A 72,089-nucleotide genomic window follows, 5' to 3' on the forward strand; every position below is an offset into this window, starting at 1 on the left:
CCTTGGGACAAGATAAACCTGTCTTTTCATCCAGTGCCCACAAGAATGGGTCCTGTATTTGTGAGCTTAGAAGATGATTGTCTGTGTCTGAGGTTGGAGGAAAGTTATTTGACTATCCTTCTATAAGTGAAATGTGATCACTGCTATGTGCTGGTATTTAATCTTCTGAAGTTTTACATTTTTCTATCATTATTGAAGTCTTTTAGCTACAGTGAAAACAAAACAAAATAAAACCATAGGTCAGAAAAATGCCAGATTTTATTTTATTTGTTTGTTTTAGTGACAAGGAAACCCAGAATAAGGTGGTTTTGGTTCTATAATGACCACCCTCCGGGTAGGACCAAATGATCCCACAGAGTCTGAATTCCATCTAGAAGTATTTGAAGCACATAGGCATTGGAATCAATGAGTTTGCAGCACAACTTAACTCTTTGAAGGTAAATATGTACTAACTGGGATCAGTTTCCAAATAAAGCAAATTAGCTTGCACCAAATCAAAATTTTGCTACTTCATTTGAATTGGCATGTACAGGAATAAAATTATAGCAAACTATGTTTCTCACTCCCTCATGATTTCTTCTTTCCTTTTTAGTTGGTTTATTGGTTATTTGCCTCTTTCTTCTCTTCCTTCCTTCTTTCCCCTTTTCTTTGCATTTTTTCTTTCACTCATTTTCTTTTATGTTAATTAGGTGGACTATAACGTAATTTTGATGTATTAAAAATAAAATTATTCTATATCTGAGATTTGCTTCAAAATAACATAGGAGAGTGAGATTTGGGGAGGTATAGATGAAATAAGATTGGCCATAAACAGTTATTAAAACTGAGTCATGAGTGCATGGGGATTTATAATGCTTTCCTGTCTACTTTTGTGTATTTTTACAATTTTTGTGATAAAGCACTATACTCTTAATGAATCTGATTGAAAGGGTACAAGGAACAATGTGCTAGATATATCAGAGTGTGTACAGATACTCTTTTTTTCTAATTTTTTACTTCTTACAATATACAATGCACACACAAAAATCTTTTGAAATGTTAACATTCATAATGTATTAGTGTGGCACTACTACATGAATATGATTTATAAACATACAAACAAACAAACCCACATTGGGGTATATTCTCAAGCATTTGTTGTTGACAGGGGTGCATGACCATCAAGTTCAGAGACCTCTATGACAGAGGAAGAAGGCTGGACCTTATGGGAGGATGATGCACTCATTTAAAGAAAAGCAAACAGTCATTTTACTTCTTCATTCTCAACTGTATAGCTGTTCTTTTCTACATCCTTCTTCTAATTTTATTAGTACTTTATCAGCTCTACTTCTAAAATAAAATTGGGCTGTGTCCTACCCAGTTTAGGCTGCTATAGAAGATTAAAATAGACAAGGTGACTTATAAACAACAGAAATTTATTTCTCACAGCTATGGAGGCTGGGAAGTGCAAAATCAAGGCACGAGCATGATCAGGTTCTGGTGAAGACCTTCTTCTGGACAGCAGACTGCTATCTTCTAATATTCTCACATGGCAGAGAAGGTGAGAGAACTCTCTGAAGTCCTTTTTATAAAAACACAAACCCCATTTATGAGGGCTCCACCCACATGGCCTAATTACCTCCCAAAGGATTGCCTCCTAATACTATCACATTGGAGATTAGGATTTCAACATAATAATTTGGGAGAGAGGGTACAAAAGATTTAGTATGAAAGTGGTGGTGAATAAATCAAGAAAGAATCAACCCTCCACTTATAACCCTTTAAATTGCTCCTCAAATAGAGCTTGAAGCTCTCCCAGGACCTCTGAAACCTATAATTAAGTGTTATTGGCACAATTAGACAAAACTAATGAATGTTTTTCTGCTTCCCTTTTCTGTGTATTACAAATATCAGCTACATCAGCAAACATATACTTCTTCATTGTCAGCTTTTCAAATTAAGAAATGTTTTTAATATCAGAATAAGCAAACAAAACAGATGACCCTGGATATCATTATACAATGTATACAATATCCTGTGTCACTTAAAATAAAACTAAAAAGAGAAATTGAATCTTAAATAGAAATTTTAATAAGGCAATAGAGAAAAGATATTTTTAAATTACTCATTGGAAAAACTAATCAAAATAGGCTAAGCATACACTTCCAAGTACATTTAAATGATATAAAAAGTTACACAGAGAGATAAAAAAAGTAGATGAACATACCTTAGAAAGTTATCTTTAAGTATCTGCCATCATTGGATCATTAAAAGGACTTACTAGAAGTAAAAAAGAGATAGGATCTGAGCAATAAGAGTGGAATGAACTAGTAAAAGAAAAGGATCAGAGCCAATAAGTATGCATATCATTGCATATTAATGAAAGAAATGTCTGTGAAACACTCATGTTTATCTGTAGGATAAATCCTGACAATTAATTATTAAGAATGTGAGTTACCTGCCTGGGAAAGTTTGTTAAAGAGGAACTAGAAAGAGAAGAGCCAGAAGTGCCCTAAGACCTCTCTTTTCCCCCTTCCCCATGGGGAGGGATGAGGAGAGAAAATAATAATTGGAGAATGTCTTCAGGCTGCCTATCTGTTCTCTATCCATAAACCCAAAAGTCAAGTTTGTCAACACAACCAGTGTGCTTACACAAAGCTTAGGAAACCCTTAGGAAAAGCCTGCTGGGGAAAAAGACCCATGTAGCTGCAGAGGAAAATCATGCTAACTCCCTATACTAATCAAACTAGATTTTTACCCATAAATATGAATGACCAATGCAGAATATTTGAGGAAAACTAATAGCAGAAAGGAAAAGGACCAGAATGAGCAAACAGAACAGATGACCCTGGAAAACATAAAAATAACACAAGAAACTGAAGAGAACTTTAAAAATTTTTAATTGATGTCCTCATAAAAAGATAGAATATTGCATCCATAATGTAAGAATAGGCTGCCTTAAAAAATGAGCTATCAGAGCACTAGAAAAATTCTTGAAAATTAAAAATAAGATTGCCAAAACAAAAAAATTCTTTAAAAAGCTGAATCCAATGATGAACATGACTAAGGTAGAATTAGTCACATAGAAGAATCAAGGAAATCTCAAAGAATATAGAACAAAAAGACAAAGAAAAATGGGTGAACAAGTTGAAGTTGAAGCACAGAAGGTCAGTTTTAGGAAGCCTCTCTGTCACTCCACTAACTAGCTGTGATGTTGCACAAGCACCATAATACTAATATCCTACCTTAAATGTGTATTTGCTATTTGCCAGGCAATATGAAGATCTTACATGTATTAACTCATTTAATTCACTCAGTGGACTTTTAACTAATGGATATATTTCTAGATGCCATGATCTACCATATCCTTGCTTTCAGGAGCTGAGTGCTTTGTAGTGGTTTCATCTGATAAATTAGTTTCTCTACAAGGTACTAAATAAGTGACATAGAGTTTGCATCTTTCCTTCCATCCCTCCTTTGAAATATTAGCCGGGGATTCTTTCTCTCCCTCCCTGAAAATAGTACTGCACCTGTAGTAGAGGGAAACAGAAGGCACAAACATAGAATCATCTAATCACACAGCCAAGAAATGTTAGAGACAAGAGACAATGCCACAGGGACAGTGGTAATCCACTGACATATTGTTTTAACCTAAACAGAGCTTCAAATAATATTCAGTTAACAATGAATACTTTTAAAGACCTATAGATTTTATATAAAATTCTAAATTTCAGGTTCTCATCACAAAATCAGACCCCCTAATTGTACCTCCTTCCCCAAAAGCCATTATAATAGGCTCTAAAATACAATGGCTCAAACAAGATAAACTTTTCTTTCTTCCTTACAATATAGTCCAGAGATGTTCAAGTGGTCCAGAGTGGATAGGTGGCTCTATCTAAGCTTATTCAGGAAGCTTGGTTGCTTCTATTTTCTTACTTTTTTTTTTTTTTTTTTTTTGAGACGGAGTCTCGCTGTGTCGCCCAGGCTGGAGTGCAGTGGCGCGATCTCGGCTCACTGCAAGCTCCACCTCCCAGGTTCACGCCATTCTCCCGCCTCAGCCTCCGAGTAGCTGGGACTACAGGTGCCCACCACCTCGCCTGGCTAGTTTTTTGTATTTTTAGTAGAGACGGGGTTTCACCATGTTAGCCACGATGGTCTTGATCTCCTGACCTCGTGATCCACACGCCTCGGCCTCCCAAAGTGCTGGGATTACAGGCTTGAGCCACTGTGCCCGGCCTCTATTTTCTTACTTATTGTTAATATTTTGGATTTTAAAAAATTACTATCTTCACCAGAAAACAAATTCTTTTTCTTTTGTAGGCATTGATATATTAAATGAATTAGAGCAAATTTAAATCTCTTGCATCTAGTAGATGATAAATATAAATATAAAACCACTAAATTTGTACTCCTTTAAATAAACAAAATATGACTTTTTTTTTGAGGCAGGCTGGAGTACAGTGGCACAATCTGGGCTCACTGCAGCCTCTTTCCCAGGCTCAAGCAATTCTCCCACTGCAGCCTCCTGAGTAGAATACAGGTACACCACCATGCCTGGCTAAGTTTTGTATATTTTGTAGAGTTGAGGTTTCACCATGTTGCCTAGGCTGGATTCGAACTCTGGGGCTCAAGCAATCCACCCGCCTCTATCCCCCAAAATGCTAGGATTACAGGTGATCTTAAAATTTATCATGTACTGTTTTAAAAATTATAAATAGAGATATGGTAAGACAAAACAGACACTAACAAAAAGTTCTTGGCAAAACATTATATATAACCTATAATTACATAGATGGTGCTAAAGAAGAGAGAAGACACAGATGCCTTGTTTGTAATAATAGCAAATGTCTATTCAATATTCCTTTCATAATCTTATTCATTCTGAAGCAGGCATTGTTGAGTGCCTGCCCAACCGCCATTTCCTCCTTCCTTTTTTTGGATAGAACTCTGATCTTGTGCAGCCATCTGCTTCAGGAGGGGTGGTCCTCATCCCCTCAATAGGGATTGGTCTGACTCATCATGAAGACCCCATCCTCCTCGCCAGTCACTGGTTAGGCAGGACATAGGATCTTGTCAGGCCAATGATATGAGAAGGGAATCTACTGGAATGAGTGGCGGAGCTCTGGGAAAGGTTTTCTCACTGTTAAAAAGGAGGCAATGGGAAGAAATGGGTTCCTTTTTCTGCTTCTGGATATTGTCATTAGGATGTGATATTCTAAGATGGCTTACAGGGACCTAGTCTGAAGAAAAGGTGGGACATTCCTGGATCTTCTCATGATTTTGTTGAGCCACAAAATTAACCAGCCTGAGCGCTGCCCCACCTCTGGAATTCTTTTAATGTGAGATGATAAATTGCTTTATTGCTTATGTACTTAAGTGGAAGCTTCAACTTTAAGTTTGCTTGTCAATAAAAGCATCCTAACCAATGCATATTTCTTTGTCAGTTTATTAAAAATTTTGTTTCATTTTTCTTACCTGATTACTAAAGTGTAGTGTATTTAATGGTGTTAAATACAAGAAGACATGTCCACATCCTAATTCTTGGAACCTGTGACTTATCTTATTTGGCAAAAGGGTCTTTGCAGATGTAATTAAGTTAACAATCTTGAGATAAAATCATCCTGGATTATGGTAGGGTGAGGGTGCTAAATTCAATGATAAGTATCCTTGTAAGAGACACACCCCAGAGATCTAACAGACAGAAGAGGAGGAGGCAATGTGACCAGAGAGACAGAGACTGGAAGGACACAGCCACAGGCCAAGAAACACCAAGTCATACTAACCACTCCCAAAGCTGAAAGAGGCAAAAACAGAATCTCCCCTAGCGCCTATGGAGGGAGCACAACCCTGCCAACAACCCAGTTTTGATCTTCTGGGCCCTGAGAATTGTGAGACAATAAGTTTCTGTTGTTTTAAGCCACCAGGTTTGTGGTAATTTTTTACAGCAGCCACACAAAACTAATATATAAAAGGAGCACGGGAGAGGACTAAGTAGGAAGTCAGTTACCAACAATACTTCCTAGCTTAACCATAGGCTTTCCTATGCATGGTAGCCAAATGCAAGGGAATTCTAAATCTCTTTATATCAAGGGGGAGAAAAATATGTAGGACTAATTCCAAGAGGAACACCAACATGAACAAGGATGTGTGTTTGTGTGTGTGTGTGTGTGTGTGTGTGTGTGTGTTTGCAAGGTATTTATTTCTTAATGAGTATTTTTACCCATTTGGGATAAAAACCTAGGGTAGAATTTTTACTGAGTTCAATCTTTTTTATTTCCCAAAAGTGATGTGCTTATTTGTATCTTTGTCTTCAGTAGAATATACTCCAAATTATTATCAGCAATTACCACTGGGGAATGAAACTGGAGAGGAGGAAATTCCTATTTTACTTACCCTTACTTAGTTTTATTTACAGTAAACTCACTATTTCTATTGTAATTTAAAAATTTAGTTAAAGATAATAGGTTCATATTTTCATACTCTTTCCTACTCTGATTATAGGGCTCAATATTTTTTTTTATTTGCCTTGTGAACTCAAGGCAAAAGGAGCATGTACACTATAATGTGATAAGTGCTGAACTACAGAGTACCATAGAGAACAGAGAGGATTTCCACTATCAAGAAAGACTTCTTAGGGGAGGTGACTTTTGAACTGTATCTTTAAAAAAAAAACAAGAATTTGTCAAATGGACAATATGAGCGGAAGGGATAGAGACATTCTGGGCAAAGCCATGAAAGAGAATGAGGCAGTCTACAGATGACAAGCAGTTTTCTGAGAATGGAGCACAGCCTGCACCCTTCTACCCTTGTCTGGATTTGACCACTGAATTAAGACATCTGCCAGGTGCAGTTCTGCTAAGCTGAACTTTCTATTGGAATTCTTTCTGGCCTGGGCTGGCCTATTGCTGTATAAGCTCTGGTGTGTCAGGGAGACCAGGCCAGATATCCTTTCTGTTATTCCAGAATGCAGTGTAGCTCAGTGGTGAAGACTTCTATGCCTGTTCAGTAAGAATGTATTGAGTACCATGAGAGACACTATAGATGGCTATCCAACAGCTATGTCCTCTTCCTCCTTGCTAAGAGAACCCCTATTTTGTTCAGATGTTGAGTGGAAATAGCCCCCAGGGAAGGTAGCTTAGACAAAGCCAATAATTATAATTCCATTCCCTTTTGCCAGTGTTTGGTGTAGGGGAGATTGAATTTGGTCAATGAAATACAAGGGAAGACTGCTGGGGAGATTGGGGGAAATATTTTTTCCATGATATAAAGAAAAGAAAAAGAAGAAGGAGGAAAACAAATGGGAAAGATTTCACCCAAATTTGTCTAGTCTTCAAATGAGGTTGTGTGAGAATGTGATGCTTCAGATGGTATAGCCATCATGCAACCGTATGAGAGACATGTGCTGAGGACAGACACTGAGGTAGAATGATGGGTAGTTTCTTTCTAGTTCTTGGTGAGAATGTTAAACCACTAAAACCATCTTGAAGTCACCTACCTCTGGAAATGTAATGTGAGATCATAAACACTTATTGTAAGGTATCCTATTACTTGCAGTCAAAATCGTTCTGAGGCAAGTATTTGCTGCATTTAAGACATTGAACTAAGTACTGGAGATTCAGTAGTGAGCAGTACAGACATAGATCCTACCTGCATGCAGCTATAGGCTTTGGGTCTGACAGTAGGTTCAAATTCAAGCTTTGATGCTTTTGGACTTAACACCTTGGGGAAGTTATTTAATATCTCTGAGCCTGTTTCATCATTTTCAAAACAGGTATGAATAATATTACTTCCCTCATAGATCTGTAGTGAAGGTAAAATGAAATAACACAGTGTTTAGCACATAGCAATATCTCAATTACTAATAAATGTGAAATGTGCTGGTAGTAGAATAGGAATAGAAAGAGAAGGATGGCGCAAAAGTCTTTTAAAGAAAGAATACCCAGGATTTTGGTAAACTGTTAGTTATAAAAATATTTGAGAGCTTAGTTTTCTTTCACATCATTATAGGATTTAAAGCATTCTGATATCTTCTTTGATTTATAGCTTATTTAGAAATGTATTGCTTAATTTTCAAATATGCAAAGAATTTCAAGTTATCTTTGTGTTATTGATTTCTGGCTTAATTCTGTGCTCAGAGAATATCCTTTCTATTATTTTAATCCTTTGAAATTTTTGTGTATTTTAAGTTCAACATATGGTCAGTTTTGACAGATGTTCTCTATATACTTGAAAAGAATGTATTTTAGAATTGTTTAGTTCTCTATATATTCTTTATATGTCGATTAGGTCAAGTCAGTTAATCATATTTTTTAAATCGTCTATATCTTTACTGACATTTTTGGTCAGCTAGACCAAATCATAGACGATTTGTTGAGAGAAGTATATTAAAATATCCTCTTGAGTTCCCTTTTAAATTAAATATTAAAATATCCTTTATGATTATCCTTTTTATTCTTTCTTTTTTTATTTCTCCTAATTTTTGCTTTCTATATTTTGAGGCTCTGTTAATTGCTTTTGCACTTATAATTGTTTTCTCATGGAGTTACTCTTTTAGCAATGAAATGTCCTTTTTCTAACCTCTAGAAATGTTTTAGAAGATTTTACTTCATTTGCTTTCAGTGTAGCTCCATTTTGTACTTGTTAAGGTGTGTATGGTATATCTTTTATCCACAAACTTTTGTTTTCAATTTACCAATATCATTATATTTCAGGTATATTCCTTATAAGCAATGTACAATTATTTTTAAAACCTAGTTTTGACAATCTTTTTCATTTGAGCATTTAGTCTATATGTTTTCATGTAATTCGTGTATATATTTGTTTTTAAACTACAATTTTAGTATTTGTTTTCTGTTTCTCCAACATGTTCTGTGTTCCTTTTTCTTTTCTTTCTTGCCCTTTTGGATTAATGATTGCTTATTATTCACTTTTTTCTGTTACCTTGTTAGTTAGCTTTCAGAAATGATTCTTTCGGTCATTACTCTAAAGATTATAACATACACCCTTGACTTATTAAAGCCTAATATAAATTAAACCTTTATCACTTTCTGTACAATATGAGAACCTTGGAACACTTTAGCTTCATGTAGGCACATTCTGCCTTTTGTGCTAGTGTTTCCATGTGTTATACCAGATACAGTTTAAATCCTACAACATGTGATTTGTTGTTTTATAATACATTGATTTTATGTATCAATATATTTAGATTTATCTATGTATTTACCCTTTCTGCTGCTCTTTATTTCTTCCTGTTATCTTCATGCTTCCAACTGGAAAAATTTTCTGTCTCCCTGAATAACATTTTTTAATACTTCCTGTAGAAGCGGTCAGACCATGACAGATTCTACATTTTTTTTTCTCATGAAAATGTAATTATTTACTTGTACTTTCAAAGAATTTTTGTTGGGTATAGAATTCTTGATTGCACACTTCTTCTTTTACAACTTTGAAAATGTCATTGTATTGCTTTTGGTTTCTGCTATTTCTGAGAAGTCATCTGTCATATTGTTGCACCTTTGAAAGTGATCTGTGATTTTTCTCTGGCTGCTTTTTCAGATTTTCTCATTTTCTTTAGTTTTCAACAGTTTCACCAAAATGTAAATAAGTGTGTGTGGTTTATTTTTCATATTTCTCCTGTGTGAGGTTCATAGCACTTCTTGAACCAAATGTGATATCTTCTATTAATTCTGGAAAATTTTTACTTCAAAGATTTTCTTAAGCTTATTCTCTCTCTTTTCTCTCTAACAAATAATTATATTACATTTGTGGGATTTTTAACATCATGTCTTATATGTCTTTTATACTTCTTTCTGTATTTCCATTCTATCTTCTCTCTGTCCTTCAGCCTGGATATTTTCTTCTAACTTATCTTCCATTTTACTAACCCTCTATTCAACTCTGTGCAACCTGCTGTTAAACCTCTCTTTAAGCTCAGAGTTTCAGTTATTGTATTTTAGTTTGAAGATTTTCACATTTTTTATTATTACAGTTTCCCATAAAACAATTTATCTGCTGGAGTTTTCTATCACATTTTCTAATTATTGAATATATGAATCATGGTTATTTTAACTTCTGTTTCTTGTACCAGCAAGCAATATCTTTTAATTTTTAATTTTTGTAAGTACATAGTAGGTGTATATATTTATGGGGTACATGAGATGTCTTGATACAGGCATGCAGTGCATAACAATTACACCATGGAGAATGGGGTATTCATCCTCTGAAGCATTTATCCTTTGTGTTACAAATGATCCAATTAGTCTCTTTTAGTTATTTTAAATGTACAGTTAAATAATTGACTATAGACACTTATTTTTTCTAATTTTTTTGTAGCCATTAACCATTTACCCTCCTTCCCACACCCTCTCCCACTACCCTGCCCAGCCTCTGGTAACCATTCTTCTCTATGAATTCTATGTCCATGAGTTCACTTGTTTCGATTTTTAGACCCTGTAAATAAGTGAGAGCATGCAATGTTTTCTTTCTGTGCCTGGCTTATTGCATTTAATATGATGATCTCCAGTTCTATCCATGTTGTTGCAAATGACAGGATCTTACTCTTTTTTATGGCTGAATAGTACTCTATTGTGTATCTGTACCACATTTTCTTTAGCTATTCATCTGTTGATGGACACTTAGATTGCTTCCAAATCTTGCTATTGTGAACAGTGCTGCAACAAACGTGGGAGTGCAGATATCTCTTCAATATACTGATTTCCTTGCTTTTGGGTCTATATCCAGCAGTGGGATTGCTGGATCATATAGTAGCTCTATTTTTAGCTTTTTGAAGAACTCCAAACTGCTCTCCATAGTTGTTGTACTAATTTACATTCTCACCGACAGTGTACAAGGGCTCCCTTTTCTCCATATCCTCACCAGCATTTGTTGTTGCCTGTCTTTTGGATATAAGCCATTTTAACTAGGGTGAGAAGATATCTTATTGTAGTTTTGATTTGCATTTCTCTAATAATCAATGATGTTTAGATCCTTTTCATGTGCCTGTTTGCCATTTGTATGTCTTGAGAAATGTCTATTCAAATCTTTTGCCCATTTTTTGATTGGATTATTATGTTTTTTTGCTATATATTTGTTTGAGTTCCTTATATATTCTGGTTATTAATCCCTTGTCAGATGGGTACTTTGCCAATATTTTCTCCTATTCTATGGATTGTCTCTTCCCTTTGCTGATTGTATCCTTTGCTGTGCAGAAGCTTTTTAACTCAATGTGATTCCATTAGTCCATTTTTTGCTGTGGTTGCCTGTGCTTTTGGGGTATTACTCAAGAAGTTTTTGCCCAGGCCAATGCCCTGAATATTTTTCTCAAAATTGTCTTGTAGTAGTTTCATAGTTTGAAGGCTTAGACTTAAGTTTTTCATCTATTTTTGATTTGATTCTTGTATATGGCGAGAGAAAGGGGTCTGGTGTCATTCTTCTGCATATGGATATCCAGTTTTCCCAACACTGTTTATTGAAGAGACTGTTCTTTTCACAGTGTATGTTTTGGGCACCTTTGTTGAAAATGAGTTCACTGTAGATGGTTTTGTTCTTTGGGTTCTCTTTTCCATTCATCTATGTGTCTGTTTTTATGCTAGTACTGTGCTCTTCTGGTTACTATAACTGTATAGTATAATTTGAAGTCAGGTAATATGATTCCTCTCCAGTTTTGTTCTTTTTGCTTAGGATAGCTTTGACAAATTTGGGTCTTTTGGGTTCCACATAAAATTTAAGTTATTTGTTCTATTTCTGTGATGAATGTTATTGGTATTTTGATAGAGATTGCATTGAATCTGTAAATTGCTTTGGGTAGTGCAGGCATTTTAGCAACATTGATTCTTCCAGTTCATGAACATGGAATATCTTTCCATTTTTTGGTGTCCTCTTCAATTTCTTGCAGCAATGTTTTGTAGTTTAGATTATAGAAATCTTTCACTTCTTTGGTTAAGTTTATTCCTAGGTGTTTTATTGCAGCTATTGTACATGGGATTACTTTCTTGATCTCTTTTTCGATTAACTGTTGGCATATAAAAATGCTGCTGATTTTTGTATGTTGCTTTTGTATCCTGCAACTTTACTAAATTTGTCTATCAGTTCTAATAGTTTTTTGGTGGCGTCACTATGTTTTTTAAATGTAAGATCATATCACCTGCAAACAAGGACATTTTGACTTCTTTTTTTCCCATTTGGATGCCCTTTATTTCTTTCTCTTGTCTGATTGTGCTAGCTAGGACTTTCAGTACTGTGTTGAATAAGAGTGGTGAAAGTGGACATCCTTGTCATGTTCCAGATGTTACAAGAAAGGCTTTCAGTTTTTCCCCATTAAGTATGATACCAGCTGTAGGTCTGTTGTATATGGCTTTTATTATGTTAAGGTATGTTTCTCCCATATCCAGTTTTTTGAAGGTTTTTATCATGAAGGGATGTTAAATTTTGTCAAATGCTTTTTCAGCACCAATTGAAATGATCATATGGTTCTTGTCCTTCATTCTATTGGTAAGATGAATCCCACTGATTGATTTATGTATGTTGAACCATCCTTGTGTCTGAGGGATAAATCCCACTTGGTCATGATGAATGACCTTTTTAATGTATTGTCAAATATAGTTTGCTAGCATTTTTGTTGAGGATTTTTGTGTGCATCAGAAATATTGGCCTGTAGATTTCTTTTGTTGTTGTTGTTGTGTCTTTGTCTTGTTTTGGTATCAGCGTAATACTGGCCTTCTAGAATGAGTTTGAAAATATTCCCTTTTTCTCTATTTTTCGGAATAGTTTGAGTAGGATTGTTATTAGTTCTTCTTTAACCCTTTTCCCATTTTCCCTGATGATACTTACCAGCAGCACTTGTGGCTGCAGCATTTACCCCAAGATAACTTTGCCATGAAATATCTCACTTTTACTATTATTTTCATATTGCCCTAGTATATCGACTTTGGAAACAAAAGACATCACCCAATTTATACCATTCTGTTTTTAGTAATGATGTTTTTTATTCACAAAATACAGTAATTCTCAATCGCTGAAATGTCATATCCTAGAAAATGTAGCATTCCTCTGTGTGACATTAACATTGTTCTCAAATACTTGGCTGAAGATTTATTTGATGAATCCAATTTTTCCTAAATAGATTATTTTGATGATTCTGATGATTCTGATGTTAGTTCTGTTTAGAAATAACTCTAAAAACAGTTTTTATATTTTATTTTCATATTGAAAATCAGTCAGATTTGCTTCAGCCTCAAAGAGAGTATTTATGTAAAGTTAAATGAGTGTGACAGCGAGCTGTGCTTCTTTTTTTTTTTTTTTTCCTAAATGTTAAAGGGGTTAAATGTTTGGTAGAATTCAGCAGTGATACCATCAGGTCCCAGGCTTTTCTTTACTAGGAGACTTTCTATTACAGCTTCTATCTTATTACCTATTATTGGTCTCTTCACGTTTTGGATTGATTCTTGGTTCATTCTTGGTATGTTGTATGTATCTAGGAATTTGTCATTTTTTTCTATATTTTCCAATGTATTGGCATATAGTAGCTCTTAGTAGCCACTAATGAGCCTTTGAATTTCTGCAGTATCAGTTGTAATGTTTCCTTTTTCATCCCTGATTTTATTTATTTGAATCTTCTCACTTTTTCTCTTAGTCTGGCTAAATGTTTATCAATTTTCTTTAACTTTTCAAAAAAAACTTTCTGTTTCATTGGTCTTTTGTATTGTTTTCTATATTTCATCTGTTTCTGCTCTGAACTTTATTTCTTTTATTTTACTAATTTTGAGTTTGATTGCTCCTGCTTTTCTAGTTCTTCAAAATGCACCATTAGATTGTTTATTTGAAATTTTTCTTCTTTTCTGATGTTGGCACTTATAGCTAAAAACTTCCCTCTTAGTACCACTTTTGCTGTATCCCATATGTTTTGATATGTTGTGTTGCCGTTATCATTTACTTCAAGAAAATTTTCTATTTTCTTTCTAATTTCTTCATTAACCCACTGGTTATTCAGTAGCATATAGTTTAATTTCCATTCATCTGTATAGTTTCCAAAATTCCTCTTGTTATTTATTTCTAGTTTTATTTCATTGTTGTCAGAGAAGATGTTTGATATAATTTCAATTTTCTGAAATGTTTTAAGACTTGTTCTGTGACCTAACATATGGTCTGTCCTTGAGAATGATCCATGTGCTAAGGAAAAGAATGTGTATTTTGTAGTTCTTGGATGAAGTGCTCTCTAAATATTTGTTAGATCCATTTGGTCTATAGTGCAGAGTAAATCCAGTGTTTCTTTGTTGATTTTCTGCCTGAAGATCTGCCTAGTGCTGAAAGTAGAGTGTTGAAGCCTCCAACTATTATTATATTAGTGTCTCTCTCTCTTTAGCTCTAATAATATTTGCTTTATAGACCTGGGTGCTCCAGTGTTGGGTACATATATATTTAAAATTGTGTCCTCTTGCTGAATTGACCCTTTTATCATTATGTAGTGACTGTCTTTGTCTTTTCTGAAAGTTTTTCTCTTGAAATCTATTTTGTCTGATGTAAGGATGGCAACTCCTGCTCTTTTTTAGTTTGCATGGACATGAATATCTTTTTCCATCACTTTTATTTTCATTCTATGTGTGGCTTTATAGAGGAGGTGTGTTTCTTGTAGCAACAGATCATTGGGTCTTGTTTTTCCGTCCATTCAGCCACCCGATGTCTTTTGATTGGAGAGGTTAGTCCATTTACTTTCAATGTTATTATTCAGAAGTAAGAACTTACTCCTGCCATATTGTTAGTTGTTTTCTGGTTCTTTTGTGATCTTACCTGTCTTTTTTCTTTGCTTAATGTCTTCCTTTTAGTGAAGGTGATTTTTCTCTGGTGATATGATTTGGTTTCTTACTTTTATTTTTTGTGTATGTATTGTATGTTTTTTGGTTTGAGGTTATCTTGAGGCTTGCAAATACTATATTATAACCCATTATTTTAAGCTCATAACAACTTAACACTGTTTGCATAACAAACAAATAAGCAAAAAGAAAACTAATAAAAACTCTGTGCTTTAACTCTGTCCCCATTTTTAAACTTTTTGTTGTTTCTATTTATATATTATTGTACTATGTCTTAAAAGTTGTTGTAGTTATTGATTTGTCAGTTCATCATTTAGTGTTTCTACTTAGGATAAGAGTAGTTTACATGCCACAGTTACAGTGTTATAGTATTCTGTGTTTTTTGGTATATTTACTATTACCAAGTGAGTTTTTTACTTTCAGGTGATTACTTGTCGCTCATTAATGTCCTTTTCTTTCTGATTGAAATACTCCTTTTAGCATTTCTTATAGGCTAGGTCTGGTAATGATAAAAACCCTCAGCTTTTGCTTGTCTGGGAAAGGCTTTATTTCTCCTTCATGTTTGAAGGATATTTTCACCAGATATACTATTCTAGGGTAAACGGGGTTTTTTTTGTGTTTTCTTTTTCCTTCAGTACTTTAAATATTTCTTGCCACTCTTTCATGCACTATAGGGTTTCTGCTGAAAAGCCAGATGTATCGGAGCTCCATTGTATGTTATTTGTTTCTTTCTTCTTGCTGCTTTTTGGATCCTTTCTTTATTCTTGATCTTTGGAAGTTTGATTATTAAATGCCTTGAGGTAGGCTTCTTTGGGTTAAATTGCTTGGTCTCTAAGGTGCATGACAGAGTTGGTGTTCTATAGCCTTCTTGTACTCAGATATTGATATCTTTCTCTAGGTTTGGGAAGTTCTCTGTTATTATACCTTTGAATAAACTTTCTACCCCCATCTCTTTCTCTACTTCTGCTTTAAGGGCAGTAGCCCTTTTGAGGCTATTTTCTAGATCTTATAGGTGTGCTTCATTTTTTTTAATTATTTTTTCTTTTGTTTTCTCTGACTGTGTATGTTCAAATTGCCTGTCTTCAAGTTCACTAATTCTTTCTTCTTGATCAATTCTGCCATTAAAAGGCTCTAATACATTCTTCAGTATGCCCGTTTCATTTTTCAGCTCCAGGATTTCTGCTTCATTCTTTTTTAATTATTTCAATCTCTTTGTTAAATTTCTTTGATAGAATTCTGAATTACTTCCCTGTGTTATCTTGAATTTCTTTGAGTTTCCTCAAAACAGCTATTTTGAATTCTCTGTCTGAAAGGCCAGATATCTCTTTTTCTCCAGGATTGGTTCTTGGTGCTTTATTTAGTTTACTTGATGAAGTCATGATTTCTAGGATTGTCTTGATACTTGTAGATGTTAATCTGTGTCTGGGCATTGAAGGGTTAGGTATTTATTGTAGTCTTCCATGTCTGGGCTTCTGTGTACCCATCCTTCTCGGGAAGGCTTTCTAGATATTTGAAGGTACTTGGGTGTTGTGATCTAAACTGTTTTAGGGGGCATTCCAAACCTAGTAATGCTGTGGTCCTGCAGACTCATGCAGCTATTGTTTTGATGATTTTGGACAAGATCTGGGAGAATTGTCTGGATTACCAGGCAGAGACTCTCATTCTCTTCCCTTACTTTCTCCCAAACAAACAGTCTTTCTCTGTTCTGAGCCACCTGGAGCTGGGGGTGGAGTGACACAAGCACCCCTATGGCCACCACCACAGGGTGAGACCTGAAGTCAGCACAGTACTGGGTCTCACCCAAGGCCTGCTTTAACCACTTCCTGGCTACTGCCTGTGTTCCCTCATGGCCCTGGGGCTTGGTCCATAAATGCTGTCCAGGGGCCAAATCCTGAAATCAAGGAACTCAAAAGCCCACTTATCTGTCACCTTAGGTACCAAGCTGGTCTCTAAGGTGCATGACAGAGTCCTCTTTACTTTTCCCTCTGCTTTTCTCAAGCAGGAGTCTTGCCCCGTAACCACCACAGGCGGGAAGGTGCCAAGTCTCACCTGAAGCCACTAAGTCTGAGTCTCACCCAAGGCCCTTGATGTAGTATCTAGGTATCGCTGCTGGTTATTCAGGGCCCAAAGTCTCTTTAGTTAGCAGGTGATGAATGTTGCCAGGACTGGGTCCTTCCCTTAAAGGTAACAGATTCCCTTCTGGCCCAAGGGTGTGTCTAGGAATGTCATCCAGGAACTAGGGCTTGGAATGGGGGCCTCACAACTCTGAGGGCTGTCCTGTCCCTGTCCTGCTGTGTCTGAGCTGGTATCCAGGAAGCAAGACTATGTGCTTCCCACTTTACCCTCTCTACTCCTAAAGGGGAGGGAGAGATCTCTTTTGGACCATGAACTGTGCAGCCTGGGGTTAGGGGAGGGGTGATGCCAGCACTCCCTTAGCTGCCCTAGCTGGTGTCTCAATAGGTCACATGTCCTCCCCACTCAACCAAGTCCTCTGGCTTTGGGCCCAGTTCAGCATGGGAACTTGCCTAGGAGTTACAGTGCTTGTGTCCTAGACGGCCTTTTGAGTTTATTTAGAGCCCCATAACAGTTCAACCTGCAGTGGCGAGCCTCTCGGGAACTCAAGTTCCGACCATTGGGATCAGTGGTTCCCTTCTGGCTACAGCTGGTTTAAATGCTCCTTCTGTAGGCAGGTGTCAGCTGAGTGTGGTCCAGTTTCCTTTCTGCTATAATAGGAAAGCACACTGAGTTCAATGCCTCACAGTTGCTGGCTCTCCCTCTCCCCAAAGCACAAAAATGCTCTTTACACCACACCATTTTGCCAGGGGATGGAGGAAGGGTGGCACTGGTGATTCAAGACTATCCTACTTCTTCAGTGCCTCCTTCAGTGATACGAAGCCAAAACCAGACCACATATTGTGAGTGCTCACCTGATTTTTGATTCTTATAAAGGTGCTTTTTCGTGTATAGATAGTTGTTAAATTGGTGTTGCAGGGGGACACAATTGGTGGAGTCTTCTCTTCTACCATCTAGCTCTGCCTCCCGGCAGCAATATGTTGATCCATGTGGGGCTGTTTCCATTGTCCATTTCTTCCTGGGATTTTTTTTTTTTTGGCCAGATCATCTTGTTTCTTGGTATGCAGATTATTTATTTATACCAAGAATTGAAATGATCTGAGCACTATCTTTGTGAGTGTTAGTCTATTTCCAGTTCAACTCTACTTTTAGAGTTAAGCCCTTTGGTGGTATCAGCCAAAATCAAGGGATCCTCCTAGGTGATCCCTACAGACCCTGTCCCTATAATTTGCTCAGCTCTCAGCCTCTTGTCCACCACTTAGCTACACTGAATATTGGGATCATTCCTTTGGCCTTGCCTTCTCTCTGAGATTTTTGGCCTCCGAAGTCCTTGTTACTTTGGTAGCTCTCTATTCCCTTCCAAAAGATGTCTTATATTTTGTTGAACTTTGTAATTACTCTCAGTGAAAAAACTAGTCTGGAGCAAGTTAGTCTATCATTACCAGAAAATGGAAATTACTATGGCTTAAAGAAAATACAGGCCGGGCGCGGTGGCTCAAGCCTGTTAATCCCAGCACTTTGGGAGGCCGAGACGGGCGGATCACGAGGTCAGGAGATCGAGACCATCCTGACTAACACAGTGAAACCCCGTCTCTACTAAAAAATACAAAAAAACTAGCCGGGCGAGGTGGCAGGCGCCTGTAGTCCCAGCTACTTGGGAGGCTGAGGCAGGAGAATGGCGTGAACCCGGGAGGCGGAGCTTGCAGTGAGCTGAGATCCGGCCACTGCACTCCAGCCTGGGCGACAGAGCGAGACTCCATCTCAAAAAAAAAAAAAAAAAAAGAAAATACAATATATTATGTTCTGGATATATAGTCATTTACTGTAATTTTCATAACTTGCCTACTTAAATTGATTTACAGCAGCCTACAAAATAGATACCTACTGTTATTTAGCCATAAAATATAAACTTATGACAAGAGTGATAACGCTGACATAAAAGTAACTTTTAGATTTTATTTTGAAATGTCAGCTACATAAACAGATATTTGCCGGAAAATAAATGCTCTGCAATACAGCATGCTCTAATTTGCACCATGTCAACTGACTTTTTTATAACAAACAGAAATTATTCTCTTAAATATTAAGCACTTTATATCATAATTTCCAGGAGAGGAAAGCCATTCCAGCAACATGGACTGACTTGCTGCCATTCCTGCAGTTGCCTCACCTTTCACTGTAACAGTGCTGAGAGCAGCAGGATACTTGGTTTTGGACACTTTGCCAATAGCAATACAGTGTTTGACAATAGCAATACAAGATTTGCTCAGCTCTAACCTTCCTACATCCTCTTTCTTCTTCTGATATTGTAATAATGGTCACTAATATAGGAATCTGCAGCCACAAGAGATGTCCCCAAGCTTTTCATACTCTGTCCTCTTTTCCTAAACCACCCTTTCTCTTGCTCACTCATCCTTCAATGTTTAGATCAAGCATCTTTGTGAAAATTTTTCTGGCTCCATGTTCTCCAGAATAGAGTTAATCACATCCTCATCTAGGCTGGAACTATATTTTGAGTGTGTTTCTATTATTATACATATCCTATTTCCTGATAAATACATGTATGCATTTGTTTTTTTACACCAAGATATGAGTACACTTTGCCTAGCACATGGTGCTTAGTAAACCAGGAATAGAAGGAAGAAAGGAAATGAAACAAGAAAGAATAGAAGAAAGGAAGCAAGGAAGGAGGAAGGGAAAAAATAAAAAATATTATGATTTCTTTTTTCTTTTTTTGCTCAATGGGACCATGACGAAATAACCAACTTGTAGTATGTTTAGATCCTAGAAATTATGCCCCAAGTTGGGAAAATGTCTGCTCTTTCCATGGTTAAGAAACCAAATAGAAGAAATGCGTTTGACTTTTTTTTGAAAAATTGTTTGGGACAGGTAGATTAGATGACCTTAAGTAAGTAGTTGACACCTGGAATAAGTAGAAAGAATTAACTGCTACTGACCTAAGAGGGAAAGATGGTCTTAATAAGGAGATTGTGATCATGAATTGGAAGGCCTCTGGAATCAGACAAGCCTCCTGGAATCCGGGATTCACCCTTTGCTAGCTGTATCACTTTGGGTAACTTACCATCTACAGGCTTCTATTTCTGCATTACATAAAATGAGCATAAAAATACTTATCTTGTAGTTGTTATATAGTCTACATTGGATGAGATAACCACACCTAGCTCAGTGCTAGGCACAGGTCATTTGGATGTTTAGATATTAGCTTCTTTTTCCATGCATAGCAAGTACGGACTTAAATTATCTATCTATCTATCTATATTTTAGAACATGTATATAAGCAAATATATATATATATATATTCTCCCCAGGGATCGGGGGAGGAACCATGATGGAAGTGGTGCACTAGATCAGGGTAAGTGGAATTGGCCTGGGAGGTAAGTAGGAAATGAGTTGTGAAGGGGTTTGTACCAGCTCTCACAGATTTTGATTTATAATTAGTCTGTTGGGATTTTATTTGGGGTAAGTCAACTCTCCATACAGTGAACATTCCAGGGAAAACTGGTGAAATACAGTTTCTCATCCATGTAATTAGACTCGCTGAGGGCAAGGACCTTGTCGAATTTAATGTTAGGTCCTAAGTGTGGAGCAGAGACTGGCACAGAGGTGGTCAGTGAGTTTCATTGGAAGAACAAATTCATGAGACCACACTCAAGACCCTGTCTGAGCCAAACTGCTGAATTTACATCAACAGCAAAGCCCAGAACTTCTTGTAGAATTTTGCTCTAATGTCATCTTTTTAAAACCTGCATAAACATCAAGCAGGAAACAAGTGGACTTCATTTTTCTTGACTTTCTTCACATTCCCATTTTCTCTCAATCTTAGGAAACTTTTTCAGCTTTGTGACTAAGAGACAGCCAGCCTTTCAGCTGGGTGAGCTTTCCAGTTGCATGAGAAAGAGCTTCATCAGAAACCACCTACATTCTTGCCATTCAAAAAAATAGAAAAAAAAAAAAAAGAGAAGAATATGGAAAGAATTGCTTCTCCTCTAAAAAAACCAGGTGTTTTTGCTTTCTCTTATGCTGACTTTATTTTTGTGGGTTATTAACTGCATGTTTAAAATTTTGTCGTTTTTATGATTTATACAGTTCTAGATAAAATACTGTTTAAAATTACACAAAGCATAAAAGATGGTACACAAATACAATGAAAATATAGAGATAGCTGTCCCATCTGAACTCAAAAGGAGAAACCCCACTGGGAGCTGACTACTACAAATAATTTAGTCAGCATTTGGCAGCCCCAGAAAATTACAAATCTGAAAGATAACAAACAATATTATGTGCATTGCATAGTAGAGCATCAGTCATGCTTGATATAAGAAAAAACCTTTTTAGTAAAAGGAATTAAAATTATGAAAGAGTTGTGTACATAAATGGGAACTGTCTAAAAACTAATAAGTAAAAATGTGTTTTTCCTCTTTTGAAGCACATTTGAAACCAACTTTGTAAACTTCATTTTGAGTTTACAATTAGGCAGATATTTTATATTTTAAAGAGTCCTATTCACTTAAATTCCCAAGGCTGACAGAAAATTAAGGTATCTGTATTGTTTAGTAGAACATGGCAAAAATTTGGTTTCATATTTGTTTCAGGTGAGCTATCACATTCCAAAAAAGTCTGTGTATAGTTTGGGAAGCTGATTCATGGAGACTGGTGTCAACCTGGTTCTAGCCTCTGGGCCAAAAAGAATCATGAAAAAAGTGATTTCCTCAGTGACCTGATGTGATGTCAGGCTTAATCTGCCACAGTCAGCTGGTGAACAGTCCTTGGATGGTTTCATAATGGTGCAGAAGAGACCTTGTCCACCTCCAGTAGCAGAAAAAAGTGACCAAGCAAACAGCCTGGTAACAGAGCCAGTCTAATTTTTTTTTTTTTTTTTTTTGCAGTTGCAAGATTTAATAGAGTGAAAACAGAACTCCCATACAACGGGAGGGGACCCAAAGAGGGTAGCAGTTGCTGGCTCGAATGCCTGGGTTTATATCTCATCATTGTCTCTCCTGCTGTGCTCTCAGGCGATAGATGATTGGCTATTTCTTTACCTCCTGTTTTTGCCTAATTAGCATTTTAGTGAGCTCTCTTTACTACCTGATTGGTCTGGTCCAGCGTGCGCTAAGTTGCAAGCCCTGTGTTTAAAGGTGGATGCGGTCACCGTCCCAGCTAAGCTTAGGGATTCTTCGCCTGGGAAATCCAGCTAGTCCTGTCTCTCAGGACCCCCTCTCAACAGGAAAACCCAAGTGTTGTTGGGGAGGTTGGCTGACAACTGCTCTGCTTAGTGCTGAATTGGGGTGTAGTAGGGGTTGTGCAGTTGAGATTTCCTCGGGTGGGTTTCCTTCGATGTCATCAACATCGGAGCATGGGCTATCAGGCTGGTCCAGGGGTCTGTGGTAGATCTTAGTCATGGATTGTATCTGGGGCTCCATTTGAAGAACTATTTGTGTTTTACAGCTTTGATTCTGGAAGAAACAAACTTAACAAGGAGGTTAAAGATACAGGAATTGAAATGTAAGGCCTGCAGTGCAGGGGATTATTTCTTTGGCACACTTCACAGGCCCTGACTATCTGCTTGATAGTTTTGAAAAGGACTGGTCCAGTAAATAATAATTTGGCCATCTGATGGGTGCTATCAATGTCTAAGTGAAAGGTTTGGTGAAGGGTTTTAAGTAATTTCCATTGCTTAGCTGCAGGCAAAAGTATTTTTCCTTCTTCAGTGGCTAGCCATCCTGAGGGGAAGAAACTATGTCCTTGTGAGTTTCCCCCATTCTGTTTCTCCTGCTGAGTACTGGGGCTTGGTTTCCAGGAGGGAATTACCCCATACTAGGGGTCCTTCTATAAGCATTTCTAATGGAAGGTCCTGACTTGTGGCTCTTTTGGCTTCAATATCTAATTGGCAGTTCCCTTCTATTTCCCTTTCCTTTCCTTTCTGATGACCCCAGCAGTGTAAGACTACCACCTATTTAGGTTTCGGTACAGCCAATAACAATCTCCTAATGGCTTCCTGATGTTTGATAGCTGTTCCCTCAGAAGTTAGGAATTCCCTTTCTCTCCATGTTGCTGCGTAGGCATGGAGGACTAGGTAAGTATACTTGGAGTCTCTCTATATATTTACCCTTTTTCCTTCTCCTAATTCTAGTGCCCAAGTGAGGGCTATTAGTTCTGTCAGCTGAGCACTAGTTCCTGGAGTGAGGTGATTACTTTCAAGTATTTCATTATCACTGACCACTGCATACCCCACTTTTTGAAGTCCTTTTTCTACAAAGGAACTTCCATCAGTATACAAGTTGAGATTGGAATCAGTCAAGGGAACCTCTGGAAGGTCCCCTTTGAGCGGCGTAGGTTTGAGCAATTACTTGTTGACAGTTGTGTTCTATCTTTTCTTCACTGTCTGGAAGAAATGTGACTGGGTTCAGAGTTGCACAAGTGTGCAGTCGCAGCACTGGCCCTTCAAGTAATAGAGCCTGATATTTAAGTAAACGGTTGTCTGACAGCCACAAATCTCCTTTAGCAGTGAGTATGCCATTCATATCATGAGATGTCCACACAGTAAGATATCTTCCCTGTATTATTTTAACTGCTTCAGATACTAAGACTGCTACTGCCGCCACTACCCATAAACAGTGAGGCCAACCCTTTGCCACTACATCAGTTTCCTTACTCAGGTATGCCACGGGTTGCAAGCTCATCCCTCGGACCTGTGTAAGGACTCCTAGAGCTATTCCTGTTTTTTCTGTGACACATAAAGACTAGGCCTTGAGCTTTTAGGTCCTTAACAATCTTTTGGAGTCCTTGTTGGGCCTCGGGTCTAAGGGGGTACTGCCTTTGGTAGGGAAAGGAGGCAGAATCCTTTAGTTTAACTTGAATAGGATGGGCATTCTTTGCTTGTCCATGTTGTCCTTCTGTTGCCTAGACTTCAGGATTAATTACTTCCTCAAGCAGGGGACAACAAACAAGTGTTCCTTCTCCTATGTTCAGGTGTATAATGGCCCCTGCTTTTGCTAGAATGTCTCTCCCTAACAAGGGAGTGGGGCTTTCAGGCATAATTAGAAAAGCATGTGAAAAGAGTAAAGTTCCCCAGTCCCAACTTAGTGGCTGGGAAAAGTATCTAGTGACTGGCTGTCCTAGGACCCCTCAGATGGTGACAGATCTGGAGGACAGTTGTCCGGGACAGGAGAGTAAGACTGAGAAGGCCACGTCAGTGTCCAGGAGACAGTTAATCTCCTGGCCCTCAATGGTCAAGCATACCCGGGGCTCTGTGAGGGTGATGGCATGGGCTGGCGCTTGCCCCGGGTACCCTCAGTCCTGCTGCTGGATCATCTGGTCAGTGGCTTCTGACTCACAGGACCTTCATCTCCTGGGGCAGTGGGCCTTCCAGTGATTCCCTTGACATAAGGGGCAAGGACGAGGGGGCGGCTTATTTCTATTTGGACAATCTTTTTTAAAGTGTCCTTGTAGACTGCACTGGAACCAAGCCCTATTAGGCATTTGATTTGCCCAGCTTTTCCCTTTTCCAGAGCCTCCAAAGTCCGCTTGCCTGAGGGTCATGACTAAAGCGGTGGCCTTTTTTTAATCCCATTTGTCCCGTCCCGCCTGCTCCTCCTGATCTCTATTATAAAAAACCGAGGTTGCCAAGTTCAATAGGGTTCTTAAGTTTTGCTCCAGGCCTAATGCAGACTTTTGAAGTTTTTTCCTAATGTCTGCAGCTGACTGAGTGATAAACTTATCCTTTAAGATTAGTTGGCCTTCAATAGAGTCAGGTGACAGGGAGGTATGCTTCCTCAATGCCTCCCTTAGTCTCTCCAGAAAGGCAGTAGGATTTTCTTCCTTTCCCTGTGTCATAGTGGACATCATTGAATAATTCATAGGCTTCTTCCCAGTTTTCCTTAGTCCTTCTAGCACGCAAGTTAGCAAATGTCTGCGGCACCAATCTCCATGTTCTGATTCTGTGTCCCAGTGAGGGTCTACACTAGGAACTGCCTGATGGCCTGTGAAGAATCATTTTCTTTCCTCTGTCATCATCCTATCATTGACCTGACTGAGATACTGGAGATCGCCAAACTCTCGGGCTGCAGTTATGGCGGCACTTCTCTCATTTGGGGTTAGTGTCTGATCTAGCCAGTAACATTATATGTCTCCATGTCAGATGAAAGGATTTTCCTAACCCTTGTAAAACATCCATATAGCCATCAGGGTTATCTGAGAATTTACCCAGGTCTATTTTAATTTGCTTCAAGTCTGATAGAGAAAAAGGTACATGCACTCTGGCTGGGCCGAATTCTCCTCCTCCCACCACTTGGAGGGGGCATAATCGGGGAATGTCGGCACTCTTTGGTTCATTGTTTACCCCTTTGTCTATCTCCTTTTGGACGTTTGGGTTGAAGGGGGGTCCTTTATTAGTTGGGGAAGGAGTTAGGGGGAAGCCGGGGTAGGGAGGTAGAGTCTGAGGGCTTCCTATAGGGCATAAATCACACTTTTTACATAATTGTGAGTTGTCTCTTAATGAAAAGAAAGTTTGTACATATGGCAGTTCACTCCATTTGCCTCCTTTTCTACAAAAGTGTCTAGCTGTAAGATGGTGTTATAATTTATACTTCCCTCAGGAGGCCAGGTTTCTCCCCCTTAAAGAGGATATTGTGGCCTGGTGGTACTGCAGAAGAATATCAGTCATTTCTTTCTTAGCGTCTGAGGGCCAAATTGGTCCCAGTTCTCCAGAATACGTGTTAGGGGCATTTTTGCCTTGGGGGAACATTTCCCATTGCTTTGGAGGTCCCATCTGGGTCGCCAGATGTTACCGGGGGGGGGGGTTCCTTGCTCCCAGAGCTCCCAAGATGGTGGAGGGCTGCTTCCAAGATGGTGAAGGACTGCTTCCAAGATGGCGGTGGGCTGCTTCCAAGATGATGGCAAGCCTCGTGTTCTCTGACCTGGGGTTCTTGGCCTCATAGATTCCAAAGAATGTAATCTTGAGCCATGCGGTGAGTATTATAGCTCTATTAGAAGCCATGGGTCACAGAAGAGAACTGTGGAACCCAGTGATTAGTGTTCAGCTCGATTAAGACGAACCCAGCACTTAGCCATGCAGGAACAATGGCAAGTCTTTAGCCCGATCAGGAGTGGCAATGGGTGCCTCGCTAGATCAGAAGCACAGCGGACACCGTGCCGGAGGGATGGAAGTCAGCGGCGGGTCTGCCACGGCAGCAAACAGCAGTGGTGGATGGTGAGTGAAAGCTCAGCTCAAGCCGTAACAAACACAGACCAGAAGAGTGTGCACTTGTGAGATTTAACAGAGTGAAAACAGAGCTCCCATACAAAGGGAGGGGACCCAAAGAGGGTAGCCCAAGCCAGTCTAAATTCTTAAAGGGATTCAGCATCTGCTGGGTTAGATCAGAGGCCATGGAAAACAGAAGCAGGAGAGAGACCAGGACTAGACCACTAGTCATTCACTAGACCAGGACTTCTTCTTAAGCCTGGCTGAACATTAAAATAACCTGGAGAATTTCAAAGCATTCTGATACCTGGGTCCCAAACCCAGAAAATTTGAATAAATTGGTTTGGGGTGGAGCTTGAGAACAACAGTGTTTTAAAAGCTCTCCAACATGATTCTAATGGACACCTGGACTTGAGAAACACAGCACTAGAGGATCTTGAGGGCACGCTTATTCACCACTGCTCATCAAGCATGTACTGTATAATACCCAGCTCATGGCACATGAGAAATGGTATTGGGTTGAACAAAGCATAGTAAAAGCCAAACATTTCCTTCTAAAGTGGGATCTGCAATGTTGCTGCTTCAAGTCCTCCTTTTGTTTCTCTAAGCACCTTTTCTTTTTTTTGTCCACATGCATGTGCACTTATTTAACTAGGTCCCATGGCAGTTAGCATACTAGTCACTTAGACCTAGACAAGTAGGACGCTGTACTTGGGAGTGCCTTTCTCAAAATTTCCCATCTTTTCTAGTGCCTGTGACCAACTGGGGATGGCAATGCCTTCTGGGTGTGGCACTGGAGCCCAGGGTAGAACCTCTATTTCTGCCCTCCTCAACACTCTACCCTGCATGGGGCACAACCAGATGCCTCCAGGAGCTCAAGGACTCAAATGTGCAGGGTCATCCCCGGGCCTTGGTTCCAGGAGGGTAGACTGGTTCCAGGAGCCTGGCCAGTGGACACAGGCAGAAGTGTTTCTCTCCTGAGATCATGGGAGAGTATGCCTTTGGAATGGTGCTGATGTGCTAATTTTGAATGACTCAAATTATTTAGATAAACAGGGTCCACACAACAAATATTTGCCCAGGTCTTGCATACCCTTAGAGTAACTCTGCCTCTAGAATGTTCATTCTTAAGTTTCTTAGAGATGAAACTGTGGGCTGTCTTACACTGAAAAGATTACCACAGTAGTAAACCTTGTTTCTTGGGAAAGAATCCAAGAGGATTTATGGAGACAAGTCAGTTAAAGCAGTTGACCACATTTTCTAGAGGGACATTTTTATTTAGACAGGCATTTATGCCAGAATTTTTGTAAATGCATCATGAGAAAATTTCCAAATGCCTTAAAAAGACTAAAAAAAAGAGTAGAGACTGAAAGAGCTCTTTGCCACTCTTTTTCTCTCTGTCTTCTCAAAGCAAACCTAATAAAGGTTTAAAAATATTTTAAAGCAATGACAGAGAAAATCATGACCTTCTGAAACTTAACTACTAGCTATCTGATTAATCTTCCTGGGAAACTTATCCTTGTTAATAATGTTTATATTGGGCTAAGTGCTGAAATAAGATTTTGGATATATTTGGATTAAACAAAAATATATTATCAAAATTAGTTTTACCTGTTTCATCTTACTTTTTTTTTTTTTTTTTTTTTTAAGACGGAGTCTCACTCTGTTGCCCAGGCTGAAGTGTGCAATGGTGCAATCTCGGCTCACTGCAACTTCCACCTCCCGGGTTCAAGTGATTCTCCTGCCTCAGTCTCCTGAGTAGCTGGGATTACAAGCACGCACCATCACACCCGGCTAATTTTTGTATTTTTAGTAGAGATGGGGTTTCACCATGTTGGCCAGGCTGGTCTCGAACTCCTGCCTCAGGTGATCCACCCGTCTTGGCCTCCCAAAGTGCTGGGATTACAAGCATGAACCACCGTGCCCAGCCTTCATCTTAGTTTTTTAATGTGACTATATGAAAATGTAAAATTACATAGGTGATATATATTTGTGGTTCACATTCTGTTTCTTTTGGACTGCACTGTGAGTTGTTAAAATTTCATGAACTATGAACATAGACATGGAAGCTTCCTTAAAATTGGCTAGACATTTTAATTCAGCCAAACTGAAGAGGACAGCCATGGGCTGGAAATCTAGTGGAAGACAATGGAGGCGAGAGGAGAGATCGCAAGGGTTAGAAAAGTGCTTACCTACCTGAAAGGGGAGGCTTTGGTACAGGACTCAAGAAATTGGTGCATCCAAAGATGACAGGAGGATGATCTGAGTGCTTCACACAGAGAAAAAGATGAAGTACACCCAACCTGAGATGTGCACTCACTGACTCACCCTTGGGCCAAAGTGTGAGTTCCTCAATCTTAAATCTAATCCCCATAGACTTGATTGGAGCTAATTTCTAGGACATGGCACAAAACTCTAGACTGAATCTCAATCAAGGGGAGATAATGGTTCAAAATTAACCTGCTGGGAACTTAAGCCATAGTAATTTAGGCATTCAATGCACATGTGACCTTGATTTTTAGTCAGGAGCTTGTGAGATACAGAGATTTTTTTTTATATTGATACAAGAAGGAAGTCTATAGGGATGGATTGATACATCCAGGTGATTCACAATCCAGACAAGTCCTCAGGGATATTTTTTAAAAATTTTTAATGTATAATGTAAAATGATTATAAGAAGTAAAATATTTGTCACATTTAGGCCAGGCGCGGTGGCTCACACCTGTAATCCCAGCACTTTGGGAGGCCGAGGCGGGCGGATCACGAGGTCAGGAGATCGGGACCATCCTGGCTAACACGGTGAAACCCCGTCTCTACTAAAAATACAAAAAAAATTAGCCAGGCGAGGTGGCAGGCGCCTGTAGTCCCAGCTACTCGGGAGGCTGAGGCAGGAGAATGGCGTGAACCCGGGAGGTGGAGCTTGTGGTGAGCCGAGATTGCGCCACTGCACTCCAGCCTGGGCGACAGAGCGAGACTCCGTCTCAAAAAATAAAAATAAATATTTGTCACACTTTCCACTTAAAGTGCTTTTGTTCTTTCTGCCATTTGTCCTAACACCTTCCAGCTTCTGGGAGCTGCTGAACTGAGTGAGCACGGTAATTGATGAGAGTTTGGGAGTGGGGAGAGCAGTGAACTGATGCTTGGAGTCTTGCCGAGATCTGACACAGTAGGTTAATTTTCCCCTCAATATGCAGGACCACACCTAATGATTCCTTACATCAAAACAGAATACAAAGTAGAGAAGATTTGACACACAGAAATTTCTACCATCCTCATGGCCCCCCAGCCCAGGATATTGAAACCAATGTTGAATTTGAAAAGCACATTTTCCCAAACTCCCTTTTTAAAAGCAGACACGATCTTAATGGCAGTGATAAAAATTATATTCAGTTATTTTTGTCTTCAATCCTGCCAAAGAGATGCTTGGGAAAAGCAAAGATTTTTAACATCTGGCTTGCCTGAACAGAATTCATGAAGAATGCTATATTATGAAGACTTCTCTTCCAGTTCTTTTAGTTTCTGGATATCTTCATTAGTGGTAAATCTGGGGAAGATTACTCTGAGTGGCAAGATTGCAACATTTTTCCCAGGGATTTTTAGGGACCCTCTCAACTAAACAAATAGCAGTAAAGAAGAATCACATTTTAAAGTATCCTTCTAAGGTAATCCATAAATATATACACCTGCTGTGTACCCATGAAAATTTAAAAAAAAAATTAAGTATCCTTCCAGAAGTTTTGTGGAAATGTGGGGTTTTATTTTCTAATATCAGAGATATTACTTGTTGATTCGGGCCAGTCATCTAGCCAGTTATACCAACTTCAAAGCTATTTTAGGAAGACATTTTTGCTTCTTGTTATCTTCCCACCAAAGATAAGTTCTGGAGAAGTTCATAAGCTATTAACTATGACAATAACTTAAGACCTCAATTTACATTTTTCTACAAACTCATTCCTGGGTCACCAGAATAGACATAGATATGAATGTGTAGGCTCCACGAGGACCATGCCAGGCAGGATACAAAAACACTGGAGTGTATCAGGAGAAGCGATTTGCCCTCCTCCTACCTGCCAAAGGTTTTGATTTAGAAGTGATTTAGGAGTAAGACTGGGGAGATTTCTTGAAGACATCTTGGGATGTTACAGTCATTCTATTCCCACCCTCACTCCTTGAGAAAGGGGAGCATTTGCCATGGTTCCTCAGAGAAAGGATCCCTAGAGACAATCCCACAAAGCTCAAGGGTACATCTGAACATAGGGACTGGCCCCAGTTTCTTGTTTGGAGTGTGCCAAGTGGCAGAACCCATTGGCACATGCCAAGTCCCAAGCAAATGCCACCAGAGAGCTTTGGACATAGGCAGAGGGCCTCAGAAAGTGGGGCAGAACAAGTCAGGAGAGGGCACAAATCACCTCCCAGTTCTTCAAGGACCTAAGGTGCTTGTAACAGGGCGTCTAAGATTCTTGGGGCCCCAGAGACCCCATAAGATGGCTGACTGGCTGGTTGAATTGTTGAGCAAACTTCCATTCCCTGGACACACAGGAAGCAAAGGGACTCAGTAGCAATATTAGTCTCAGGCTAAAGGGTACCCTGTCATGGACCCCATGCTTGACAGGGTCCTGCACTTGCCAACAAATACATTGTGCTAAAGAACATGTATTGCTGCCATTCTGAGTCTGAGATCAGAACTCAGAGCTGGCACAGACCAATCTAAAACTCTAAATATTTGCTCTCCCAGCTGACATTATGCAGGCCCCAGGGAAATCTCCACTTGCATTAGATCCTGTACATTAAAGATGGTATATGCAAAACTCTGAAGGTGTGTGGGCTGTGCTGCTACAGAGGCTGCTTTGGAGTGTGAAGAGTATAGCAGTATTGTTCACATTATGCTTAAATATGTATATATGTAGGTCTAGTTATATGCATGAAGCATAGTTCCTCTTCTTTACTCTATGGAAATTTGATGGACATTAAATCCTAAAATTGCAAATAGATTTTTTATAAAATAGGCTTTTTACTTTTAATAAATCTTGAATATTTTAGATGAATCTTAATTATTCAGAAATGTAGGAAAAGTAAATTTATTTACATTTGTTTATGTTTGCTCCAATTCAAATTTTCTTAATGCATTCAAATTGCATATATTTTAATATCATTACATTTGATTTTTAATCCATTTGATCACTGCTGACACAAGAATACAAGTTATATATGAAAATATTAATTTTATCAACATAATTAGTGACTTTGCTAGAAAAGATGACCAAAACATTTTGATTCTAGCAAGTGAGTACATACTAATTTCTGAATTATTACTCATCCAAACATTGCCAGCCCATGAAGAGAATGCCCAGGTACATGCAATACAAATTAAATTCAATAGTCTTTGATATTTTGCTAATTCTGGGCTTTACATATATTTTTCTAATTTGTCCTCATAAAGCTGTCAAGTGAAGATGATAGGACATATTTCATTTAGCAATTTGTTAGTTTGATTTATAATTCTTATAAATATAGACTTAGGGTATGGGGGCCTCCATTTGCTCCATGCCTTGTAAAGTTTGGGTGGACATGAAGGAAATCCATCTGTAGAGGTTCACAGTAGACCACTATCCTGAGATTGGATGAAGCTGAAGTGAATGTCAGAATGCCATAGGCATCCAAGGATCACTGAGCCAGCAGGTGGTACCCGTCGACCAGACTGGGTGATGACATTGGCAGCTGGAGTCAGCAGAAAGGTGACTGAAATCAGCTATTCTGCTTCCATCTGCCCCACTGCCTGCACCAGTCAGCTCATTCTTCCTCATCTTCCCCCCTCCCTGCTGCCTTCACAAGAAGTCAAACATGAGATTCCTTCCCTGGAAATTCACCAAGAGTTGAATGCACTTTGATTTATAGTTGAATGCAGGGAGTGAAGGCAGTGTGAAAAGAGAATTTTGAACTGGATAATAACTGAAATGATAACACTTCAATTTGACTACAGATGTATTACATTAGACCAGTGCTTAACAGATAGCACTATTTTCCTGCTATAGAACGTGAATGGGAACTTACAAAAGAAAAATGGGCACCAAAATGAAGTGTTTTGTATTTGCTGATATTTTGATTATTCTAATGTATACCTTCTACTGGTAGCACCATGCTAGAAAATAGGACACTTTTTAATTGGCAAAATCATCAAAGATAGAAGGATTGGGATTATTCATTTGTTGGCTTGATGCAGTGACTTGTAATTCTAGCTGCACGATAGAATAACTGAGAGCTTTAAAAATGTTTCAATTTCCAATTTTGCCCTATCCCAGATTAATTGAGTGTGAATCTCTCTGTGTACATATTCTATATGTCTTAAAAGCAACCCAAGGGATTCTAATGAGCAAATGACGTTGTAACCCACAGGAGATACCCACTTGGTCAATTCTTTGCCAGTTTTGTGTCTATGCTGTCAGATATTCACAGATTCACCAGTTAATGCTGCACTCTTTCTGCTTTCCCTAACTGTGTTGTCATGGTCCAAGACCCTGCCTCAGGCGCCTTGCACAAGAGCTTGTTTACTGAGGGGTATGTGACAGCCACATCAGTGACCTGGGGAAATTAGCCTGTGTCAAAGCCAATTAGTCACACTGTTTCCACTTTAATAAAGGAGATCAATTAAGAGGAGAGCTGCACTGGAAAATTCCTGGGCCTGCCAGACCTAGAGTGTTATGTTGTTAGGCACCAAATTCATTCATTCACTCAACAACCATATATTTAGTGCCAGCTATGTGCTGGGCACTGGAAATAAAATGGTACATAGAGATACAACAACAACAACTTTCAAAGAGCTCTCAGTTTTTTATCACCTTGGAAATCAATTTCTCACCTACCTGTTTTTTAAAAAATTGCCTTCTCTCTTGCATTGTTTCTGACATGGAATCTTGTTATCTTTATCTTTGCTCTTCTGTATATAGTATGTGTTTTCTCTCAGACTGCTTTAAAGACTTTAAAAGCCCCTGAATTTCAACCACTCTTTTCTAGACTTTGGATTTGGGAGGTCATTAATCTTTTCAGTTAGAAGAGTTACCAGTTTTAATTGTGCAAGGTAAAAAACAAAATGAAAGACTTTTTGACACACAAATAGTAGCAAATAGATCATCTCAGTATAAGGAATTGCAATTTAAATGAAATAAATTTAGCTTTATGAAAAACTATACAATTTTTTTCTCATTTTGATGCTTCCTAACAAGCAGTTGTCTAAAACTTTCCTTACTTCCTTTTTCCTTTCTCATTTAAAACTTTCTTTTCTTTCTTTTTTTCTTTCTCTTTCTTTCTTTCTTTCTTTCTTTCTTTCTTTCTTCTTGCTTGCTCTTTTTCTTCCTTTTGTTTTTCTTTCTAATGAACAGTACCTGTTATCATTCTCCAAATAAATATTCTGTGATCAAATTACTCTTCCAGCCAAGATGGAGAAAAAGATCAGATTTACCCTCTCACCTTAACCAATAAATTTTAAAAGTATATGAAACAATGGTTTTCATGACACTGGTTATCAGACATAAACAGTGATTCCTGAAAGACAGGAGATGAATGAGGTGAGTCCTGTGATTACCCCGGTTTAATGTTTTGAGAGAGTCCAGTCTGCAGCGCAGGGAGGAAGAACCCAAGTGGAGCCCGGAAGACTCCCTGACTAGAAATAGAGCTAAAAGTTGGGAGTGAATAAAGTGACAAAAGTCACTAGAAAGTCTATCAGACAAGATATCTGAAGATCTGTAGCTTTCTTTTGAGTTTTCAGCTAAGCAATAATCAGCACATGCATGGAAGGAAACTGCCTGAGGCCTGGAACAGAATCACCTGAAAGGATAGAGGTAACAGTGTCTGGCATTCACACAGAGTCAGCATCCTGCTTGTACCCAGAAACCACACTGGAAAAACCTCATGATTCATAAGGCATTTGGTAGAATACTCAGAAAGATCTTGTCTTGGTAGTAGGGGATAATTAACCCTGTAATATGAGGACTGCTCTGGCCCCATTTAATAAATCATGAAACCAAAACCGGAAAGGATCAAACTATTTCCATACACCTTGTGTCCCAGAACAAAGCTGATTTAGTTTGGCTGTATCCCCACCCAAATCTCATCTTGAATTGCAGTTCCCATAATCCCCACGTGTCATGGGAGGGACCCAGTGGGAGGTAATTTAATCATGGGGGCAGTTACTCTCATGCTTTTCTCATGATTGTGAGTGAGCTCTATGGGATCTGATGGTTTTATGAGGGACTTTTCCCACTTTTACTTGACACTTTTCCTGCTGCTGCCATGTGAAGAAGGATGTATTTGCTTCTCCTTCCATCATGACTGTAAGTTTCCTGAGGCATCCCCATCCCTGCAGAACTGTGACTCAATTAAACCTCTTTCCTTTATAAATTACTCAGTCTTGGATATGTCTTTATTATCAGCATGAAAATGAACTAATACAAAAACACAAGAATATTTACAGAGATTAAAAGCTTGCAACAAGGTAAAATTCCCAGTCGCTTTGTGTTTATACTGAGTAATGGAATTGCTGGGTCAAATGGTATTTCTGGTTCTAGATCTCTGAGGAATCACCACACCATCTTTCACAATGGTTGAACTAATTTCCATTCCCACCATCAGTGTAAAAGTGTTCCTATTTCTCTGCAACCTTGCCAGCATCTGTTGTTTCTTGGCTTTTTAATAATCACCATTCTGAGATGAGATGGTATCTCATTGTGGTTTTTATTTGCATTTCTCTAATAATCAGTGATGTTGAGCTTTTTTTCAAATGTTTGTTGGCTGCATGAATGTCTTCTTTTGAGAAGTGTCTCTTTATGTCCTTTGCCCATCAACAACAGACTGGATAAAGAAAATGTGGTACATATACACCATGGAATACTATGCAGCCATAAAAAAGAATAAGATCATGTCCTTTGCAGGGACGTAGATGAAGATAGAAGCCAGTATCCTCAGCAAACTAATGCAGGAACAGAAAACCAAACACCACATATTCTCACTTATAAGTGGAAGCTGACCAGTGAGAACTCGTGGACACAGGGAGGGGAACAATATACACTGGGGCCTGTTGGGAGTTGGGGTGAGAGGAGGGAGAACATTAGGAAAAACAGCTAATGCATGCTGGACTTAATACTTAGGTGATGGATTTATAGGTGCAGCAAACCACCACCGTGGCACACATCTACCTATGTAACAAACCTGAACTCCAGAACTAAAAATAAAAATTAAAGAAAAAAGCAAAAACAAACAAACAAGTAAAAATTCCCAATCGCTTACATCCAATTAAAAATTACCAGCATGTGAATTATTACTAGAGATAAAGAAAAATATAACCTATAATAGGAAAAAAGCAATCAACCCAAATAAACTCAGTCTAGATAGATGGTAGAAATAACAAACAGTGATTACATCTGTATTGCTTACAGGCAAAAAATTAAACAGAGACACAAAAGATGTTTTTTAAAAAACAAATAGAACATCAAGAGATGAGAACTACAGTTTCTGAGATGAAAAATTCACTCGATGGGATTCACAGCAGATTGAACATAGGAAAGGAAAAAAAGTAGTGAATTTTCAGACAGAGTAATAGACACTATCCAAAATGTAACATATAGAGAAAATAGGTGTTTATAAAAATGAACAAAACATCAGTGTGCTATTGGGCAACTTCAAGTGGATTTATATATGTTTAATCAGAATCAGAAGGATGAGAGTGGGAAGGGGCAGAAAAAATATTTGAAAAAATGATGACTAAAATTATTTCAAAGTTTGATGAAAGTTTCAAACCCACACAGCACTATCAAATTGTTCAAAACCTGTGATAAAGGGAAAGTCTTAAAAACAGTCTGATAGAAAACACATGCTATGCATAGAAGAGCAAAGATAAAGATAATGGCAGATTCCATATCAGGAACAATTCAAGAAAGAAGACAAGTTTTATTTATGGTGATTTTAGAACAACAAATTAGAAACAGAAGGAAATTCCTCAACCTTATAAAGAGCATTGATGAACAACCTATATCTAACCTCACACATAATGATGAAAGACCAAATAATTTCCCCCTAAGATAGAAAAGAAGAAAAGGATGTCTGATCTCACCAGTCCAAGTCAACATTGTACTGGATGTTCTAGTCAATGCAATAAGGCAAGAAAAAGGAATAAAAGTTATCCAGATTGAAAAGGTTGAAGCAGACTATTTGTTTTTCACATGATATGGCCATTTATATAGAAAATATGATGGCATCTATGAAAAAAACTACGTGAATGAATAAATTAGTTTAGCAAGGTGGCATGATGTAAGATTGATGTACAAATTAAATTGTATTTCTGTATCATATCAACAAACAATTAGAAATTGAAATGAGACAATACCATTTCCAATAGTATCAAGAAATAGGAAATACATTTCTTGTATAAATCTGACAAAATATGTGAAAGACCTATACATTGAAAACTGCAAAACGTTGCCTAAAAACAAAGACCTAAATTAATGGAGATACATTATCTATTCATGAGTTGAAAGACTCAATACTTTTATAATTGCAATTCTCTCTAAATTGATCTATAGGTTCAACACAATCCCAGTGAAAATTTGAGCAGGCATTTTAATGAAAATTGACAAATTGATTCTAAAGTCATATGGCTGACATTCAACCAAGGTGGAAAGCAAATAAATAAATAATCATGTGGAAATGCAAAGGACTTAGAATAGCCAAAATAATTTTGAGAAAAAACAAAATTAGAGGACTACCACTACTTGGTATCAAGACTTATAATAAAGTTACAGAAATCAAGATAGTGAGATGTTGGCATTAATAGAGGCGAACAGACCAATGGAATAGAATAAAGTACCCAGAAATAGACCAACACATATATACACACAAATTGTTGATAGAGGTACAAAGGCAATTCATTGGGAGAAAGAATAGTTAAGTCTGCTGTAACAAATTACCACAAGCTGGGTGGTTTATAAAGAACAAAAATTACTTCTCCTAGTTACAGAGGCTGGAGGTCTGAGATCAGGATGCCAGCATGGTTGGATTCTGCTGAGTACCCTCTTCCAGGCTTCAGATTGTTGTCTTCTTGATGTATCCTTACATGGTAGAAGAGGACAGGAGAGCTCTCTGTGGTTCCATTTACAAGGGTGCTAATCCCATTTATGAGGGCTCCATCATCAAGACCAAATTACCTCCCAAAGGCACCACCTTTTAATACCATCACACTGTGGATGAAGAGTTCAACCTATGAATTTTGGAGGGACACAAACATTCAATCCATTGCAGATAACCTTTTCAACAATGGTACTGAGACATTTGAATATCCATAGGCAAAAATAAATGAACTTAGATCAATATCTTCCACTATATTAAAAAAGTTAGCATCAATGGTCATAGACTGGCAAGATAAACTCCAAACTATAAAACTTTTATAAGAAAACAGAAAAATACCTTTGTGACCTGGTGTTAGGCAAAGATTTCATAGATATGATAGGTAGCATGAGCCACGAAAGAAAAATTTGATACATTGAACTTCAAAATTAAAAACTTTTGCTCCTCAAAAGATTTTGTTAAGAGAATAAAAAGAAAAACTACATACTGAAAGAAAATATTTACAAATCATATATTTGATAAAGGACTTTGTATCCAGAATGTAATAAGAAACTCTTAAAATTTAATAACAAGAAAACCACCAGCTTTTGTTTTAGGATTAATATTAATTTTGCAAAACAAGTCTTTAAAAAAACAAATCACTAGGAAAAGACATAATCTAGACCTAGAATTTTTGGCAAATAAGCTCTACCTCAATTTTCAAACTATTGTGGCTACAAGAAAATAGAAGAATAACAATTAGAATTGGGGTTAAAACTGAATAAACAATATATAGTTACTCACTAAAATAATACTTTTAGCCAAGTCAACTGAAAAGGGACATGCAGGATATTTATAGAACATTTATAGAATGAGTTGGCTCTTAAAATGGATTTGATAATATCTTATATTCTACATTCTGGCTACTTAATAACCTGCTACAAAAAAAAATTTTTTTAACTTTTTCTGAAGAGTAGACAAAGACAGATAAACAACATGTGCTCAGCACTTCTGTGTACCACTCATGAAGACATCAAGGACATCCCTGAGAGCTGGGAATCGGGAGGGCATCATTCATCCACAGGAATGTGGAGGATGTAGGGAAGCCTGGAGTCATCATATGCATAATATGCCATATAAAATACATCCAGAAAATGAAAGTAAATTAAAATTAAGAATACTTCGACCCAATCCTCTTAAGCCAATGAGAATATTCTCCTTTTTTTTTTTTTTTTTTTTTTTTTTTAAGAAAGTAAAGGAATGAAAGAATGGCTACTCCATAGGCAGAGCAGCAGAGAATATTCTTAAAATTGCACTTTTTTGACATGTCAATTATGTCTTCCAAATAACCTCTTGAGCTCAAAAACGAGGTAAAAATCCTCGTTGAACTAGTGTTTGCTACTTTACTCTCACTGTTGTGCTCTCTCTCTCTCTCTGTAGGTAAGCAGAAGATGTGTTCACCATAGCTAAGATACAAACCTGCATGTATACCCTCTGAATCTAAAATAAAATAAAGTAAGAAATCCTCAAGATAGTAACGTGTAACTGAAAAGTCAAAAATCAATGGGTGGAATGATTGATCTATACTGATGATATATTTCACCTCATTACCCATACTTTGTGTTATAGTGCTACATTACTTTATGACAATGACAGATATTAGCAAGAAAAATCATAAGGCAATGCAGAAAAAATTTACTATGGACCAAGAAGCCTAGATCAAATTCTCCCATTGCTTAGGGAATCTACAAGAGTTGTAATCTTCAGTTAATGGACTAAGTGGTCTGGGGGTCCTGTTCCTCCTATGCTCTTCAATGACACAAGAGACTTTTAGGTGGTCCATCCATGTATCATTGACAAAGCTTTTGGGGATTTGCACATACCATGGTTGTGGATCTTAGCAGGGATGACACCGGTCTGGCTAGCTATTGGACTCAGGTTTAAAGCATTATTGGCTGAACCAGGACAAAATTATCCCAATGAGAAAGGATGTAAATTTAGAAGTTCCAGAAACAAAGTCTAGGACAACTTTTAAATATCTAGTCTGTATGACAAAACACTAACAAACCTGTGATTTATAGGGGGTCTATATTGTCAATTCTACTGCAAAGAACACTTTGCAAAATATTTAAAAGTTTTCTGCACTTAAAAAAAAAACACCAAATGTGTCTTCACACCTTAATTTTAACTGCTAAATTTTGTTAACTAAATGGTTTTATTTAATGCTTTTGCATTACATCTTTAAGTACGCTTTCTCCAGATATTTTCGTTTCCAGGAAAAATAGGTAGAAATTTTGCCTTTGTCTCATTTTAATAAGATTAGCTGCAAGCCTGTGTAAAATGCCTATTTTGCTGTTGTTATCAGGAAAATGCAATGCCCTGGATTCTAAATATTAAACTAAGAAAGACTGTAAGGCAGAACAGGCATTTTACACAGCTTCAAATACTGACTGACTTCTGCTTGGGCTGGGGCCACACCTTTTGCCCATCTTTCTCTGGCTGTTGACCAGAAGCAGGAAGTACAGAGATACATTTTAGTGATGAAGGAAATGGGCTACATCAATGGTGTCTTCAGGCCTTAAACATATTTTTGACCACATAAATTCTCATTTCATCTAAAAAAGTTTCTCATACACCTCTCAAAGTAAGTCTTAAAAGCCATTCTAGCAGAGGTAATGTCAACATACTCAACTGTTAATAAACTCTGAATGTGAAGTATTTGAATGAATCATCGCTTTGTCATTTGTTTTGTGAAGTTCATTTTTCAGAAAATATTATTAACATTATTATATTGAGGTTTAGCTTCTCCAAATTCAAAGATGTGAAGAATTCTAATAAAGCTATTGGCTATTTCCCTTTGCCCTTAGCATATAATACAAAGACTTTGGCTCTTTAGACTGGTACATGCAGGCATATAATTCGTAAGTTGCTAGAATTCCATTTTTCTTTATCAAATTAAGTATGTTTATACCAGAGATAAGAAAAATAAAGCTTGCCAGAAGGGAATGGTCTTTTTAATATTTTTCCAGCTGTCTCTGTTAGAACTCACTGCTTGTTGCTTGGAACAACATCTTTCTTCCTGGCTGTGAGCTCCTGAGATGTTGGATTTGCTGTTTGTTTATATAATCTTTTATTCAAAACATCAAGAACTACATCTTTGTGCAATTTTTAAAAATTAAGGATAGAGCAGTAAGCAGACAAAGTCCCTGCTCTTTGGAGCTTTCTTTAGATGATGAATGTGAAGTCAAAGTGTAAATCATCTACCATAGATTAGGAAGGGTTCATGTGTACTCACTTCTGTCTTAGGGACTGTATTAGTCCATTTGAGCTACTGTAACACACACACCATCGACTGGGTGACTTAAACAACAAACATTTATTTGTCACAGTTCTGCAGGCTGGGAAATCCAAGATCAAGGTGCCAGCAGATTTAACGTCTGAGGGCCTGCTTCCTGGCTTGCAGATGGCAGTCTTCTCACTGCCATGATGTAATTATTAGGTTGGTGCAAAAGGAATTGTGGTCTTAGCAACTTTAAAAGTACTATCTCCCAAAAGCCCCTCCAAATGCCATCGCCCTGGGGATTAGGCCTCAACATATGAAGTTAGGGTGGGGGTGATATAGCATTCAGTCCATAGCAGGGAGCCTTGTGGAGAGTGGAAGGATCAAGGTTCCTTAGGACTCTGGCAGACAAGATCTTGTTGGGACTTCAGCTGGTGGCTCACTTTCATAACATTGTTTTCATCTCGTAGGGTAGGGACCACAACAGGGACAAGCTGGGCTGCGGCGCTCATAAACTGATTCCAGGCAGATTCTCTTTAAGTGTGTTTTACCTTTCTTTCTTTAAAGCAGCCCTTACCTGGTTACTGGAGAAAAACTTCTTTCCTTTCTCTTTTATTCTTCATTTCCCTCTTGATTTCATTTCATTTCACCTATTGATGGCTTTTGAACATTAGAGTAGTATGAATAAAACATTTTAATGCCCAAATAAAATCCTGTGTTTTGAAATAAAATTAGCTAAAATTAATAAACAGTGACAGCAACCTCACCAAAAAGCCCTGACGGGCACATAGAATTCTCCTTAAGGAAGTCTCATATGACTCCTCATCCTACTTTCATTAGCTCCCCTCTACCCCAAGCTGACCAGTTAAATCAACCTGCAGACTTACCCACTTTTCATTCCAGAACATGACCAATTCAGACAATATTTAAGGATTTAAGAAATTCTAGCCACCTCTCTCCACCTGGGACTCAGCATGAAATCATATTTTACTGATGAATGAAAATAAATATCATTAGGCTAAGGTCTGGGGTGTGTATTATTATTATTGTTGTTGTTACTTTTAGAAGTTTGCTATATTAAAGAATGTTTCTTAAAATAAGACTCTAACCAAACTTAGGATCATTTGCTGAATTTCTTTAAAATCCCTGTGTCTGGGCCTCACATCATATGGTTCAAAATCGCTGGGGTTGAGATCTGGAAATCTGTGTTTTAATAGTGTCCTATGCATTTCTGGTACACACTCAAGTTTCAGATCCTTGAGGGTCCCAAACACAGTGAAAATGTATTTGTGTCTACACAGAAGTTTTTTCGAATTGTCATTTTGTTTATCTGAGTATATGGGACCAGAGAAACTACACTTAAAAATTACTTTTTAAAAAATAACCTTTATAAATTACTTTTTAAAAATGACTCTTTAAAGAAATTAGTATTATGAAATTTCATGGTCATATGACTGGAGCTTTTAGTGATTTTTTCCTATATTTGAATAGTAATTCAAGTCCTTTATATTTCAACCTCAACTTGAATTATGTTGTTTTATTCTACCTGATTCCATTGAGTAATTATTCATGTATTTATTTACTAAACAACCATTTAGGGTCACTATGGGCCAGGCACTATGCTAGGATTGGGGATACTTTTGAGGACCTTAAAAATTAAGGGGAGATGTGGTCAAGGGAGTATTGAAGTCATCTAGATAAGTAGGAAATTATAATACAACAGGGCAAGCATCATGATGAGAGGTGCACAATACTCATGCAAAATAAACTATTAACACAAAGATGAGCCATTTTCTTTTCTTTTTCCCCCCTTTTTTTTTTTTTTTTTTTGAGATGAAATCTTGTTCTGTCGCCAGGCTGGAGTGCAGTGGGGCCATCTCGGCTCACTGCAACCTCCACCTCCCTGGTCCCAGTTCAAGCAATTCTCCTGCCTCGGCTTCCCGAGTAGCTGGGATTACAGGCACGTGCCACCATGCCCAGCTAATTTTTTTATTTTTAGTAGAGACGGGATTTTACATGTTGGCCAGGATGGTCTTGAACTCCTGACCTCGTGATCTGCCCGCCTCAGCCTCTCAAAGTGCTGGGATTACAGTACAGGCATGACCCACCACGCCCGGTCAGATGAACCATTTTCTAACCACAACACCAGTCCTCTGACTTCTGCAGCTGCAGAGCCACCCAACAATGAGCCTTGTCTTCGTTTTTCTGCCACCAGCAAAATGCTCTATATCAGTAAGGCTTTAGAAAAAGGAATGTAAAAAGTAGTTTAGATGTAATTGTAACTGGAATAAAATATTCCCAATTCTGAGGGCCTTTTTCTGAATAGGGAAGAATAAGTATTTCTATTGCCCCTCTTACTTTTCAGAAATGGGTAGGTATAATTATCTTGCTCAAAAGTGGAATCAGGAGTTTCTAAAGAAAGAGAAGTAATTTCAAAATGTTCACTGATTCTTTAGATTGCTAGAGATGGTCTTGGAGTAAATTGTTTAGCAAAACACCTTAATCAGTCTCCGGATTTGGAGACATGTGAGCTGATCCTAGTTTGGTTGCAGTGAATTGTAGTTAGATCAGTTTCTCGACTGCACATTATTGACATTTGGGGCTGGATAATTATTGGCTATGAGAGGCTGTCCTGTGCATTGTAGGATGTTTTGCAACATCCCTGTCCTCTATCCACTAGATGCCAATAGAACCTCCCTGCCCAGTAATGGCAATCAAAAAGGTCTCCAGATATGGCCAATGTGCCCTGGGGGCAAGGAAGCAAAATTACCCCCAGTCAAGAACCACTGAGTTACATGGGTTAACTACCTAACTGTAGTTAGAAAGTACTACAAAGTAAAAGCAATTTGGGGAGGTTAACCTGGCATCTGGGGAGAAAGGTAAGAAAGAGGTAGCTTCCAGCAACATACCAAGCCTAGTTTGAGAAAATCCCAGTGATAGGGTAGTTGTTGGTTTTATGAGTAATGTCTAATAAAATTGTAAATTTAAAATTGTTTTCTGTTTTGTGCTGAACTGAAATTTCTGTTTTCTCTCTCTCTGTTTCTTTTTTTTTTTTTTTAACCTGCAAACATCCAGTAAAATTCTATTGCATAACAATAAGGGAATTGTAGCCTCCTCAACTTGACCCTGCTGGTGAAGCCAGTTAGTACAGCAGTGACCAGAATTCTAGTGACCAAGACTGAAATGAGTAAGATGACCCTGAGAATTGTGGGTAGGAGCCAGAGAACAATGGAGAAGCCACACTGACTTACTTGAATGAGGACGTGAGACATGCTGTCTTTTCCCCAAATACTGCAGGAAGGTAACCATTGTGGGAGAGGAGATACTTAGACACAAGAAAGAATATCTGAAAGCAGTGCATTCTCTTATTGTATCTTTCTCTTTCCTGGAAAAGTTTTTAAATATAGTAGCACATTATCATATTTCAAATGGATTAGGCACCCTATTTTCTGTAGGTATGGGAAAGGATTAGACAACCTCCTGGAACTTATTTTTAAATTGGTAGTTTTAAAGCAAGACATGAATGCTGAAACAATGAACACTCAGTAATTTTGATTTTTATTGTATTTTTTTTTTTTTTTTGAGATGGAGTCTTGCTCTGCCACCCAGGCTGGAGTGCAGTGGCCGGATCTCAGCTCACTGCAAGCTCCGCCTCCCGGGTTTATGCCTTTCTCCTGCCTCAGCCTCCCGAGTAGCTGGGACTACAGGCGCCCGCCACCTCGCCCGGCTAATTTTTTGTATTTTTAAGTAGAGACAGGGTTTCACCGTATTAGCCAGGATGGTCTTGATCTCCTGACCTCGTGATCCGCCCGTCTCGGCCTCCCAAAGTGCTGGGATTACAGGCTTGAGCCACCGCGCCTGGCCTATTGTATTTTTAAATGAATGATTGAGGTAAGGGTTTTTTGTTTGTTTGTTTGTTTTGTTTTTTGACAGAGTTTTGCTCTTGTTGCCCAGGCTGGAGTGCAATGGTGCAATCTCAGCTCACCACAAGCTCCGCCTCCCAGGTTCAAGCGATTCTCCTGCCTCAGCCTCCTGAGTAGCTGGGATTACAGGCATGCATCACCATGCCCAGCTAATTTTGAATTTTTGGCAGAGGCGGGGTTTCTCCATGTTTGTCAGACTGGTTTCAAACTCCTGACCTCAGGTGATCCACCTGCCTTGACCTCCCAAATTGCTGGAATTATGGACGTGAGCCACTGCACCAGGCCAAGGGAAGGTATTTTTTAAAAAACTTGTTAATTGTGGGAAAAACTGTAAGAATATACAAAGTAAGTCCTTGCATTTTTTGCACACAGTCAAATTGGGATAGTGGGGATATGGGTAATGCTTTTTTTTGGGGGGGGTTACTAATTTTTTTCAAATGTCAGTAATCCCTTTTTAGTAAAATATATATATATATGTTATATGATAGATAGCTTGTATGTGAATATGTTAGATGACTCCACCACAGTTAAGAAATTTAAACAATGGTTTCAGTATAAGACAGGTAAGATTACGTTTATACAGAAGTGATTCCAACAAAGCAGGATTTCCTCAGGCTAAATGTGGGAATAGGACCTACAATGTAATACCCCAGCATTTCTACTGCTATTCATGCTGAGGGAATTACTTGAGAAATAAAAGTTGCTCAGATAAGCTTGAAACATGCTATGAAGTAGGTTCATAATTCACACCAATACATAAAGACTCTGCAGAAGTCTTCCAGGAATAAGCACTTAACATTGCTTAACCCCAAATTTTCCAAACTTACGTATTATTCTATGGGATACACTTTGCATAATATGACTGGATTTAGCATCTGAAGAAAACATGAGCAAACAAGTGTGAATAGAGAGATAAGAGAGGTTGGTATGGAATCAAAAAAAAAAAAAAAAAAGAAAGGGAAAAACCCCCAAATTAACAAAGCATCATCTACCTTTAGCACCGGGTGGAGAAGACGCTGACTGATGACCATGGGTAATGGGTATTTGGTTTGGTTGGTAGGCACGCACCCAGGTGGAGATGACATGCCAGGCCTTTATTAACAATAGCCACTGAGATCATTCAGTTGCTCCTCTGATTCCATTCTCAGAAAACAGTGTTTTGACTACAATTTGGCTTTTCATATAACTTTATTCATAGGGAGAAAAAGCAATAAATGCTATTCTTGTGTGCTTGGTTATTTCCTTTTGCAAGTAATTAAGTTAGCTTTCTGACATGATTCTCTTCTGTGCTTGATCAGCTAAGTCTATCTAATCCCAACTACTTTAGAAAACTCTGGAAAAAAATCAGCTTTGTACCTGCAAGCTAAGGACTAAGCTTAGATTTTAGTAGTTCTTCCTAGTTACTCACATTTCTTTCTAGTTCTTGCCAAAAGACATGCCTAATTTTAACATAGCTATAATCATAGCAGAAATGCAATTTATATTCTGCTTTTTTCTGTGTTTCCAGATTGCTACGTAATTTCTGTAATGATCATTTTTAATGGCTGCATCATAGCTAATGAAAGTGATAATTTCTTAAGAATAATTTGCCAAGCCATTCTTTAATTGTTTAACTGTTAGGCTGCTTTTGATTTTTCCATAGATATATAATAAACACCTTTGCATTCTAGCCCTTTCTTTCCTTAGAATTTTGATTATTATGCCAAGTGGTATAAATGTTTTCATGGTTCTTTAGATGCATTGCCAAATGATTTCTTAAAAAATAAGAGCCACCACCCTGCCAAAAAACACACCCTTCAGCAAAGTGATGAAGAACTTTGGCTGGCCAGGAAAGCCTGAACTTAACATTAAGGATCTTTGGAGAGTGCGTATGGGAGAATGGAGGTGGGAGTCGGGGGAAGTAGAAGCCAATTTCCAAGGAGGAAGTGCAGAAGAAACAGACGTTGTGAACGTAGACTACTCAGTTCTAGGTGATCGACTGCTCCAGGAAAGAATAAAGTGGAGAGAAAGTAACAGGATCAAGCAGATGTTTAAGCAGGAATACATATTTGAAGAAGGGACTAGGAAAGACGCAAAGAATAAGGATTCTAAACAAGTGTGGGGCATGTTCAATATGCGTAAACTCGTTGTGGTAAGAGCAAATCTGTGTATGCAAAAATCTCTTTAATCACATGCTCTATAACAGTAACTTTCTTTTTTTTTTTTTTTTTTTTTTGAGACGGAGTCTCGCTCTGTCGCCCAGGCTGGAGTGCAGTGGCCGGATCTCAGCTCACTGCAAGCTCCGCCTCCTGGGTTCACGCTATTCTCCTGCCTCAGCCTCCCGAGTAGCTGGGACTACAGGCGCCCACCACCGCGCCCGGCTAGTTTTTTTTTATTTTTTAGTAGAGACGGGGTTTCACCATGTTAGCCAGGATGGTCTGGATCTCCTGACCTCGTGATCCGCCCGTCTCGGCCTCCCAAAGTGCTGGGATTACAGGCTTGAGCCACCACGCCCAGCCTATAACAGTAACTTTCAAGTTCTGTTGACAATAACCAAGAGTAAGAAAAACATATCTGAAACCAAAGTTTCACCTTGATATTTTCTATTGTTACTTTCCATTTGTTCATCATCTTCCTCTTCCTCGTCCTCCATCTCTCCCTTCCTCTTCTTTACTCCTCCTCTTCCTACTCCTCCTCCTGCTCTTCCTTCTAGTGGAGTCCCACTAAATACATTTCATAACCCACAATTTGGAAAACTCTGACCTACAGGGTGGCCTTAAAAGCAATATTTATTTTGGGACAGTTAGATTACATAAATATTTCTCCACTATATGCAAAAATATTTTATCATAGCACTTAAAATTATATAATTCTGATTCATATCGAGTACCGATACACTATAATCTTCTTCCTTCTACTAACAAGATTAGAAGAGGTAAATATTTCATCAGACTCCCTTACAGCTATTCAACTGGGGGGCCAGGTGTCCAAGTTCTGGCCAGTGAGACCTAAGCAACTATCTGCTGGGAGTATTGGAAAACATTTGTCTTCCTGCTGTTGCTGTTCTGTGCCTTTCCTTCCTGCCTTAAAAGTGAAAGTCATGCCTGAAGTAGGAGCAACCACATTGTGACCATGAATGAAAAGTCAAAAGAATCCCAGGGGTATTGGTCCTGACAATGTTGAACCTCTGAAATGAAGCCAACTTCACTTTGTGACACTTTCTACATCACTAAACTTCAGGAGAAAATGGTCTTCATGTCCAAAGCACAGAGCAACTCTGTGTCTGGTCCTTCAGTTCACACATTTGCCTTCTCTTCATTAAACTTGGAGGTCCCAGCCAGGTATGGATGAGCCTTGTGTGAAACAGAGAAAAGGAGGGCTTCACCATTGCACGTCAAGAACCAGATAAAGCAACAAATGGAGCCCCTCAAAATTTCATATTAGTTTATATAAAAATAGAGGGTCTTCACTACAGTGTGCTAGTTTATTTTGAGTCTTGAGAGGATAAATTGACCCTAAGCATAGAAGACCCTAGCCTTGGGCGTTATGACTTCCCTGGCTTTTCCTTCTCACAATTAGTACCTTTTCAGAAAAACCGCCATTGACACAAAGGGAGGCAAATGAGTTATGATGTTCAGGTTTCCCTGGGAATTCTGGCCAGGTAGTGAATCTCAGTCTTATTAACTTGCACTTGCTGTTGCTGACCTTGTGGGGAAGGTCAGAGTCTCTCTGGGTGATAAGAACAGACAGGGCTGAACCATTCTTTGGGCTTAGTGTGAGTCACTCATTGCAAATTGATCAAGTTATTGTGACACCCCCTGTGTTAGTCAGATTTCCCAAGAGAACCAAAACCAATAGGATGTGTAGATAGACAGATAAGTAGATAATAGATAGATATTTGTCTTTTTATATATGTAAATATTGATTGATCTATAAGATAGACAGATATGGATCAATCGATCAATCAATAGATAGATTTATTTTAAGGAATTGGCTCATGAAAGTATTGGGCCTGGGAAATCTGAATTCTGCAGGGAAGTCCAGCAGCCTAGAGACTCAGGGAAGAATTGCTGTTGCAACTTGAGCCTGAAGATGGTATAGAGACAGAACTTCTTCCTTGAGGGACCTGAGTCTTTTTTTTCTCAATGTCATCAACCAGTTGAATGAGGCCCACTCACATTTTGGAGAATAATCTGCTTTATTCAAAGTCTACTGAATCACTGCCAGGTGCAGTGACACACACCTATAATTGCAGCACATTGGGAGGCCAAGGTGGGAGGATCACTTGAGGCCAGGAGTTTGAGACCAACCTAGGCAGCATAGCAAGATCCGATCTCTGAAAGAAAAAAAAAAAATCCTACTGAATTAAATGTTAAGCATATCTAAAAATATCTTCACGGCAACATCTAGGCCAGTGTCTAAACAAATATCTGTGTATCATAGCCAAGACAAGTTGACACGTAATGGTAACCATCACATCCTCTGATTAATAAATCACACTTCCCCTTTACTGAGCCTCTCCAAATAGGAGGGCAGAGGTGTCCCTAAGGAGCTGTCTGGCTTTCCAAGTACTTTTTTCTACTTCTATCAGCTGAATTAAGATTTTCTTCAAAAGAAAATGCAGCCCTCAGATAAATTCTTTGAATTTAAGAGGTTTTTTTCAGGAACTTGGAAATAATCAGTTTATAAGTGCAACCTAAAATATTTCTGTCTGTAATTTCAATTATCTTGAGTTTGTAGATTGTACTGAAATAGCTAGCACCTATTTTCTTCCACTTAAAATGCTCCAGAATTTCTGGCAAAAAGAATAGCTATAGGAGAAAAAAATTTCATATTTTCATATATATAGATTTTAATTTTCTTATCTGCAAATTTAGAAAGTTGGACTGCATTATCTCTAAAGTCCTTTTTAGATGTAGTGTTTTTGAGTTCATAATCATGATGAGTAGAGTGAGTAGCCACTTGTCCCATGGAAGAGTAGAGTGTAGGTGTGTGTAAGGTAGGGGCATGTTAGGTATTTTGTTTTTACATATGGCAATGACTCAAGTCACCAAAGCACAGTTCTATTCTTTTTCCTTCCTTGTCATCACTCCCTGCACCCCACCATTACATCGTGACTGCCAAGACCATAGAATCTAGGTTATCAGTGGCCAGGTTCAGTGGTGACCTGCCAAGTGTGAAACAAAATTTATTTGCATAAACCAGAAGACCTTGTTTGTGAACATTGCCACTAGGATCTATACAAAGGGACTGGGAGGGGTGAGACTGGCTCTTTTTGGACAGATGAGGGTTTGTGGAGCCTTCTAGCCTTATGGAAGAATGCAGGCACTGGACCTGCCCCATCTCAAGGAAGAGGCACCAGGAGAATCCACCCAGTGACTTTTGAAGGAAGCATTCTGGAAGATAGAGTTGGTGTGCATTTTTCATCTTGAATCCTCTGAAAGGTTGGTGTTGGCCAGGACAGCTGAGAGAGAGGGAAAACATGTCTGAGATAGCCTACGTCCCCACTGTGGGGTGTGGCAAAGGCGTGTGAGCTTTCCATGGGCTCAGCATGAGCTATAGAAGTTGGTGAGCCCTAGAATCTGGCTGCTAATGAGGCCTATAGCTGCGGGATGACTAGAGTTGGGTTCCTGGGGGCAAGGGAAGGAAGTGCATTCCTGTGGGACTATCCATGTCCAAAAGCTATGCAGAGGGGCACATTAAGTGCACCACACTTTACAGCTTGCAACAGACAAGGACAGAGAGGCTGGAGGCAGCCAAAGAGTGGACCACAAGCCAGATGCAGAACCTCCCCATCACCAATATTCAGCCAGGTTCGTTGAGGCCTCTTCCTTCTCTTTCTGAGGCTGAGGCTGCCAGGAAATTATCAGAGCTAGGGCCCGTGGGAGCTTAAGAGTCAGACAGGAGGAAGGGGCGAGCAGAAGCTCAGAGGGAGTGTTAAACTAGATGAAAACTGGTAATAATGATAATAATGCCTGTACTTAACTGAATGCATACTGGAAAGAGATCCTGTTACAGTTCAGTTCAAAGGGGCTAAAAAAATGACTGAGTTGGTCTTAGCTGTCTAAATTGTCCTGAATTCAGTTTTCCTCTCTCTAGGCAGATATGAGGACTAGTCAAAGAAACGTGCACACAGATAAACAAAAAATGAGATTTATAGTTGCACATCACTGCTTGGTGACTTTCCAATGCACATAAGCTGCATGGAAAGTTCTAGAATGATTCTTTTAAACCCAGCATTATCTTTCAAAGAGGATAATTAAGCATGGCAAGTGTTTGCCACACTTGTTTATCCTGAGTGGTTTTGTATGGACTGATTTAATCTGGCTGAATTCAGCCTTGCTTTGCTGATTTTGGTAACCTTCCCAATGGAAAGAAGGGCTGAGACAATTGGAAGGAGTCTGTGGAAAAGGGGAGAGGGGACTAAGGTGGTCATTAGTAAATCTATCTTCAGACTGCTGGCTGCTCCTTCTTAGAAGGACAGTTTGGCCAAAACAAAAGGTCAGGTACCTGTTGTTTTCAGGTGAGAGAATGTTTATTATACACAATGCCAGCACACAGGTGGGACCTAGTAAATGATAAGAGCTTCTTCTGTTATTTGCAGATGCATGATCTTTCATGGCATCGTCACTGCTAGGAGACTTCTCTTAAAGTCGCTCAGCTGACTTCATACCTGAGTTCCTGGAAGAAGCTGGTCAGCAGGGGCGGCTCCATGACCTTCCAGTATGCAAAGGGCATTGCTCAGTGCATCTGGATAGATAATTCTGTGTTTCTGATTCATTGGCCCTGTGTCTAGTTGTGTTGCCTGCCTTTCTTCCCCAGGAAATTCCTACTATGTGCTGGTACCCAGCAGATTTACTCCGAAACATGTGTACTCCACAGAGCTTTTTTCTTCTTCATTGACTTTTGGCTTCTGATTTCAGAACTTCTGCCCCGACTAACTGGTAAACGCGGCTGAATACCATCTGGTTTATGTGCTTCCCATTACAGATGACCTACCTCAGGCAGGCCACTTGATTTTCCTTTCTTTAAGGTCAGCCAGTATATGGAGAGCACAAGTGGGAAGCGTTCAGGGGTTTTCTGAATCTAAATTAGCTTTCCTCAAAGGGTGGTATATGCTAAGCCCTGGAGACAGTGTTTAAGTGAGAGATAAGTCACCCTGATGATAAAAAATATACAGAACAACTGCCATTTAATGTGCACTTGTATAGTCTCTAACACCCCCAACAGTCTTCTGGGATGCGGACCCCAAAGCGTGAGGGGATGAAAGAACTTGCTCAAGCCCACACAGCTGGAAAGTGGGTTTGAACCCAGTCCTGCCTGACTTCAGAGTTCACATTCTTGCCTCTGTGCCAAACTGCCTCCGAGGTGTCCTTGACCAAAGAAATAATATGAATTGGTTGAAAGGAGGGATTTTGTGTTGCTTCAAAGGGTAGAGGTGGAATCACAGAGTGAAGCCAAAGGAGGCAGATTTCAGTTCAATGTTAAGACAAGACTTTTAACCACGGTAGGTGGCCAAAAAAAATGGGATGAGCTATTTTGCAAGCCAGTGAGTTTGTGGCCTAGAGGGATTCATCGAAACCCAGGCAAGTGCAAATCTGTGCTACTGTGCAGAGCATTCCTGCTTCAGCTGGGAGGTTGGACTGCACAATTTTTCAGGCTCTCCCAACTCTAAGAGTCTATAGTTCTGTGATTTTTAGAGGACATGTCGCAGAAAGGTGACTTCTGTTCCTCAAGCATGCCAGGTTCATCCCCGAAGCTGTTATAGGCCCGCACTTGCTGTGAGGCCTCTGGGCTGGTTCTATCCACTGCTGAATGTGCTCTCCCACACGATTGCCCCCAGGCTAACTTTACCTCCACATTTTCCTTTTTCTTTTTTTTTCTCCTTAATAAATCTTTATTTTGTTTTCTCTTAGAGCCATATAGCTCTGTTTCCACTTTCATACATATCAGCTACTTACTTTTTATTATTATTATTATTATTATTCTTTAAGTTCTAGGGTACAAGTGCATAACGTGCAGGTTTGTTACATATGTATGCTTGTGCCATGTTGGTGTGCTGCTCCCATCAACTCGTCAGCACCCATCAATTCATCATTTATATCAGGTATAACTCCCAGTGCAATCCCTCCCCCCTCTCCCCTCCCCATGATAGGCCCCAGTGTGTGATGTTCCCCTTCCCGAGCCCAAGTGATCTCATTGTTCAGTTCCCACCTATGAGTGAGAACATGCGGTGTTTGGTTTTCTGTTCTTGTGATAGTTTGCTAAGAATGATGGTTTCCAGCTGCATCCATGTCCCTACAAAGGATGCAAACTCATCCTTTTTATGGCTGCATAGTATTCCATGGTGTATATGTGCCACATTTTCTTTTTTTTTTTTGAGACGGAGTCTCGCTCTGTCGCCCAGGCTGGAGTGCTGTGGCCGGATCTCGGCTCACTGCAAGCTCCGCCTCCCGGGTTCACGCCATTCTTCTGCCTCAGCCTCCCGAGCAGCTGGGACTACAGGCGCCCACCACCTCGCCCGGCTAGTTTTTTGTATTTTTTAGTAGAGACGGGGTTTCACCGTGTTAGCCAGGATGGTCTCGATCTCCTGACCTCGTGATCCACCCGACTCGGCCTCCCAAAGTGCTGGGATTACAGGCTTGAGCCACCGCGCCCGGCCGTGCCACATTTTCTTAATCCAGTCTGTCACAAATGGACATTTGGGTTGATTCCAAGTCTTTGCTATTGTGAATAGTGCCGCAATAAACATACGTGTGCATGTGTCTTTATAGCAGCATGATTTATAATCCTTTGTGTATATACCCAGTAGTGGGATGGCTGGGTCATATGGTATTTCTAGTTCTGGATCCTTGAGGAATTGCCATACTATTTTCCATAATGGTTGAACTAGTTTACAATCCCACCAACAGTGTAAAAGTGTTCCTATTTCTCCACGTCCTCTCCAGCACCTGTTGTTTCCTGACTTTTTAATGATTGCCATTCTAACTGGTGTGAGATGGTATCTCATTGTGGTTTTGATTTGCATTTCTCTGATGGTGAGTGATGATGAGCATTTTTTCACGTGTCTGTTGGCTGTATGAATGTCTTCTTTTGAGAAATGTCTGTTCATATCCTTTGCCCACTTTTTGATGGGGTTGTTTGTTTTTTTTCTTGTAAATTTGACTTTATAGGCTCTGGATATCAGCCTTTTGTCAGATGAGTAGATTGCAAAAATGTTCTCCGATTCTGTAGGTGGCCTGTTCACTCTGATGGTAGTTTCTTTTGCTGTGCAGAAGCTCTTTAGTTTAATTAGATCCCATTTATCAATTTTGGCTTTTGCTGCCGTTGCTTTCGGTGTTTTAGACATGAAGTCCTTGTCCATACCTATGTCCTGAATGGTACTACCTAGATTTCCTTCTAGGGTTTTTAGGGTATTAGGTCTAACATTTAAGTCACTAATCCATCTTAAATTAATTTTTGTATAAGGAGTAAGGAAAGGATCCAGTTTCAGCTTTCTACTTATGCCTAGCCAATTTTCCCAGCATCATTTGTTAAATAGGGAATCCTTTCCCCATTTCTTGTTTCTCTCAGGTTTGTCAAAGATCAGATGGCTGTAGTTGTGTGGTATTATTTCTGAGGACTCTGTTCTGTTCCTTTGGTTTATATCTCTGTTTTGGTACCAGTACCATGCTGTTTTGGTTACTGTAGCCTTGTAGTATAGTTTGAAGTCAGGTAGTGTGATGCCTCCAGCTTTGTTCTTTTGACTTAGGATTGTCTTGGCAATGCGGGCTCTTTTTTGGTTCCATATGAACTTTAAAGCAGTTTCTTCCAATTCTGTGAAGAAAGTCATTGGTAGCTTGATGGGGATGGCATTGAATCTATAAATAACCTTGGGCAGTATGGCCATTTTCAGGATATTGATTCTTCCTATCCATGAGCATGGTATGTTCTTCCATTTGTTTGTGTCCTCTTTTATTTCACTGAGCAGTGGTTTGTAGTTCTCCTTGAAGAGGTCCTTTACATCCCTTGTAAGTTGGATTCCTAGGTATTTTATTCTCTTTGAAGCAATTGTGAATGGAAGTTCATTCCTGATTTGGCTCTCTGTTTGTCTGTTACTGGTGTATAAGAATGCTTGTGATTTTTGCACATTAATTGTGTATCCTGAGACTTTGCTGAAGTTGCTTATCAGCTTAAGGAGCTTTTGGGCTGAGAAAATGGGGTTTTCTAAATATACAATCATGTCATCTGCAAACAGGGACAATTTGACTTCTTCTTTTCCTAACTGAATACCCTTGATTTCTTTCTCTTGCCTGATTGCCCTAGCCAGAACTTCCAACACTATGTTGAATAGGAGTGGTGAGAGAGGGCATCCCTGTCTTGTGCCAGATTTCAAGGGAATTTTTCCAGTTTTTGCCCATTCAGTATGATATTGGCTGTAGGTTTGTCATAAATAGCTCTTATTATTTTGAGATACGTTCCATCAATACCGAATTTATTGAGCATTTTTAGCATGAAGGGCTGTTGAATTTTGTCAAAAGCCTTTTCTGCCTCTATTAAGATAATCATGTGGTTCTTGTCTTTGGTGCTGTTTATATGCTGGATTACGTTTATTGATTTGCAAATGTTGAACCAGCCTTGCATCCCAGGGATGAAGCCCACTTGATCATGGTGGATAAGCTTTTTGATGTGCTGCTGAATCTGGTTTGCCAGTATTTAATTGAGGATTTTTGCATCGATGTTCATCAGAGATATTGGTCTAAAATTTTCTTTTTTTGTGGTGTCTCTGCCAGGCTTTGGTATCAGGATGATGTTGGCCTCATAAAATGAGTTAGGGAGGATTCCCTCTTTTTCTCTTGATTGGAATAGTTTCAGAAGGAATGGTACCAGCTCCTCCTTGTACCTCTGGTAGAATTCAGCTGTGAATCCATCTGGTCCTGGACTATTTTTTGGTTGATAGGCTATTAATTATTGCCTCAATTTCAGAGTCTGCTATTGGTCTATTCAGGGACTCAACTTCTTCCTGGTTTAGTCTTGGAAGAGTGTACTTGTCCAGGAAATTATCCATTTCTTCTAGATTTTCTAGTTGATTTGCGTAGAGGTGTTTATAGTATTCTCTGATGGTAGTTTGTATTTCTGTGGGGTCGGTGGTGATATCCCCTTTATCATTTTTTATTGCATCTATTTGATTCTTCTCTCTTTTCTTCTTTATTAGTCTTGCTAGTGGTCTGTCAATTTTGTTGATCTTTTCAAAAAACCAACTCCTGGATTCATTGATTTTTTGGAGGGTTTTTTGTGTCTCTATCTCCTTCAGTTCTGCTCTGATCTTAGTTATATCTTGCCTTCTGCTAGCTTTTGAATGTGTATGCTCTTGCCTATCTAGTTCTTTTAATTGTGATGTTAGAGTGTCAATTTTGGATCTTTCCAGCTTTCTCTTGTGGGCATTTACTGCTATAAATTTCCCTCTACACACTGCTTTAAATGTGTCCCAGAGATTCTGGTATGTTGTATCTTTGTTCTCATTGGTTTCAAAGAACATCTTTATTTCTGCCTTCATTTCGTTATGTACCCAGTAGTCATTCAGGAACAGGTTGTTCAGTTCCATGTAGTTCAGCAGTTTTGATTGAGTTTCTTAGTCCTGAGTTCTCGTTTGATTGCACTGTGGTCTGAGAGACAGTTTGTTATATTTCTGTTCTTTTACATTTGCTGAGGAGTGCTTTACTTCCAATTATGTGGTCAATTTTGGAATACGTGCGATGTGGTGCTGAGAATGTATATTCTGTTGATTGGGGTGGAGAGTTCTATAGATGTCTATTAGGTCCGCTTGGTGCAGAGATAGTTCAATTCCTGGATATCCTTGTTAACTTTCTGTCTCGTTGATCTGTCTAATGTTGACAGTGGAGTGTTGAAGCCTCCCATCTTATTGTATGGGAGTCTAAGTCTCTTTGTAAGTCTCTAAGGACTTGCTTTATGAATCTGGGTGCTCCTGTATTGGGTGCATATATATTTAGGAGAGTTAGCTCTTCCTGTTGAATTGATCCCTTTACCATTATGTAATGGCCTTCTTTGTCTCTTTTGATCTTTGATGATTTAAAGTCTGTTTTATCAGAGACTAGGATTGCAACCCCTGCTTTTTTTTGCTCTCCATTTGCTTGGTAGATCTTCCTCCATCCCTTTATTTTGAGCCTATGTATGTCTCTGCATGTGAGATGGGTCTCCTGAATACAGCAGACTGATGGGTCTTGACTCTTTATCCAGTGTGCCAGTCTGTGTCTTTTAATTGGAGCATTTAGTCCATTTACATTTAAGGTTAATATTGTTATGTGTGAATTTGATCCTGCCATTATGATATTAACTGGTTATTTTGCTCGTTCGTTCATGCAGTTTCTTCCTAGCATCGATGGTCTTTACATTTTGGCATGTTTTTGCAATGGCTGGTACCGGTCATTCCTTTCCATGTTTAGGGCTTCCTTCAGGGTCTCTTGTAAGGCAGGCCTGGTGGTGACAAAATCTCTAAGCATTTGCTTATCTGTAAAGGATTTTATTTCTCCCTCACTTATGAAACTTAGTTTGGCTGGATATGAAATTCTGGGTTGAAAATTCTTTTCTTTAAGAATGTTGAATATTGGCCCCCACTCTCTTCTGGCTTGTAGAGTTTCTGCCGAGAGATCTGCTGTTAGTCTGATGGGCTTCCCTTTGTGGGTAACCCGACCTTTCTCTCTGGCTGCCCTTAAGATTCTTTCCTTCATTTCAACGTTGGTGAATATGACAATTATGTGCCTTGGAGTTGCTCTTCTCGAGGAGTATCTTTGTGGCGTTCTCTGTATTTCCTGAATTTGAATGTTGGCCTGCCCTACTAGGTTGGGGAAGTTCTCCTGGATGATATCCCGAAGAGTGTTTTCCAACTTGGTTCCATTTTCCCCCTCACTTTCAGGCACCCCAATCAGACGTAGATTTGGTCTTTTTGCATAATCCCATACTTCTTGCAGGCTTTGTTCATTTCTTTTTCTTCTTTTTTCTTTTGGTTTCTCTTCTTGCTTCGTTTCATTCATTTGATCCTCAATCGCTGATACTTTTTCTTCCAGTTGAACGAGTCGGTTACTGAAGCTTGTGCATTTGTCACGTATTTCTCGTGTCATGGTTTTCATCTCTGTCAGTTCGTTTATGACCTTCTCTGCATTAATTATTCTACCTGTCAATTCTTCCACTCTTTTTTCAAGATTTTTAGTTTCTTTGCACTGGGTACGTAATTCCTCCTTTATCTCTGAGTAGTTTGATGCACTGAAGCCTTCTTCTCTCATCTCATCAAAGTCATTCTCTGACCAGCTTTGATCCATTGCTGGTGATGAGCTGCGCTCCTTTGCAGGGGGTGATGTGCTTTTAGTTTTTGAATTTCCAGCTTTTCTGCCCTGCTTTTTCCCCATCTTTGTGGTTTTATCTACCTCTGGTCTTTGATGATGGTGACGTACTGATGGGGTTTTGGTATAGATGTCTTTCTTGTTTGATAGTTTTCCTTCTAACAGTCAGGACCCTCAGCTGTAGGTCTGTTGGAGATTGCTTGAGGTCCACTCCACACCCTGTTTGCCTGGGTATCAGCAGCAGAGTTTGCAGAAGATAGAATATTGCTGAACAGCAAGTGTACCTGTCTGATTCTTACTTTGGAAGCTTCCTCTCAGGGGTGTACTCCACCATGTGAGGTGTGGGGTGTCAGACTGACCCTAGTGGGGGATGTCTCCCAGTTAGGCTACTCAGGGGTCAGGGGCCCATTTGAGCAGGCAGTCTGTCCCTTCTCAGATCTCAACCTCCATGTGGGGAGATCCACTGCTCTCTTCAAAGCTGTCAGACAGAGTAGTTTGCATCTGCAGGGGTTTCTGTTGCTTTTGTTGTTGTTGTTTTTAACTGTGCCCTGTCCCCAGAGGTGGAGTCTACAGAGACAGGCAGGTTTCCTTGAGCTGCTGTGAGCTCCACCCAGTTTGAGCTTCCCAGTGGCTTTGTTTACCTACTTAAGCCTCAGCAATGGCGGGCGCCCCTCCCCCAGCCTCACTGCTGCCTTGCGGTTAGATCGCAGACTGCTGTGTTAGCAATGAGGGAGGCTCCGTGGGCGTGGGACCTTCCGGGCCAGGTGTGGGTTATAATCTCCTGGTGTGCCCGTTTGCTTACAGCGCAATATTGGGGTGGGAGTTACCTGATTTTCCAGGTGTTGTGTGTCTCAGTTCCCCTGGCTAGGAAAAGGGATTCCCTTCCCCCTTGCACTTTCCTAGTGAGGCGATGCCTCGCCCTGCTTCAGCTCTCACTGGTCGGGCTGCAGCAGCTGACCAGCACCGATTGTCTGGCACTCCCTAGTGAGATGACCCCAGTACCTCAGTTGAAAATGCAGAAATCACCGGTCTTCTGTGTCGCTCGTGCTGGGAGTTGGAGACTGGAGCTATTCCTATTCAGCCATCTTGCTCCCCTCCACATCTTTTCAAAGAGACCTACCCTGTTTAGAATTTACCCTTCACAAAAAGTACATCTCTGTCAGCACTCCCAATTCCTCTTCCTCTGCTGTAACTTCTTTTTTTTTTTTATAGCACTTGTCATCACCTTTTATACTATGTAATTTACTTTGTTAATTCATTAATTGTTTATTGTGTTTTTTCCTCTGCCAGTTCTGTGGGGCCAAGGTTTTTTGTTTTTTTAAAAAATTTTGCATCCTGGTACCTAAATGGTCCGTGTCATGTTGTAGACAATCAATAAATATTTGTTGACTAAACAGTGGAACTACGTGGAGAAGTCTGAGCTCAGGCTCTGCTGACAGCCGGGTAGGCAATGTTGGGCAAATCACTTCATCACTCTGGTCTCAGATTCTTCTTGGGGTCTGTACATCTGTAGAAATAATTGTGTGATTTTAAAATTCAATTGGGTGGGTTGTTGCATTCCTCTTAAAAATACACCAAGCAATTTCAAATGAACACCGGTACAAATGTAAGAAGAAAATATGCCAGTCATCACTTTTGAACCACACTTTGGTCTTTTTGCAGCTGAATGGCTAACCTAAGCCTTTCACACTCAGGTTCTTTGTTGTTCTGAGAGCCATTTATTATTGGAAACACACCATTGAAAGATAAATCTAGTGACCAGTACACTTCCTCTGTGAACCCTTATGCTGGGGATTTTCCACTGCTTGGTTACTGCTTAGGGGAAAATTTTAGAGCAGCAGGAAAAAACATTGATAATTTGCTCCTGCTGCTGGCATAAGTCATGATTGGCGCCTCTAAGCACACTGGGGATATAGCAACTAGTCTGATTGTTTGATTTTTTGTTTTTTAATCCACACACACTTTGTGAGTTTAACTATTATTTTCAGGTGTAGTTAGATGGCTTCACAAGAATTTGGGGAAGCATGTTATATGTGCTATGTGAAAGTATAGTTATTAGATAATCATAGATATTAGATAGCTAGATATTTGTCATATCTAATATATGTACAGTCATACATCACTTAACAATGGGACTATGTTCTGAGAAATGTGTTATTAGGTGATTTTGTCATTGTGCGAACATCATAGAGTGTACTTAACAAATCTAAATGGGATGGCCTTTTGCTCTTAAGCTACAAACCCGTTCAGCATATTACTATACTGAATACTGCAGGCAATTATAACACAATAGTAAGAATTTGTGCACCTAAACACATCTAAACATCAAAAAGCTACAGTGAAAATACTGTATAGAAGATTGTTTAAAATGCTAGACTGTATAAGGCACTTACCATGAATGGAGTTTGCAGGACTGGAATTTTCTCTGGGTGAGTCAGTGAGTATGTGAGGAGTGAATGTGAAGGCCTAGGACAATTCTGTACACTACTGTAGACTTCACATACATTGTTTTCTTAGACTAAACTGAATTTATTTTTTAAGAATTTTTTTCTTCAATGATGAATTAAACTTAGCTAAATGTAACTTTTTAATGCTATAAATTTTTTAACTTTTTGACTCTTTTGTAATAACACAGCTTAAAACATGAACACATTTTACAGCTACACAAAAATATTTGCTTTCTTTATATCCTCATTTTAGAAGCTTTTTTCTATTTTTATAAATTTATTCTTTTCAGTTTTTGAACTTTTTTTATTAAAAATAAAGACTGAAATATACACATTAGTCTAGGCCTACACAGGGCCAGGATCATCGATATCATTGCCTTCCACCTCCACATCTTGTCCCACTGGAAGGTCTTCGGGGCAGTAACACATGTGGAGCTGTCATCTCCTATGATAACAATGCCTTCTTCTGGAATACCTCCTGAAAGACCCATCTGAGGCTGTTTTACAGTTAATTTGTTTTGTAAGTAAAAGGACTATAGTCGAAAGTAACAATAAAATATAGTATAATAAATACACAAACCAGTAACATAGTCATATATTATCATTATCAAGCATTATGCCATGTACATAATTGTGTGTGCTAGACTTTTATAGCACTGGTAGCACAGCACAGTAGGTTTGTTAACAAAAGCTTCACCACAAAGGTGTAGTTAATAATGCTATGATATTAGGATGGCTATGTCATCATTAAGCAATAAAAATTTTTTAGCTCCATTATAATCCCATAGGACCACCATTAGATACATGGTCCGTATATGCCATTGACGTCTTTCTGCAGTGCATGACTACACTCAATGTAGTAAAACACATACACAGATGATAAACTAAAGTAGTATTTTCTTGTAGAATAAAAGGCTTCAAGAAACTAGAAAAATGAGAACAAAATCGTTCCAAAGCAACCAGAAAGAAGAAAATAAAGAGCAGAAATCAATGAAATTTAAAGCAGAAAAACAGTAGAGAAAACCAATGAATAAACTGTTGGTGTTTTGAAAAGATCAATAAAATTGATCTAGCAAGACTGACAAAGAAAAAGAAAAGACACAATTGCCTCCATCAGAAAGAAAATAAGGAATATTACTACAGACCCTACAAACATCAAAATAATAGTAAGGGAATACTGTGAAAAAATCTACACAGAAATTTGGCAACTTGGATGAAGTAGACAAATTCTTTGAAAATTACAAATTACCACACTTCACTCAACGTGAAAGATATAATTTGAATAGTCCCATACCTCCTATTAAGGAAATTGAATTCAAAATTTCAAAACTCCCAGAAAATGAAAATCCATAATCAGATGGTTTTACAAGAGAATTCTACCAAATGTTTAACAAAAATCAACATCAATCCTACACAATCTCTTCTAGAAAATAGAAGGGGGGGGGGCAGAGCAAGATGGCCGCATAGGAACAGCTCCAGTCTCCAACTCCAGCGTGAGTGACACAGAAGACCGGTGATTTCTGCATTTTCAACTGAGGTACTGGGGTCATCTCACTAGGGAGTGCCGGACAATCGGTGCTGGTCAGCTGCTGCAGCCCGACCAGCGGGAGCTGAAGCAGGGCGAGGAATCGCCTCACCTAGGAAGCACAAGGGGGAAGGGAATCCCTTTTCCTAGCCAGGGGAACTGAGACACACAACACCTGGAAAATCGGGTAACTCCCACCCCAATACTGCGCTTTAAGCAAACGGGCACACCAGGAGAATATATCCCACACCTTCCCAGGAGGGTCCCACGCCCACGGAGCCTTCCTCATTGCTAACACAGCAGTCTGCGATCTAACCACAAGGCAGCAGCGAGGCTGGAGGAGGGGCGCCCGCCATTGCTGAGGCTTAAGTAGGTAAACAAAGCCGCTGGGAAGCTCAAACTGGGTGGAGCTCACAGCAGCTCAAGGAAACCTGCCTGTCTCTGTAGACTCCACCTCTGGGGACAGGGCACAGTTAAAAACAACAACAACAAAAGCAGCAGAAACCTTTGCAGACGCAAACGACTCTGTCTGACAGCTTAGAAGAGAGCAGTGGATCTCACAACACAGAGGTTGAGATCTGAGAAGGGACAGACTGCCTGCTCAAGTGGGTCCCTGACCCCTGAGTAGCCTAACTGGGAGACATCCCCCACTAGGGTCAGTCTGACACCCCACACCTCACAGGGTGGAATACACCCCTGAGAGGAAGCTTCCAAATTAAGAATCAGACAGGTACACTTGCTGTTCAGCAATATTCTATCTTCTGCAAACTCTGCTGCTGATACCCAGGCAAACAGGGTGTGGAGTGGACCTCAAGCAATCTCCAACAGACCTACAGCTGAGGGTCCTGACTATTAGAAGGAAAACTATCAAACAGGAAGGACACCTATACGAAAACCCCAACAGTACGTCACCATCATCAAACCAGAGGCAGATAAAACCACAAAGATGGGGAACAAGCAGGGCAGAAAAGCTGGAAATTCAAAAAATAAGAGCGCATCTCCCCCTGCAAAAGAGCGCAGCCCATCGCCAGCAACGGATCAAAGCTGGTCAGAGAATGACTTTGATGGGATGAGAGAAGAAGGCTTCAGTCCATCAAACTTCTCAGTGCTAAAGGAGGAATTACGTACCCAGTGCAAAGAAACTAAAAATCTTGAAAAAAGAGTGGAAGAATTGACAAATAGACTAATTAATGCAGAGAAGGTCATAAACAAACTGACAGAGATGAAAACCATGACACGAGAAATACGTGACAAATGCACAAGCTTCAGTAACCGACTCGATCAACTGGAAGAAAGAGTATCAGCGATTGAGGATCAAATGAATGAAACAAAGCAAGAAGAGAAACCAAAAGAAAAAAGAAGAAAAAGAAATGAACAAAGCCTGCAAGAAGTATGGGATTATGTAAAAAGACCAAATCTACGTCTGATTGGGGTGCCTGAAAGAGAGGGGGAAAATGGAACCAAGTTGGAAAACACTCTTCAGGATATCATCCAGGGAACTTCCCCAACCTAGTAGGGCAGGCCAACATTCAAATTCAGGAAATACAGAGAACGCCACAAAGATACTCCTCGAGAAGAGCAACTCCAAGACACATAATTGTCATATTCACCAATGTTGAAATGAAGGAAAGAATTTTAAGGGCAGCCAGAGAGAAAGGTCGGGTTACCCACAAAGGGAAGCCCATCAGACTAACAGCAGATCTCTCGGCAGAAACACTACAAGCCAGAAGAGAGTGGGGGCCAATATTCAACATTCTTAAAGAAAAGAATTTTCAACCCAGAATTTCATATCCAGCCAAACTAAGTTTCATAAATGAAGGAGAAATAAAATCCTTTACAGATAAGCAAATGCTTAGAGATTTTGTCACCACCAGGCCTGGCTTACAAGAGACCCTGAAGGAAGCCCTAAACATGGAAGGGAATCATTGGTACCAGCCATTGCAAAAACATGCCAAAATGTAAAGACCATCGAGGCTAGGAAGAAACTGCGTGAACGAACGAGCAAAATAACCAGTTAATATCATAATGGCAGGATCAAATTCACACATAACAATATTAACCTTAAATGTAAATGGACTAAATGCTCCAATTAAAAGACACAGACTGGCACACTGGATAAAGAGTCAAGACCCATCAGTCTGCTGTATTCAGGAGACCCATCTCACATGCAGAGACATACATAGGCTCAAAATAAAGGGATGGAGGAAGATCTACCAAGCAAATGGAGAGCAAAAAAAAGCAGGGGTTGCAATCCTAGTCTCTGATAAAACAGACTTTAAATCATCAAAGATCAAAAGAGACAAAGAAGGCCATTACATAATGGTAAAGGGATCAATTCAACAGGAAGAGCTAACTCTCCTAAATATATATGCACCCAATACAGGAGCACCCAGATTCATAAAGCAAGTCCTTAGAGACTTACAAAGAGACTTAGACTCCCATACAATAATAATGGGGACTTCAACACTCCACTGTCAACATTAGACAGATCAACGAGACAGAAAGTTAACAAGGATATCCAGGAATTGAACTCATCTCTGCACCAAGCGGACCTAATAGACATCTATAGAACTCTCCACCCCAAATCAACAGAATATACATTCTTCTCAGCACCACATCGCACGTATTCCAAAATTGACCACATAATTGGAAGTAAAGCACTCCTCAGCAAATGTAAAAGAACAGAAATTATAACAAACTGTCTCTCAGACCACAGTGCAATCAAACGAGAACTCAGGACTAAGAAACTCAATCAAAACCGCTCAACTACATGGAAACTGAACAACCTGTTCCTGAATGACTACTGGGTACATAACGAAATGAAGGCAGAATAAAGATGTTCTTTGAAACCAATGAGAACAAAGATACAACATACCAGAATCTCTGGGACACATTTAAAGCAGTGTGTAGAGGGAAATTTATAGCACTAAATGCCCACAAGAGAAAGCAGGAAAGATCTAAAATTGACACCCTAACATCACAATTAAAAGAACTAGATAGGCAAGAGCAAACACATTCAAAAGCTAGCAGAAGGCAAGAAATAACTAAGATCAGAGCAGAACTGAAGGAGATAGAGACACAAAAAACCCTCCAAAAAATCAATGAATCCAGGAGTTGGTTTTTTGAAAAGATCAACAAAATTGACAGACCGCTAGCAAGACTAATAAAGAAAAAAAGAGAGATGAATCAAATAGACGCAATAAAAAATGATAAAGAGGATATCAACATCGACCCCACAGAAATACAAACTACCATCAGAGAGTACTATAAACACCTCTACGCAAATCAACTAGAAAATCTAGAAGAAATGGATAATTTCCTGGACACGTACACTCTTCCAAGACTAAACCAGGAAGAAGTTGAGTCCCTGAATAGACCAATAGCAGGCTGTGAAGTTGAGGCAATAATTAATAGCCTATCAACCAAAAAATAGTCCAGGACCAGATGGATTCACAGATGAATTCTACCAGAGGTACAAAGAGGAGCTGGTACCATTCCTTCTGAAACTATTCCAATCAAGAGAAAAAGAGGGAATCCTCCCTAACTCATCTTATGAGGCCAACATCATCCTGATACCAAAGCCTGGCAGAGACACAACAAAAAAAGAGAATTTTAGACCAATATCCCTGATGAACATCGATGCAAAAATCCTCAATAATACTGGCAAACCGGATTCAGCAGCACATCAAAAAGCTTATCCACCATGATCAAGTGGGCTTCATCCCTGGGATGCAAGGCTGGTTCAACATTTGCAAATCAATAAACGTAATCCAGCATATAAACAGCACCAAAGACAAGAACCACATGATTATCTCAATAGATGCAGAAAAGGCTTTTGACAAAATTCAACAGCCCTTCATGCTAAAAACGCTCAATAATTCGGTATTGATGGAACGTACCTCAAAATAAAAGAGCTATTTATGACAAACCCACAGCTAATAACATACTGAATGGGCAAAAACTGGAAAAATTCCCTTTGAAATCTGGCACAAGACAGGGATGCCCTCTCTCTGCTCCTATTCAACATAGTGTTGGAAGTTCTGACTAGGGCAATCAGGCAAGAGAAAGAAATCAAGGGTATTCAGTTAGGAAAAGAAGAAGTCAAATTGTCCCTGTTTGCAGATGACATGATTGTATATTTAGAAAACCCCATTGTCTCAGCCCAAAAGCTCCTTAAGCTGATAAGCAACTTCAGCAAAGTCTCAGGATACACAATTAATGTGCAAAAATCACAAGCATTCTTATACACCAGTAACAGACAAACAGAGAGCCAAATCAGGAATGACTTCCATTCACAATTGCTTCAAAGAGAATAAAATACCTAGGAATCCAACTTACAAGGGATGTAAAGGACCTCTTCAAGGAGAACTACAAACCACTGCTCAGTGAAATAAAAGAGGACACAACAAATGGAAGAACATACCATGCTCATGGATAGGAAGAATCAATATCCTGAAAATGGCCATACTGCCCAAGGTTATTTATAGATTCAATGCCATCCCCATCAAGCTACCAATGACTTTCTTCACAGAATTGGAAGAAAAACTGCTTTAAGTTCATATGGAACCAAAAAAGAGCCCGCATTGCCAAGACAATCCTAAGTCAAAAGAACAAAGCTGGAGGCATCACACTACCTGACTTCAAACTATACTACAAGGCTACAGTAACCAAAACAGCATGGTACTGGTACCAAAACAGAGATATAAACCAAAGGAACAGAACAGAGTCCTCAGAAATAATACCACACATCTACAGCCATCTGATCTTTGACAAACCTGAGAGAAACAAGAAATGGGGAAAGGATTCCCTATTTAACAAATGGTGCCGGGAAAATTGGCTAGGCATAAGTAGAAAGCTGAAACTGGATCCTTTCCTTACTCCTTATATGAAAATTAATTCAAGATGGATTAGAGACTTAAATGTTAGACCTAATAGCATAAAAACCCTAGAAAAAACCTAGGTAGTACCATTCAGGACATAGGCATGGGCAAGGACTTCATGTCTAAAACACCAAAAGCAACAGCAGCAAAAGCCAAAATTGACAAATGGGATCTAATTAAAGAGCTTCTGCACAGCAAAAGAAACTGCCATCAGAGTGAACAGACAACCTACAGAATGGGAGAAAATTTTTGCAATCTACTCATCTGACAAAGGGCTAATATCCAGAATCTACAAAGGACTCAAACAAATATACAAGAAAAAAACAAACAACCCCATCAAAAAGTGGGCAAAGGATATGAACAGACATTTCTCAAAAGAAGACATTCGTACAGCCAACAGACACATGAAAAAGTGCTCATCATCACTCACCATCAGAGAAATGCAAATCAAAATCACAATGAGATACCATCTCACACCAGTTAGAATGGCAATCATTAAAAAGTCAGGAAACAACAGGTGTTGGAGAGGATGTGGAGAAATAGGAACACTTTTACACTGTTGGTGGGATTGTAAACTAGTTCAACCATTATGGAAAACAGTGTGGCGATTCCTCAAGGATCTAGAACTAGATGTACCATATGACCGAGCCATCCCACTACTGGGTATATACCCAAAGGATTATAAATCATGCTGCTATAAAGACACATGCACACGTATGTTTATTGCGGCACTATTCACAATAACAAAGACTTGGAATCAACCCAAATGTCCATCTGTGACAGACTGGATTAAGAAAATGTGGCACATATACACCATGGAATACTATGCAGCCATAAAAAAGGATGAGTTTGCGTCCTTTGTAGGGACATGGATGCAGCTGGAAACCATCATTCTTAGCAAATATCACAAGAACAGAAAACCAAACACCGCATGTTCTCACTCATAGGTGAGAACTGAACAATGAGATCACTTGGACTCGGGAAGGGGAACATCACACACTGGGGCCTATCATGGGGAGGGGGGAGGGGGGAGGGATTGCATTGGGAGTTATACCTGATATAAATGATGAATTGATGGGTGCTGACGAGTTGATGGGTGCAGCACACCAATATGGCACAAGTATACATATGTAACAAACCTGCACATTATGCACATGTACCCTAGAACTTAAAGTATAATAAAAAAAAAAAAAAGAAAAAAGAAAAAAAAAAAGAAAATAGAAGAGGGGAACACTTCTCTGATGTTCCGAGCTAAGTAAACTTTAAAATTGGCTATTTTAAAAAGATTATTATTTGAGTGTTCAAAATTTCACCTTTCCTTAGATATTGGTGATATGTTTTTCTCTTTAGGTTTTTTCTTTTTTTTTCTTTTTTTTTTTTTTTGAGATGGAGTCTCACTGTGTTGCCCAGGCTGGAGTGCAGTGGCACGATCTTGGCTCACTGCAAGCTCCGCCTTCCCGGTTCATGCCATTCTCCTGCCTCAGCCTCTCCAGCAGCTGGGACTAGTCCCCCGCCACCATGCCTGGCTAATTTTTTTTTGGTATTTTTAGTAGAGACGGGATTTCACCACATTAGCCAGGATGGTCTTGATCTCCTGATCTCGTGATCAGCCCACCTCTGCCTCCCAAAGTGCTGGGATTATAGGCGTGAGCCACCACACCCAGCCCTCTTTAGGTTATACTGACCCTTATAGTAGAAATTTTTGATAAATATCTATTGAGTGAATTTTTCCATCACTTTGCCCATCTAGACATAATTACATAATAAGTGGAATCAAAGTCCTCTCTCTAGGCTGCATTACTCCTTGGTTTACTTATTTGAAAGTATCCTAATATTGCTTTTATTAATGTCATCCTGAGATACAGAAAAAAAAATTCGCTAATACAAGAAAAAAAAAAACCCACTAGTTTAACTGGTCTCTCAACTAGGACCAGTTTTTAAGTTTCCTCTGTGTATCTAGAGTGCTCCAGTTGTGGCTCATAACTGTTTAAATTACCCATTTCTGTACAACAAACCCCCCCAAAACTTAGTGGCTTAAAACAATAATAATCTATTATTTCTCATGATTTTGTGAGTTGAATAAGTAGTTCTAGTCTTGTGGGGGTCAGTTCTGTAACTGCAATCAGTTGGCAGCCAGGCTGCGCTTGTCAGCTGTGATACCTTCATTCTTCTCTGCATGGCCTATCCTTATAGCTAGCTTGGGCTTCCACACAACGTGATGATTTCCAAACAGCATTCCAAGATGGCTTCATCACATGTCTGGCATTTTGGCTGGGAAACTAGACTAGTTGGAAATCAGCCATGTGTCCTCTCAAGCAAGGTACCTGAACCTCTTTACATGGTGGCTCAAAACTCCATTAAAGCAAAGGTTGCTAATTTTTTGTCTAGCCTAAACTGGTATTGCTTCTGTTACAGTCTGTTGGACAAAGAAATTCACAATACCATCCCAGATTGAAGGAGGAGGGAAAATAAGCTCCATCTCAGTGGAACTTCCATCAATGGAAGGAAAGTATAGAATTTGTGGCTATCTCTATAGTTCTATATCTAAATCATTTATATTCCTCTAATCTGCAAAATACACTATTCCTTCCTAACATCCTGAAAAGTCTTATTCCACTATGGCATCAGGCTCATACTTAAGATCCAGAATATTTTCATCCAAATCAGGCCCAGATATAAAAGGGGTTCCTAAGGTGCAGTTCCCTGGGTACAGCCAATCACTATGGCCCTTCTCTATCTAAAGATCTCTGAATTAAAAACACAAGTTCTTTTTCTTCCCTGATACTCAGCCTATAAAGAGGACAGAGTAATGGGTACTCTCATTCAAAAAGGGAGGAAAGGGAAGCACATAGCAGCCTGTGGCCCATAGTAATTTTGAAATCCATCTGGGGAGAGGTTGTCAGATCTCCTACTACAGCACAGAGACTATTCCTTGATTAGGGGGCTTGTCTGCTCTCTCATTTCTCATTTGGCTCTTTGGCTTATTTTTCTCAATCTACTGTTCTTGGTGGCTCTTGGTTCCACCCTCTGGATCTTGGCTCTATCCCTGGAGAACCCCTTTCTTTTCCCTAAAATAAGGCCCATGTTCACAGCTGAGTAACTTTCTCTGCCTGGTTTCTGCTTTTGTAAAGTTTAGAGCCTGGAAGCCTCATTTTATTTTGTACTTTCCTGTCTCTTTTAGTCAAAACTGGTGAGGCTTTTACCAATAAAAATTCTCTTTAAAATGTTGTATATTTTCTATTCACCAAATTGCAAATTCACTTTATTAAATAAACATCACACCTGGCCAGGTGCAGTGGCTCAATGCCTGTAATCCCAGCACTTTGGGAGGCCAAGGCAGGTGGATCACTTGAGGTCAGGAGTTCAAGACCAGCCTGGCCAACATGGTGAAACCCTGTTTCTACTAAAAATACAAAAAATAGCTGGGTATAGTGGCTCGTGCCTGTATTCCCAGCTACTCGGGAGGCTGAGGCAGGAGAATTGCTTGAACCCAGGAGGCAGAGGTTGCAGTGAGCCGAGATAGTACCACTGCACCCCAGACTGGGCAACAGACCAAGACTGTCTCACAAAAAAAAAAAAAACACCTATAAACATCATGAGAATAGGCATTTTTCCCCCTCTGGACTGCAAGTCAGGTGCTGTGGGGAAATGCTCTTAAGAATCTTACATTTTTTTGAAGTATTATCAAAGGGTTGCACAACCACAAATCAAGGTCATGTAACCTTGATTCCGTCTTTACTCTGAGACTATCTGAGTGTCAGCACCATGGATTTAATCTTTACCTTGAGACGACTCCTTATTTTGAGAACTTTTTTTCTCATGGAGATGCAATAAATATCAGTTTTCTTTTCCAAACTCGTATGTCCAGATATGGAAACATTTTCTCTCATTTCTGTTTTAAAAAGGAATAATTTCTTCTTTGGCTCATTTCTGCTTTCCCATGCTTCATTATAGGTGGCTAAAATAAGCTTTCACTTTTGATATTTTGCTTCAAAATTTTCTTAGCCAGATCCATAAATTCATTGATGTGTTTTATATCTTCCAGGTAACCACAGGCAACAATGTTGCCAAACAATTCCAGCACTGCCTAAGTTTTGCTTTCTCCAGCTTCTGATAGCAAATACTTCACTGCTTTTCCAACCTCCACTAGTAGTCTCCTTGCCACCCTTACAACTTCCACCTGCTCTACATGATCTGAAGCTGGTGCCACATGTTTTAGTTTTTTTGTTTGTTTGTTTGTTTGTTGGTTTGTTTTTGAGATGGTGCCTTACTCGGTCACCCAGGCTGGAGGGCAGTGGCATGATCTCGGCTCACTGCAACCTCCACCTTCCGAGTTCAAGTGATTAACCTGCCTCAGCCTCCAAGTAGAGTAGCGGGGATCACAGGCACTCACCACCATGCCTGGCTAATTTTTGTATTTTTATTATAGATGGGGTTTCACCATGTTGGCCAGGCTGGTCTCGAACTCCTAACCTCAAATGATCCACCCACCTTGGCCCCCCAAAGTGCTGGGATTACAGGCATGAGACACTGCACCCAGCCTGCTTTAGATTTTTGTTACAGCAGCATTGCATTTCTAGTTACCAACTTCTGCATCAGTTATATTTGCTGTGTAACAAAAGACACTAAAGCATAATGTCTTTTTTAAAAAGCTACATATTGTTTCTCAGGATTTAGTGAGTTGAAAGAGTGATCTTCCACTGGTCTCACTTGTTCAATTATGAGACTGTATTGATCTAACAGTTAATCCAAGGCTGCTGGCCAAAATGCCCTAGTTCTCACATGGCTATTCCACATGGCTATCATGGGCTCCTTCAAGGCTACATTTCAAGATGGCTCCATTCACATATCTAGCATTTTGTTCAGGATGGCTGACATCCTAACATTAGCCAGGCTTCTAACTTTCCCTGTGTTCTCTCCAGCAAAGTAACTTTACATTGTAGCTGAAGGCTATAGCAGAACAAAGATAGAAGTTGCCAAGTTTCTTAAAGCCTGGGCCTATAACTAGCACAGAATCACTTCTGCTGTATTTATTGGTCAAAGGTCACAGGGCCAACCTGGATATGAGGGGAGAGGAAAACAGATGCTACTTTTTGATAGGAAGGGTGTCTAGAATTTGTGGTCATTTTTAATCCACCAATGACCTGACAATGACTTCAAGGATATGTAAGATCCTTCAATATTTCTTGGTTTTTAGATTTTGTTTCATGTTAGAAATGTCTACCTCCCACAGAATACTTAATAGTTCTTTAGGAGAAAAGATTGGAATAAGAATCATTTGTGTTTCTCTCTTAGCACTTTACACAGAGTGTGCCACTCAAGAAATAATTTCTGGATGAATGTTGGCTGAATGAAATATTCAGTCTGAATTTTGTAACATGTGTATACTATTGTATTATAATTCCATGTGAAATTGGTTTTGATTCGTGGTAAACTTGCCAAATCTAATTAACTATTTGATTAATCAACAGCAGTGAACCCCCTAACTGCTGGTTTGACAGCAATTTTACTATAAGTAGATCCTTCTTAGTAAAATGAAGCTTTTCAT

At 39.2% G+C, this 72,089-nt stretch overlaps 1 long non-coding RNA gene across 1 annotated transcript; it reads left to right on the top strand.

Annotated features, from left to right (window-relative positions):
- The first annotated feature begins 286 nt into the window (after positions 1-286).
- Positions 287-44,002, top strand: LOC117065026. Its single transcript, XR_004429797.1, has 5 exons — positions 287-437; positions 1,429-1,540; positions 20,189-20,232; positions 20,704-20,879; positions 43,526-44,002. It is a non-coding gene; the product is annotated as an uncharacterized LOC117065026 (long non-coding RNA).
- The last annotated feature ends 28,087 nt before the right edge of the window (positions 44,003-72,089 follow it).

Source organism: Trachypithecus francoisi, unplaced genomic scaffold, assembly GCF_009764315.1.
Source record: "Trachypithecus francoisi isolate TF-2019V2 unplaced genomic scaffold, Tfra_2.0 Lachesis_group2, whole genome shotgun sequence".
In the NCBI taxonomy this organism is placed as follows: Eukaryota; Metazoa; Chordata; class Mammalia; order Primates; family Cercopithecidae; genus Trachypithecus; species Trachypithecus francoisi.